Genomic DNA, 72,089 nt, shown 5'->3' on the forward strand with positions numbered 1-72,089 from the left:
AAATATCCCTATAAATACATGAATGATTGATTATCGCTCCATGGTACATTTGTATTTTTTATTATTACAGGGATTCCATACCATTAGAAGTTGGATTGAAGTCAATGATTAAAGTTGGGAATGATAAAGATTTAAACATAGAAAAATTTGTCCACCTTCATTGTTTTTTGGAAAGTGGTTATTGTTTAAGTCTTAATGATACTCCTTGTGTACAACTTGAAACTTTTATTTGTATCTAAGTTAGCGAATGTTTGCTATACTTTAATATTTGGAAACAATGACCTAACTATTAGTTTCAATTCATATATTGTTGGCTATGGTTCTTGAGTATGTTTTCTTGAGGGATACCTCTAAAATTACAACTTGAAAAACCACTTCTTGGAATCATTACTTTCGTGTAATGTTAATGAAATTTTGAATGGAATGGAGAACTAACGACCTCATTTGTGTTATGGCATTAATGCTTATGTGACACATCACATAATAAATTACTACGTCTCACAAAATATGTTCTTCGGTAACTTGAGTTCTCAAATTTCAATAAATGCAATACGTATAAAAAGGAACATGGAAGGAATTACAATAAGTTTGTAATTTCATAATGACATATGGAAGTCGTTTATATGGGACATAAGTGGTCATAAATCATATATACCTTTAAATTTTCAATCTTATTTGTACTTACTGCGTGAAAACTCTAGATCTCTTAAAATGCTTTAAACCTTTCAGGAAAGAGTTGAAAATTAACTTGACTTGAAAATAAAAGTAATGAGATCAGACATGATGAGTGGTGTTTATTATGTAAGTATTGGGACTTTGGTCAAACCCCTCAATCTTTCATTGAATTTTGTAAAGATCATGGCCTAATTAACCAATACACGGTGGCCAGTACTCCTCAATAGAACCAAGTTCTCGAGAGAGGAAGAGAACCTTAATGGACATGGTGGAAAGTATCTTGCAAACACTAAATTTAAACAACATGAGAACTATAAGTTGCTTCCTCATAGATTTCGGTCACACAGTACCTGAATTTAAAAATGAAGTTTGCAAAATTTCTTGAGAGTGTCAAAATCAGTGGGAGTGGTTTATTAAGGGATTTTGAACTCCAAGAATCCAATGAAAAGGCACATATATATTAAGTTCCCATTACACCTCCAATAATACAATGAAGAGGCACATAGATTTCAAGTGCCAATTAAACTTAGCAATCCATTTGGTAATTCAGGTCAATATTTTGTGCCTCATAAGAGAGACTCTTCAAATGTAGGTGAAAATAAAACACCATAACAATGGTCCCATCTAATTCATTAACATTGAATCTCATAAACTCAATAACGTATCAGACATTTTCTGTCAATCTTTATATAGGGAAGGAAAATAGCCTTCTGATGTATAGTGATGCCATAACTTATGACCAGTCGAGTAACTGGGATGAAGCTATAATTGATGAGTTAAATTCCAGGAAAAATAATGATGTTTGGGAACTTATTGAAGTACCAAAGGGTTTCAAACCCATATGATGCAAGTGGGTCCTTAAGATCAAACTGGACCCCAATGGAAACATTTAACAACTCAACTGGTCAGTACAAGATCTTCACAAAAGGAGGTTATTTATTACCAAGAAACATTCTTACATGTTTTTCGAAAATACTTCCTTATGATCGTAATGGCCTTTGTAGCTCATTTTGATTTAGAGTTAAATCAAAAAAAGTCAAACTTGTATTTATTTTTGTGACTGGGATGTAAATATATAGGCTAAATCAGGCTTTGTGTCAAAGGTACCTAACGTTTGAAAAAGTGATGAGCAATAACGACTTCATTAAGAACCAAGTAGATCAATGCATATACCTCAAGATTAGTGGGAGTAACTTTATCATACTCATATCATATATAGATGACATTCTCTTGGCGAGTAATCACATTGATATGTTGCTTAAATCAAAATACTTGCTATCATATCTCCTCAATATGACAAATCTTGTTGAAGCCTTGCATGTTATAGGCATTTAGGTTATCCTAAAGGGGGTATATTGAGCCTGTAGTAAGTTGATATAATATGCAACAATCCTTCCTTTTAGTTTCTTCTATAGTTAAGTCATTTTCAGTTTATCTCAATGCCTAATAACAGAGGTACAAAAAGATCAAATGAAGTTAATCCTATATGAACATGTAGTTGGAAGCTTAACTATGTACAAGTTTGTGCCCGTCCCAATATCCTTTATGTTATTAACATGCTAAGACATTATCAATCAAATCAGGGTCTAGATTACTAGAAAGTTCACATGAAAGGTTTGTGATATTTACATGAGACTAATTATTACAAACTTGTGTATATAAATAAAAGTAATAACTTATAAAGATATGATTTTGACCATGACTTTGCAAAATGCAAATATAATAGTTATTACTGGGATACAACTTTATGCTATCAGTCGGCCAATATTATGGAAGAGTCGTGAATAAAAGTTGATGACTATATCAACTATAATGGTGAATCATGTTGTCATATATAATGCAACTTGCCATGGAATGTTGAGAAATGTAATCACAAGACTCATCATTGTAAATTCCATTTCAAGGGCGTTAAAGAAAATTTCAGTTCTATAACTTTGCCTCTATAAGCTTTTCCACAAGCAATAATTAAATTGGAGTGAGGCTTTACATCGATACAAAATACTTGTTCGTTTAAGAGCAAATGGGGGAAATAATATATTTATCGAACACATTTACACTAAAAATATGCTAGCGGATCCGATAACGAAAAGTCTAGCACCAAATTTAAACATGTCGTCAATATGGGTTTAAGACTAGACCTAATATTATGTAATTCTAGCATATGTGTTAATGGAACTTTTAATATTAATTATTCAAGTACTTGATTATTGTTCCTTTATAATATGCAATTTGTTTATATTAATAACTTTTGCACACTTATTTTTTTTTATAGACAAATGTATTGCATTACCACTTAAATCTTATGTCACTTGGCTTAAATTAATCGTAACATTCATATGAAGCACTAAGGCATGATGGGTGGGGGTCCCATGTCTAAAAAGGACATGATCGGCTATACTTTTCTGCCTTTTCTGTTAATATGAAACAAGATGAAAATAGCTTGGCCAAGACAATAAAACATGTATATAAATAGTCACTCGGCCAAGTGGGAGAATGTTGGAAAATAACTCATTAGTGTGGCCTTAGGACTATTTTGTAATGCTAATTATATGTTAGGTACAATTATATTTTGTACCATAATGTTTTCCATATTGACATATCAGGTCCCTAGACACTAAATTGTGTAGTATGATGGATATGACATTGTTCTATAATTTGAGAGACTAATATTGTGTGGTTTTAACTTCTTTCCCCTAAGGTGTAACTGATGAATTTATTGCCCAATAAAGGAACGATCAAATGGAGACTCAACAGTTTCTCCCTTACGTTTAAGCACTCCCTATAAACACCATCATCGTGGGTGCCAATGGGTTAAAAAAAAACTAATCTATCCATCAGACAATCAGATATACACCATTATGGGAAGAAGAAGAAATGAACTATGGCATCATATTCAACATCATTTGTTATCATCATCTCCAAGTGAGTGTTCTTCAATTTATTAAGGTTTTTGCTGTTAATCTATAAATTGATCTTGGATTATGCCTATTATCCAACAATTTGATCTTATCTCCAATAAATATATGTTTTCATCGGGCAATGATGATGATCATCAGAATCACATGTTTGGGCACTTTCATGAAAGAAAACATTAAACCAAGCACATTTTTTTATTTACTTAACAAGAAAGCAGTTTAGATATTTTGAAAGTTGTTAGGTTTGAGAAAGCCAAGAAATCCATATTGAGAAAGCCAAGAAATCCATATAATCATATTACAACTTGTAACTTGAATCTTGAAAAAAAAAGTAATGAAATTAAAGCCGACAAAACCCGTTAAGCAATATACCTTGTAGCTATTGTGTGTAACGTCCTATAAAGGCACATACCACAATATTGCCCACTTTGGGCCTCCTGAAAATAGACATAGAATAGTAAACCACTTTGTAACATCGCCAAATTACAAGACAAAATTTTCTTCTTAAAATATAATAAAAAAACATCTCAAGTTTCATAATAAATAAAAGATAGCCATCATATGAGTTCAAATATCAAAACCAGTTATCAGAGTAATAAATATATAGTCATAAAAATTATGGAATCGCCAATGGATGCAATATAATCAAGTCGCGTCCTTCCTCTTGCTACATGAAGTACCCGAAACATTTAAACTTAAACGGTAAGCATAAAGCTTAGTGAGCTCCTAAATATACCACATATATAGAACACATAATAATGGGCCTAACCCTAGCGGTATATTTCAACCCATATAAATGATATGATCCAACCATAGTCTTACAATTACTTCCATTGCTATGATCCAACCACAATCTTTCAGATAGGGACCAAGCATAATCATATTTACTATCTGAATGATACTTGAACTGATTCTTCTTATTCAGATTAGAGAAACTTTTATCTTTCTGCCGACTTTGATTCTTCTTATTTATTCTGCTATACATTGAGACTTTTCAATGACTCAGAATTATACTTAATCTTATAAGCATAATCATATTTACTAACTTTAGTAAACCATAACGGATAGTCTTATCATTCTTTGTGGTGGACTTGACCAGTGCACAAGAATGTGTACTCGATCCCTTAGTCCTTCACTTGACTCACATTTACATGTGAAAAAGGAATTAGTCCTAATTTCCCAAAGATGAAGGCTCTCATACATCACACAATACAAGTTGCATGATTCCAACTTTCTATCCAATTGAAATTTAGGTGATGAGAATCTTTCCTTATTTGGTAAATTTTGACAATACCATAACATTGTTAGAATATACATAAACATCAATTTTCACAAATGCCATTGCAAGGAGATATAAAATAAGATAAAATTAAAAAAATTTCCTTTATTTATAAAAATATGTGGAAAACTTTTTCTTACAATGCAATTACAAATGAAAAACTATGTTATTCAAATTTCTAAGCAATCTATTACAACTCTTAAGCAGCAACTCAAAAATCCGATCATCGAACCATACAATGGAAACCCTTCTCTTCGCGATCAGACTCTGCATGCCTTTCTTTTAAGCTTCCTTTGATCTTACAAAATATCAAAATGTAATCTTATCACATCATGTATAAAGAATCTACGAATATGGACTTAATAGAGTTAGATAGTGAACTTACCTGAAGCAGAGACGGACTTTTTGATTCTACCTTCTCTTAGATCTTTCAGGTAGTTTGGGCAGCTTCGCTTCCAGTGTCCCTTCAAATAGCAGTAGAAAAAAATGGATTCTTTTTCATCAACACATGAGACAATCCCAGAACCAGCCTTTCTCTTGTGATCAAATCTTTTTACCATGGCCAATTCCTTTCCTTTAGGAGAAGGAATCATTTCCGGACTATCGATGTCATTGCCTATGTTCATGGCAGTTAGGGAAGTAGATCTTCCAATCATGTTTGCTTGATCATTGTGCCAAATCATTGCTGATTCAGCAGCAATTAGCAAATAGGCAAGATCAATAAGGGTCATGTCGTGATCTGTCACATAGTAGTCTTTAACGAGCTCACTATATGACTTAGGATGTGACTGAAGAACCAAGTCAATAGCCAACTTCCTCAGGAACACGACACCCAACATTTCCAGCCTGTCAATATGCAGTTTCATGTCCAAGACATGAGCACATATAGACTTTCCATCTTGATGTTTCGTTGCAAGTAGGGATTGAGTGACCTTGAACTTTTCAACTCTTTGACCTTGTGGGTCAGGGATAATAATTAGAGGAGGTGATGGAAGTGAAGTATGATATTATGGAATATCTGAAACATCCCAAAAATACGACCCAAAATTTTTTGTTTAAATAGTAATAAAAATCATATACTGTTTGTCATTTCATAAAAACCATGTGTCAAATATCTCCACTCATAATAAAATATCGTGAAACAACTGTATCAAATCAAAACAAACTCCCAGGATAAAGACTGAAGCTGTGGTGTGTGCGATGCCATCATCCCGAGCTCTTCCCCTTACTTGCGGAAGTACCTGAAACCAAAACTGAAACTGTAAGCATGAAGCTTAGTGAGCTCCCCCAAACTACCACATACCATACAATAACATATAAACACGTACTGGGCCTTGCCCACTGCATCGGGACGAAGCCCGGAAACTGCATCAGATCGTAGTCCGGAACTGACTGGGACCTTGTCCCCTACATCAGACCGATGTCCGGAACTAGCTGCATCGGACCGAAGTCCGGAAGTGACTGCATCGGACCGAAGTCCGGAACTAACTGATCATAGCATAGTGTAAACACATATCAACTAGCATAACACTCATCATCATAAACTCATATACTGCATACTACACCAGACCGTAGCCCAGAACACATAACACATAAATCCTGTCTGAACCACGAAGGCATCAAACACACTAACAATTGCATCGGACCGAAGTCCGGAAACTACTAATAACTAAACAGGCCGGCATTGTAGCCTTAGACCCGTTCCTACTGGAAGGAAACTCACCTCGTAGCCTAGCTGCTGAAAGGACTGCTCCGGAATCTGTTTGTTGCGTCTCCGGTTTCACCCCGGCTACAATATCCATGAGCACCATCAATCAAATACTGATAATAATAATACTGAGGGTAAAATGACTCTCCTACCCCTGGTCCAAGTCAACCTAACTGTCAAAGTCAACATTCAGTTGACCTGACTCGTCGAGTTGGGCCTCCAACTTTTCGAGTCCTTACTCTTACTTCCTTGATTCCACTCGCTACTACTCGTCGAGTTTTGGTGCAAACTCGACGAGTTCCCCTTCGCTACTATCACTTCGACAATCTGCATCCGACTCGCCGAGTTGTATGAACAACTCGTCGAGTCTGTTCTTGAAGTATGAAGATGACCTTAGACTCGCCGAGTCAGGGCATTGACTCGCCGAGTTCTTCCACGGATGAGTCTAACCCTCTAGCACACTAAGTCCACCTCTCACTCACTGGTTCCACTCAGCATAACTCGAAAAAGGAAACACAGGGGACTCGCGACTCGACTCGCCGAGTCAGAAGAACGACTCGCCGAGTCGTATGCATGCAAATACTATACACTCTATTCTGCTTGAAACTAATCCATGCCATTAACAGATCTGGGTTCCTGGGACTTGATTTACATGTAAAGTTTCCAACTTTACGTGTAAATAACATCAAATGAAGGTTTTAAGGTTAAAAGCACACTATAATAGTAGATCTAGAGCTTTCATGCAAAATGAAACCATAAAGGTGCTAGATCTAAGCTCCTGGAAATCAAATCTAGCTATATCTGAAGGTTAATCAACCCCATGAATCCTCTATGCTACTACTAAGCTAAGAAATGGATCAAGAATGGCTTCACAAAGGAGATTTAAGCATAGAAACAGAAAAGGGCCAAGATATACCTTACTTTCTTTTGAAATTCCTCAAGGATCTAGGATCTCCTTCTTCTCTTCTTGATCTACCTTCCTTTATCTCTCAAAATCTTCAAAGAACACACCAAAATCATACAAAAATGCAAAGAGGGCTCTAGGGTTCGAGTATGATGCTCTGAGGGGTGATGGGGGCTGACTTGAGGCCCCCAAAAGTTGTTTATATAGGGTGTAAACCCTTGAAATTAGGGTTTCATCTAGACTGGAGGACTCGCCGAGTCCGGGATATGGACTCCCCGAGTCGCCAACTTAAACGTGCTCGAAATCGTGACCCAACTCGATGAGTCCGGCTACTGACTCGTCGAGTTCCCCTTAAAACTTGAAGAAATATAACAATAAATAACAATATACATATCATACCAGAAATGGGGTGTTACAATATCATTTTTATGTGGAAAGCTTTTTCCAACAGATTCGGGAAGACCATAGTTGTCTGAACTAGACATCTACAAGGGAGAAATTCAAGTTAGTTGATTTAAGTCCTTAATATAACACCTAAAACGAAATATTAAGGCTAGGACCCAACACAATATTTTACAATTACGAAGAAGGATGCCATAATCCAATTGTAAAATATTTGAAGGTAGGTAAATAACGATTTACCAGTTTCCACCATGAAAAACAAAATGGTTTATTAAGTTTTAATTGGTTTGAAATTCCTAGATCCTTTGAGATTCATTGAACTTTTCAATGGCATGGTTAAATCCCGATTGTGCTCTTCAAGTTTGTGACTGGGATGCCGAGGATCACAAACAAGGTGTGAATAACCATGCAAATTAGTTTGGTACACCCAATGTTACAGATCACCAAATGAATATGCCGGTTAGCCACACACACTCCATTGATATATGATTAACATCAAGATACCCTTTGCCACACATTGTTAGTCCCATATTAGTGTGTCGGTTAACCACACACGCTCCACTAACGACTTAACAAGGTGAAAAGTGCAATTTCATGGATTCGCACCATTTTTCACATTTTTCCTAAAGTAACTAAGATTGAGAATTTAATAGAAGTTTAGTTACTTTATTTCTTATCATTATACTTTTAATGAGGGAGAATTAATGACATATCCTATCCGTTCGGCTAACGACCCTCCACCGGTCAAGGAAGTGGTGAATGAGAGTGAACACCCATTAAACTGCCATTTTATAGGCAGTAACCTTATACCTCCTTATAGACCGGCTTCGTGAATAAGGCCTACTAACGGTAAGACTGACTTGTTATTATATATATATATAAGTATTAACTTTTAATATTATAATAGTATAGGGTTGAATTTTAACTTTTAAAACTCTAGGGTTTGGAATTGAAGTTTCGTTAATGTAACTTTTCAAGTTCCAAAACTTGAGGGCAAGTTTTGTAACTTGTCAACACTTTTGAAATTCATAACTTATGGATTTTAAAGTTGCATAAACAAGACCTTTCCAATTCCATAACTTGAGGACAAATTATGAACTTTTCATGACTCTTGGTATTTCATAACTTATGAAAATTAATGTTCCATGAATGGTGTGACTTTTCACATTCCATAACTTGAGGACAAGTTATGGAACTATTCAAAAAACATTCATAGATCAAATTAACTAATTCAATTATGATAGGATGATCATTTACCAATTTGTCTTAACTTGATTTATATCTTCAAATTATACAAATAACTAGTATTACACAAAACTAGGGGTGTGCAAAAAACTGCATAAACCGCACAACCCGCCCACACCGCAACGCATAATGCGGTTTGTGGTTCGTAATTTTGTCAAACCGCACTATGCGATGCGGTTTGCGGTTTATAGTTACCAAACTACGGTTCAAACCGCACTGCATCGTGTGTGTGTGTGTGTATATATATATAGATATATATATATATATATATATATATATATATATATATATATATATATATATATATATATATATCAAAGTTTCCAATCACCAAATATTTCATACTGTCCAATAACTTTATTCTATATCACGATGGTTAAATATGGTAATTAAAGACTTATGATATCAAATTTCATAAGTTATAACAACTTAGCAAAACATTATGTGGTTTTTTTTTTTTTTTTTGCAATATCTATGCCTTATAAATGGTATGCAATATAATTAATAAAATTTGAAAGTGTTTAAATGTAATTAATAACAACCAAAGTTATAAACTGAAACAACTTATCAAACCGCATAAATTGCACATAAACCGTCCATATGAAACACACCGCATAATGCGGTTTAGAGCTTTTGTGGTGCAGTTTGCGGTTTCCAAAAAACTCAAACCGCATGTGAGGTGCGGTTTGCGGTTTCAACTCTAAACCGCACCAAATCGCACCGCGAACACCCCTACACAAAACAAGTAGTTATCTTAGAATTTGAAAAATATCATGTTATTAGATGGGGATTAACATTACCATTTCATTAAAAACATTTTTTATGAACCAGAACAGTTTGTGGTAATGTTTCTAATCCAAAACAGGCAAAAAATTTGAAGTTTCTGCCATCTGATCATCCAACTCGTCGAGTGCAAGAACTGAACGACGAGTTCATGACCAAATTCATCCAACTCTTCGAGTTCAATCATGGAATCAGTGATTTAGCCCTGACAGAATCCCGAAATTTAATTTTTTTTAGCTTTCAACAATTAGCTAGCATCAAATATAATAGAAAACAATCCTAGGCTCTGATACCACTGTTGGGTTATGAGCACTATAACACTTCCTAAGTACACATGCAACCCTAAATGCAACTAGTTAGATGACTTACCTCTGAGAAGGACTTGTAGTTCTTGACCTTTCAAAGGTTGAGCACCTCAAGTGTGATGCTTGTAAAGGTTCACAAACACCATATGCAAGAGGAGGCTTTAAGAAAATAAGTTACTTGTCTCAAAGAGATGTGGCAACCGATTTTGGTGCATGAAGTGTTCTATTTATATCAAGTGCTAGGGTTAAACTTTGTAAACCTTAATGATCCATGACTTTCCACATTAGTATGCTCCATGAGCTTTAGTTCCATGGACTATCCATGGGTTATATTATTGGTTTAGCCCATCTACATAAACATTGATCACTTAGCCCATACTATAAGAATCATTGATTTACATAATCAATCCCTCCATATTTAATTAGTCTCTTTTGACCACAAAATTAAATCCAAATCAATTCTTGGTCAATACTAATTAAATAACCATATTAATATATTATATTTATAATATATTAATAAAAAATAAATAACCTTATTCTCAAAAAACCATCCTATCAAATTGCACTGGTGAAGACAACCCAAAAGGATCATGCTACTATCGGGTCAAGTACATACCAGTTATAGTTATGGGCTTAGACACTAAATCCAACACATATGGTCACGCCGTAGCGGGGTCATTTAAATCCACAATCAAAACAATACTGTCATGACATGGTGAAGCTCCAGAATGCCGTGGCCAACCAAAAATAGAAGTAGAACATTTATAAATTAATTCATACCTAGAACGGGTGTTATATAACCGTCCTTCAATGAAACGAGGAGAAATTGTTGATCTTCAAGCTTTACTAAAAAATGTAGAAATATGTGTACAACACAACAAAATGCTTAAGAATGTGTGTGTGTGTGTGTGAGAGAGAGAGAGAGAGAGAGAGAATAGGAGGGGTAGGGTTTCTAGAAAATTGCTCAAAGAGGGTATGGAGGTTAAGAATGTTCAAACCTTAGGGGTTAATGAACTTAAAATAACCCCAAAACCCTAATTTAAACGTTTAGCCCAATGGGCCAGACACGCCACATCCAAATAAATGGTGTATCGCACCTCCAGGTAAAATCACATAATCTCAGTTTTTAAGATTTCTGTTAATTAAGCAAAATAAAGCTAAAATCAATTACATATCGGGAATATAGATGTTACACAAATCGAATTGGGCGGAGAACCCCACATCACTTTATTAGGAGCGTGGTAACCTTCCCTAACACAACACATTTTAAAGTCATGAGGGAAGCAAACACCATAAGAACTCTACAATTAAGGAGTTACGGGCAAAAAAAATAATTGGAGACCACTAAGAAGTTTTCATGTCAAGATGCCTTATAAGGGGTGTGCATACTTTCTTTAACACAACATGTTTTAAAGTCATAAGGGCAACAGATCTCATTAGAACTCTTGAATTAAGGTGGTTCAGATGAGTGATCTCTGGGATTTTTTTGTATAGGGTGGCCTAACATTAATATTTGGATCAACAACATCTTGTACTTCATCAGTCATACATAACAGAATTGTGTTATGCGCTTTTTCTAAAATATTTGACTTCACATCTTCCATCATATCCTTCAACAATTTCTTTTCTCATTCCAATGTTGTACACCCATGTTGAACCAGAAGAGCCTTCCTCTTCACCTTCTACATCATGAAGTCATTCGTTCCACTGAATTTTTCCAAATTGAACTTGTTATACAACATCCCTTCAGCAACAGATCTAGCTGCTCGAATAATCGCAACTCAAATACCTATTATTAAGAAGACAAGCAAAGAAAGCTATAAAATGACATAGAGAATCAATGTGGTTCACTTAATGTGACATATGTGATTATATGCACGAGAAGAAACCATATAATTCTTCTATTACTTGATCTTTTTTTAAAAGTGATTCGTTGGAATCCTTAGCTACTAATACTTATAATCTTAAACCCTAGAAAACATAGGGTCAGACCCATATAGTTATCCTTTGAAATCACAATTCATTCGGATCACCAGTTCCAAATCACATTCTAGCAAAAAGAATTTCCCAAATGAGCCTACAAAATTCAAAATTATTGAAATGTGTCTGTAATTTCCCAACTTGTCACCTACAGAACCTAATCCATCCTAAACTATCAGGAATGGTCACCAGAAAAATTGAAAGGAAATATTATCCGAAGGAAGCCTGTCAGTATTTTTGATGGATATCTTTTCCATCGGTAAGAATCCGTCAGTAATACCCTTATTTTGTGGTAACTTGGTGATTGTTGGCACCATGATTGCAAATCTGTGTTGGATTGCAGTTTTTATGGGTTTATGAACATGTAGAGAAATGAAAATCCATACGATTCTACGGGGCATCTAATGATGTAATTATTACTTCATTAACCGAAACTGATCCTGGTTTAGATGAAGTAGAATTTGGTTCAAGCTCATGCAGGTTGTTTAGGTGGAGGCAACATACCCTCGTTACCAAACATGAGAACCACAGATGACATGTTGGCCTATCTTCAACATGATTTTGAACACATAATAAACCAATGTGTACACACCGTAGTACTTTAGAAACAATGCATGATTTGCATAGGGATTCACTAACCAGTTCAAGGGTCTTGTCATCTTTATAGAGTCTCCATGCCTAATGTATATACCATGGCATAAAAAGTAAATTAAGAGCATAGCAAAGAACAGTTTTTAGCAGCTATAGAAGGATTTATGTTCCAAAACTTACATGTCCAAGAAGATTATCTCAGTGCTCCTGATGGGAGAATCCTCCTTGTTAATGTCACATATTCCATTTGGACCACATTGACCATGTTGTGCACACATATCAACAGTAATAGCCGCATATTGAATCCAAGCTTGTATGGGATCAACCCAGTTCAAACGTGCCTGGTGGCCTTGTGGACTTAGATAAGCCCTTGAACGAAATGAACTATTGATAAGTTCCCATTTGAAATATACCTCCTTCTGATATCTTATAATACCATATCCCCAAGTATCGGTTCTTTGAATTTCCAGGGCTACAAAAGCCCATTTCAAACATTTCACAACTTGAGATGATGGTCTCACCGTCTCTTATGTACTCATCTGCACCTATGGTGTCCATTTCAGCATAAATTATGTGGAGCAACTCAAGAAAGATAAGACAGATTAAGTGATTGCCTTTCATGGGTGTTTCTGAATCATGTGTTGTTCAAACTTGCAACCAAACCTACTTGATATACCAATTTTGAATTTTCGGTGATAGGAATCGCATCAACTTTCGGTGTATTTTCTCAGCACCCCAATTTTGAGTTTCCATCTTCCATACATTGTTTTCTTAATTTTTTTATATATCCGTCAATATCAGTTACTACGATGGAAGTCGTATCAAATTGTTTGTTTTGCTTAATATATCTATACCCTTCGAATTGGTACACCTTTTTCAATTCAATTGCTTTCGATGTTTATCATTAGGTCATCCTATTTCCCTTCCCGGGGAGAAGATAACTTGGTGTGACGTCAGCATTATTTCTTTATTTGTAGTCTAAGATTTTTTTTTTCTTATTTAACGCCTTAATGGACAGTCGCATTATTACGAGATTAATGTGTTTTTTTTTTTTTTTTTTTTTTTTTTTTTTTTTTTTTTTTTTTTTTTTTGTGATAAAGTATTTGATAAAATTTATAAACTTTTCAAAAAGCTTGATATATCTTAATAATAAAGTTATTATACCTTTTTCACAAAATTTCAAAATGTTCCCCTTATACACAGATAAAAATTAAGTTTATTGACATTTAGCATGTGGTAAAGATTTATTTGAATGCTTGCCTAACATGCATCCTTCACATACTACTTCAAGTTTATTGACGTTTAGCATCCCACAAACCATATTATGCTGTACACATATATGTCAAGGATCCAAAGTTCATGTGTGATATTTGTGGTGATTAGTCAAATTAAATGACAAGATTGAATCCTCTTAGAACCTTAACGAGAAATTCTATTTAAAGTCGTGTATATCCTCCAATCAAGTTATTACAACTACGATTTTATGTTATGGTCACTATAAACAGTTAAACACCATGAAAGGAAAATTGCATACTCAAGATATGATACTATTGACAAAAGCATGCAACTTCATGATACATAAATAATTACAAAAAAAACCATTAATGGTGGATAAATATACATTACTATTTGGCATATGAATACATATTTCCTACCGAGGATGTAACAGTGTTATAGTTGCTTCATCAACTCCTGAATAAGTGTTGAGTTTAGGCGAATCCTCTTCAGCAAAGAAAGCAGGTTGTCTAGGTGGAGGTAGTGATCCCTCACCACCCAACATCATAACCACAGAGGACATAGTTGGTCTATCTTGTGCATGATTTTGTACACATAATAACCCAACATGTATTGATCTTTTCACCTCTGAGATAATGCATGAGTTGTGTAAAGATGGGCTCATGAGTTCAAGGTACTTGCCTTCTGTATACAGTCTCCATGCCTGGATGAAACCAAAAAGTTAATAAAAATGTTTTCAAAAGATGATAATTAATCCATGAGATTTACTAACATGTCCAAGAAGGTTATCACTGAGATCTTCATGTGAGAATTCTCTGTTTTTCTTCCCACTCACTATCTCCAGCACCAAAACACCAAAACTAAACACATCCGATTTTACAGAGAAACGCCCATGAAGTGCATATTCGGGTGATATGTAACCACTGCAAAACACCAAAAGAATGACATGAGAAAACGAACCCAATAGTGCACATTATTTAGAAACTTACTATGTTCCAACCACTTTCTTCGTTTTGGCTGTAATCTGGTTTCCTTCAAACTCTCTAGCAAGGCCAAAATCTGATATTTTAGGGTTCATGTCATGATCCAACAGAATATTGGCTGCTTTGAGATCTCTGTGTATGATTCGAAGGCGAGAATCTTGGTGGAGATAGAGCATTCCTCTAGCAATCCCATTGATGATGCAAAAACGTTGAGGCCAGTCAAGCATGCAACTTTTGGTTTCATCTGTCAACACAAGATTACCATATATATAGATTTAGATTTAGATTTAACAGACTACTTTTACTTTAAAATGAAAATAATAGAATGATGAAAGAGGTGAACCAAATAGAAGTAAGTCCAGGCTTTTGTTAGACAGGTATTCATAAATCAGGATCCTTTCTTCTCCATCCATGCAGTATCCAACAAGCTTCACAAGATTCCGATGTTGAAGTTTAGCAACACAAACAACTTCATTGTAGAATTCATCATAACCCTGTTCAGAAGTTCTAGAAAGTTGCTTCACAGCTATTTCTTGTCCTGTTTCCAATACTCCCTAAAGATTATAATCAGAATTATGACAAGCTTTACTTTTTCTGTTAACTGAGCAAAGCTATAAATCCATGCAAGAAGTTACCTTGTAAACAGGACCAAAGCCACCTTCTCCAAGCTTATTGTTGATTGAAAAGTTATTGGTAGCCTTGGTTATTATAGATAAGCTAAAAAAATTCATCTCGAGATCTTCCTTTTGTACATCTGAATTATGTCTATCAATGGAGTGTACCCTTCGACCTACAAAGTGATACACATGAGTAACAGAAATGTCTACTTTTCCGTTTGTTTTACATTTTTCTGAAAAAAAAAAAAAAAAACTTCCATCTGTTTAAAGCATGGAATTGTGAATTTTTTGCCTTACCTCGTCCTTTCATGTAAGACCTTTTCTTTTTCATCCTGAAAGCATGCACTGCTACAGACATGCCCATCAACACCAGTAAAATTGACAAGACTACAGTGAGTATTTGGATCTTTCTATTGAAGCCAGGTTGGGAGACTGTAAGACCTTCATTTACAAAAATGAAATACATTCAACGGCTATTCTTACTAAAGTTATAAAAGTCCAAGAGTAAAAATATGATGTTGTGAAGAAATTTGTGTACCTGTTACTAGGGATGAAGGCATTCTTATGTAAAGATCTTGACTCTCTTCACAGACCTTAAGATCCATGAGTTCACCAAACCATAGCAAGCATCCACTCCCCCCTTTTCTGATATCTAAATTTGCATAAGCTGTACAAGAGCAATTTCTTCTGCAGGCTATCTCACACTCGCCAAGTGTCATGCTCCTATTGTACCATGAATATCGCGTGTCAGGAAATTTCATTTTAGTAACTTTCCGAAAGGCATCCCCACCCTTACAATCTAAAGGACTTTGGAGCTTACACCCATTAGACCAGTCTGCTATGTTCCATTCTTCAGGGCTTTTTGGTTCAAAACCTTCCATACAATTACAAGGAGGATTTGTGTTGGTGTTACAACTTCCATAAGGACCACAGATTCCATAGTGACCACAACTATCAATCAGACCACTTGTATACACAAGCCAATCCTGACTTCGATTGTTCCAATGCAACATTGATATGCTTCCATCCCACTTCAAATGTATTATCTGAACAATTGAACTCTTAAGCTCAAATTTATAATATACTTCCTTCTGGCTGACAACAAAATCAAGAGAGTATATTGGGTTTGACATCTCAGTAGGCAAACCACTAAACCTGATGCCATTCCATGGTCCAAATCTTACATCTACTACTACACCTTGGCTCAATAATATTTGTGGATATCCATTTGTATCTATATAACTTACATACTGACCTGGAGAAGGATCATTGGGACCTTTCCATGATGTCAAGCTCCTGTTTGTGCCTGTTATGAAGTCCATACCAAGTTTCATTCCAGCTAGCAAGGTGTCACCAGGATAATCAAAACTTTGCCATATGAAATTTGACTTATTAGAACTACTACTACTACCATCTTTTACAACAAAATTTCCAGTATCCAAAAGTTGTGCCACTGGATTGTTATTGTACCTAACAGAAGCAGAGGAATTGGATGACCAGATCACTGTATCACCACAGCAGGAAAGCAACAGGAGTCCCTCACTACTGACTTTGAGTTTGCCTGTTCTATTGAGTAATGGAGACTCTCTGTTAGCAATCCATACCACTCTACCTGTTGATATCTTCTTGAACCATATTCCCAAGTATCGATTGTTTGAGTTACTGGGGCTAAAGAAGCCCAGTTCATACATTCCTCCAGTTGAAACAATGGTCTCACCATCATCTTTGATGCCTTGATTTGAAGCTATGCTGTCTACAGAAAAAGAACCTGAGAAGAGCAAGAATAAGGAAATTGTGCACAATAAACCTGTGAAAAGGCCTTCCATCAACGATTTACTAAATTATTTCTTCCTCGGGAAAATATTGTCTGGTTGGGAGCGCAGACATAGCTGACCGCAGGCGTGGACCCCATAATTATGATTGAGATTTTATTACATAGGAACAAAACCTGCCAAAAAAATAAATTTATTTGTATTAAAGAAAGCGTCTTGGAAATTTACAGATTTCACATCGTATCGTTGTTCACGTGCTCTTACCTGTGTTGATCTGCTGACGAATGAACATATCTCCTTTGAGCTGTTCAAATTTGAAAGATTCAATTTAACTTATTTAAATGAATATTTTAGATACTCTGTCCAAACCACAACAATTAATATTGCTGCTTGCATCCGACAATAAATAAATATAAGGGATAATTTATGACCCCATACATATGTAAACAATAAAACGTTTGACTATTTTCGATTCAGTACTAAGTATTTCCATTTAACTCGGTCACATTCAATCAATCGGATATGTAACTCTAAGCCGACATTAAACAGCAATTATAAATAAAAGCAGGGAGCGAAACATCAAAACAATAATCAACTTATTTGTCATACAAAAGTAAAAACATGAAACTCAAAATTCAGTCAGAGATCATGTTCATACCTTCGAATCATAGCATCAAAAAATAGAAACAAAATTAAATGCACCCGCGCACTGAGACTGTTTTTTTACCTTCCCCAGAATAACTCGGAATTCAAAACGAAATTCCGAATTCGCATCCCGCGAGCATGAGTAGCAAAGTCAAAATCAAGAAGGAAGGCAAAGTCTCCAGAATTTAGACTTTTGATTTTTGTCTACTCTTTCGAAATATGATGCGGATTACCCGGACCGAATGAAGATAAGGTTATTCGGTTCGGGTTATAACTTATAAGGGGGTGTCGTCATCGTGTCACGGATTATTTTCCGAGAGAAAAACCGTAGAAATGGTCGATGTGGTTTCTGATTGATTTAGGTAAAGTCAAAAAAAACCTTTACTAAGTTCCGTGGATGTTAGTAAAATGTTAAGGCATGCATACCAAAAAAATTGTCATTTTACATTGACATACGTTTTTATAACACTAAGTAAAGAAATAATCAATATGTTGTAACAAAGGTTGTCGAAATTAGGATACTATGTAAGGTTGGTTTTTGGTTTGTAAGATCGGGATCATAAGATCACGATCGGAATCCTAACATCTCATAAAATAAAACATAATTTTAATTTATAATTTTAAAACATGAAAAATTAAATACACTCGCACACTGAGACTGTTTTTTTTTTTTTTTTATCGTCCATTGAATAACTCGGAATTCAAAACCAAATTCGGAATCCGCATCCCGCGAGCATAAGTAGCAAAGTCAAAATCAAGAAGGAAGGCAAACTCTCCAGAATTTAGACTTTTGATTTTTGTCTACTTTAAAAAATCAAAAGAGCGACGAAATATGTTGTGGATTACCCGGATGGTATGAAGATAAGGTCATTCAGTTCGGGTTATAACTTATAAGGGGGTGTCACGGATTGTTTTTCGAAAGAAAAACCGTAGAATGGTCGATGTGGTTTCATGATTTATTTAGGTAAAGTCTAAAAAAAAATACGAAGAAAATATCAGTAAAATGATAAGACACGATGTTATACTAAAAAAATATCATAGAAGTCATCCCATGGTCTTATAATACAAAGATAGGAAATAAACATGTTTTAACACCTATCAATTTTCATATCATTAGTTTTTTTTTTTTCGATGTCTTTCTTTTATTTGTTTTTTTTTTATTTATGTTATAATGTTTATAAAAAAAATATAAATCAACGAGATATGCTATTTAATTAAATCCTAAATTAAACATTACATAAAAAAACTAAAAATAATGTTACACAAGAAAAAAATAACATTAAATGCAAAAAATACAATAGTCATAATTTAAAAATATAAAAACATTACAATAGTCATAGTCCAAATATTTATTTTCGATCTTCTCATTCATCTTTCGTATTACTTGCACTTCGCGTGGCGTTATATCTTCTTCCCGAGTGCCAAGAATCGTCAAATCCTTCACTATTTGATCTTCATCTACTTGATGGAAGAAATTTCAAGTATTGGTGTTGCACTTCGACATGGTATTGTTCTCTCGTGACTTTAAACAAATCGAAATCATTCGCACCACTTTGCTTTTGCGAATAAAATCTCATGAAAATCTCATTAAACTTGGTGCACCTATGATTGATTAAGTCCACTTGCTACTAAGCATATTGACATTGCGATATGGTTGTTTTTTCAAAATCATGTGAAATTTTCCGAACATAATTTCCAAAAAACCAATTCTCCTCATCATTTCCTACAATTGGATTTTTTGAAGTCCGGTACCACGCGACCGTTAATGCATACTCCTCCTCCGATGTCCACCATAGTGGAGCTTCTTCTTCACTTTTTGCAATCATATTCCCTTTCTTTTTACCTTTCCGACTACCTCCCGCTTGCATTTTGGGAACCGTATCTTGCGTTGGTTGTGTAGTTGTTTATGGCATGGAAGCAAATGTATTGAAAATATTTTGTTGAAGGTTTAGGTTTTATTGCATATATTGCGATGTAGAAAATTACATTAAGGTGATATGATATTGAAATTTTTTCCTGAAAATGGTATTTATAGTGAGTTTTTAGAGTTAAGAACAGTGTTTTGAAAACCAGACCGGACCAGCCGGTTAAACCGGGAACCGGCAAGGTTACCGGTTTTTTAAGGGCTAAAAACCGCTTGTAAGCCGAACCAGTAAAAACCAACGGTTTTCTTAAGAACCGGAAAAAACCAGAGTAGTTCAACCGGATACAAAACTGGTTTTTTAAAAAATTTGGCTTACTCACGACATAGAACAAGCCGGCTCAAAGGAGCCACCCTATTTACTGAGGTGTCAATTTGATTAGCTATGCTGTGGAATACTCTTTTTATAAGCAAACACAGCCCTCTATTTCTATTAACCTATCGATGTGGGATGTATTTCATATTCAAACTTTATACTACCACTTCCTTTACAAGCAATAACTTCCCAGGGGTCACCCATCCCTGGATTGCTCTCGTCCAAGCACGCTTAACTACAGAGTTCTTATGGGATATGTGGTCCTCACGACTTTAAAACGTGTTGTGACAGGGAAGGTATCCACACCCCTTATAAGGAATGCTTAGTTCCCCTTTCCAGCCGATGTGGGATCGGGTCTAACCCACCTTCATTACACTCGCTGACTACCCACACAATGCATAACAAACTCATGAAAAGAAATAGATTGTAGTAGGGCATTTTTTACTAATAAACTTTTTTTAGACCTTACTAAAGAAATCGTCAAACCACAAAGACCATTTTGTAGTTGTCTTTTCAAAACAACGCTTAAAAAAAATTAATAAGTCACAAAAAAAGATTTTGGCAATCTTAAAAAAAAACAAAATGATTTTTTCAATAGTTTTAAAAAGCCTTCAAAAAAAAGATTATATATATATATATATATATATATATATATATATATATATATATATATATATATATATATATATATATATATATATATATATGTTTTTATGTGTTTATGATTTTATGATTATTTCTGATTTTATGATTATCAGTTAAATCAACTCATGTTTTTCACATGAAACAAAAAAATCTATTGAAAAAAATAATTACTTAGTAACCTTTCACATATGTCCAAATAATGATAAAACATGCAAATGGACCCCACGAACAATATAATACATGAGGGCTACGATATCGGATTTGTTTGTGGCAAATCAGATTCAATGAAATAATATTCCTGACCATTGACCCGGTGACTTCAAAAACAAAATACGGCTTACAGTCATGCAGATACGTTGTCACATTTCTCACTTTTGAACTTCAGATCATAATTCATCTTAAGGTTTAGGCAAGAGCTCATAAAACTTTTGTAACCGGATTGACACCCTTCTCTCATAATCCCTAAATCTTGAATCTTTTTGCATGGGGAGATGTCGGTATATATATTCAATAGAAAATAATTTGTTGATGGGGACGGGATCTTCTACCAGTTTTTGGTGTATTAATATACTTCATCAAAAGTCAGGAATAACAAACTCCCACTATCATCTATTCTTCTATTAGCTTTAAACTCCCACTCTCCTCTCATCTCTCTAAAGTAATTATAAGATGTGGAATATCATTTTCTTAACCCCTTAAAGCATTACTTGTTCCTTTCCATGTGGTTTCTTCTTTCTTTATAATAAAGGTGTTGCAACTTGCAAGATCATCTTTATATTCCAATTGAATATAACATTCATTCTTCTTATAATCTGATATATAATCCAGTAAAGTATATCCCATATTATCCCAACCTAGTAAAAAAAATATATGTATTTGAAAGGAAAAGGGCATACTCAAATATGATACAATTGACAAAATAATTTGTTGTGTTGTGGCCACTATAAGACTGATGAAAGGAAAAGGGCATACTCAAATATGATACAATTGACAAAAGCATGCAGCTTAATGATACATAATACAGAAAAAACCACTAATGGTGTAGGAGAAGAATGTGTCGAGGCTAAATATACATTACTATTTGGCATATGAATACAAATTTCCTACCGAGGAACCAACAATGTTATAGTTGCTTCATCAACTTTGGAAAAAGTGTAGTGCTTACGTGAACCTTCTTCAGCAAAGAAAGCAGGTTGTCTAGGTGGAGGTAGTGATCCATCACCACCCAACATCATAACCACAGAGGACATAGTTGGCCTATCTTGTGCATGATTTTGTACACATAATAGCCCAACATGTATTGATCTTTTCACCTCTGAGATAATGCATGAGTTGTGTAAAGATGGGCTCATGAGTTCAAGGTACTTGCCTTCTGTATATAGTCTCCATGCCTGGATGAAACCAAAAAGTTAACAAAATATTTTCAAAAGAAGATAATCCATGAGATTTACTTACATGTCCAAGAAGGTTATCATTGAGATCTTCATGTGAGAATTCTCTGTTTTTCTTCCCACTCACTATCTCCAGCACCAAAACACCAAAACTAAACACATCTGATTTTACAGAGAAACGCCCATGAAGTGCATATTCGGGTGATATATAACCACTGTAAAACACCAAAAGAATGACAGATAAGAAAATGAACCCCATGGTGCACATTATTTAGATACTTACTATGTTCCAACTACTTTCTTTGTTTTGGCTGTAATCTGGTTTCCTTCAAACTCTCTAGCAAGGCCAAAATCTGATATTTTAGGGTTCATGTCATGATCCAACAGAATATTGGCTGCTTTCAGGTCTCTGTGTATGATTCGAAGGCGAGAATCTTGATGGAGATAAAGCATTCCTCTAGCAATCCCATTGATGATGCAAAAACGTTGAGGCCAGTCAAGCATGCAACTTTTGGTTTCATCTGCCAACACAAGGTTATCATATAGATTCAGATTTAGATTTAACAGACTACCTACTTTTACATTAAGATGAAAATAATAGAATGATGAAAGAGGTGAACCAAATAGAAGTAAGTCCAGGCTTTTGTTAGACATGTATTCATAAATCAGGATCCTTTCATCTCCATCCATGCAGTATCCAACAAGCTTCACAAGATTCCGATGTTGAAGTTTAGCAACACAAACAACTTCATTGTAGAATTCATCATAACCCTGTTCAGAAGTTCTAGAAAGTTGCTTCACAGCTATTTCTTGTCCTGTTTCCAATACTCCCTAAAGATTATACTCAGGAATATGATTAGCTTTACTTTTTCTGTTAACTGAGCAAAGCTATAAATCCATGCAAGAAGTTACCTTGTAAACAGGACCAAAGCCACCTTCTCCAAGCTTATTGTTGATTGAAAAGTTATTGGTAGCCTTGGTTATTATAGATAAGCTAAAAAAATTCATCTCTAGATCTTCCTTCTCTACATCTGAATTATGTCTATCAGTGGAGTGTACCCTTCGACCTACAAAGTGATATACATGAGCAACAGAAATGTCTACTTTTCCTTTTGTTTTACATTTTTCTGAAAAAAACAATTCCAGTATGGCATTGTGAATTGTTTAATGTTTTCCTTACCTCGACCTTTGATGTAAGACCTTTTCTTTTTCATGCTGAAAGCATACACTGCTACAGACAGGCCCATTAAGACCACCAAAGTTGGCAAGACTATGATGAGTATTTCAATCTTTCTATTGAAGCCAGGTTGGGAGACTGTAAGACCTTCATTTACAAAATGAAACAAGTTTAACAGCTTTTCTTACTAAAGTTATAACCAATCTCATTTCTAAAAGTAGTATTATAGTTCAGATTGGCTTGTTTAGCTTTCTTGTCCCTATTTGGTGTTTTCCCCTATGTAATTGTTGATGTTAAAAATATGAAGTGTTGTGAAATATTTAGAGTACCTTTTATTAGGGATGCAGGCATTCTTATGTAAAGATCTTGGTTCTCTTCACAGACATTGAGATCCATCAATTCACCAAACCATAGTAAGCATCCACTCCCCTCTTTTCTGATATCTAAATTTGCATAAGCTGTACAAGAGCAATTTCTTCTGCAGGCTATCTCACACTCGCCAAGTGTCATGCTCCTATTGTACCATGAATATCGCGTGTCAGGTAATTTCATTTTAGTAACTTTCCGAAAGGCATCCCCACCCTTACAATCTAAAGGAATTTGGAGCTTACACCCATTAGACCAGTCTGCTATGCTCCATTGTTCTGTATTTTTTGGTTCAAAACCTTCCATACAATTACAAGGAGGATTTCTGTTGATGTTACAGCTTCCATAAGGACCACAGATTCCATAGCGAACACAACTGTCTATCAGACCACTTGTATACACAACCCAATTTTGACTTCGATTGTTCCAATGCAACAATGCTATGCTTCCATCCCACCTCAAAGATATTATCTGAAAAATTGAACTCTTAAGCTCGAATTTATAATATACTTCCTTCTGGTTGACAACAAAATCATGAGAGTATATTGGATTTGATGTCTCAGAAGGCAAACCACTAAACCTGATGCCATTCCATGGTCCAAATCTTAAGTCTATTACTAAACCTTGGCTCACAATTAATTGTGGGTATCCATTTGTATCTACATAACTTACATACTGACCTGTAGAAGGATCATCAGGACTCTTCCATGATGTCAAGCTCCTGTTTATGCCTCTTACAAAATCCTTACCAAGTTTCATTCCAGCTAGCAAGGTGTCACCAGGATAATCAAAACTTTGCCATATGAAATTTGACTTATTAGAACTACTACTACTACCATCTTTTACAACAAAATTTCCAGTATCCAAAAGTTGTGCCACTGGATTGTTATTGTACCTGATGAACGCGGAGGAATTGGATGACCAGATTAGGGTATCGCCACAGCAGGAAAGCAACAGGAGTCCCTCACTACTGACTTTGAGTTTGCCTGTTCTATTGAGTAATGGAGACTCTCTGTTAGCAATCCATACCACTCTACCTGTTGATATCTTCTTGAACCATATTCCCAAGTATCGATTGTTTGAGTTACTGGGGCTAAAGAAGCCAAGTTCATACATTCCTCCAGTTGAAACAATGGTCTCACCATCTTTGATGCCTTGATTTGAAGCTATGCTGTCTACAGCAGAAGAACCTGAGAAGAGCAAGAATACAGAAATGGTGCACAATAAACTTGTGAAAAGGCCTTCCATCAACGATTAGACTCTTTCACAGGCGTAGAACCAATAATTGTGATCGAGATGTTATTTCAAAGACTGCCAAAAATAATTTTATTTGTATCAAAGAAAGCGTCTTGGAAATTTACAGATGATTGAACATATCTTACCTCTTTTACGCTGTTCGGGTTTGAAAGATTTAATAGAACTTGTTTAATAGAATATTTTATCCAAACCACAACAACTAATGCTGTTTGCATACGAAAATAAATATAATCTCTGACCGCATGCATACCAATAAAACGTTGACTATTACCGACATTATTCAGTATATTTCCATTTAACTCAGTCGAACTCGCTGTCTAAACAAGGGCTTGGAAGCTATAATCCGTTCTCCTAAATTCAATCAATTGGATAGGTAGACTGTAAACCGACATTATACTGCAATTACAAGTAAAAGCAGTGAGCGAAACATCAAAAGAATAACCAACTTATTTGTCCACAAAAGTAGAAACATGAAACTCAAAATTCAGTCAGGGATCATGTTCATACCTTCGAATCATCGCGTCAAATAATAGATACAAAATTAACTGCAGCCGCGCACTGAGACTGTTTTTTTACCTTTCCCAGAATAACTCGGAATTCAAAACAAAATTCCGAATTCGCATCAATAGCAAAGTCAAAATCAAGAAGGTTTGCAAAATCTCCAGATTTTAGACGATTAGTTACGTTTAACAAAGGCGTGAGGGAATTCCATACCTTTGTTCGGTGCCTCCTTCGTCTACTGGGCACCAGTATTTTTGATTTTTGATTTTTGTCTACTTTAAAATCGGGGGATTCTAATGACACCATGTTTGAAAACCGCCATTAGTCGTTATGGTATTGGTGTATGTCATTCACTGTTTGCATATCATTAATATATGAAAAACTATTAAAAATTTGATATGATATCTGGACAGTCAAGGCTGCTAACATAATTTCAATTATTTTTAAATTTTTTTTCATTTTAACTCCTTTTAACTTATATATAAATTTTAAAACACACCCTTATATTTTTTATTTTCATTTCAAATTTAATAACTTGATTATTTATTTGCAATATATAAGAAAAATATATCCGAACAATTTAAAGAAAAATCAATCTCATCGTATGCCTTGCTTACATGATTTCAATTCTTTTTACATTTTTTTTATTTGGACTCCTTTAATTTATATATAAGTTTTAAAACCCACCCATATATTTTTTTTTATTTTCATTTCAGATTTCAATAACTTGATTATTTATTTGAAATATATAAATACAAATATATGTTGATAATCTTAAAATTTATACCATTGACGCGTATTTACATTTTATATTTCTTATTTGGTATTATGTACATTAGTATTAATGTATAAAAATATAAAAATCCAAAACATTACAAATTTTAAAAAACTATCCCAATAATAAAAACCTTTAAATAATGTAAATTATAAACGTTCCATATTTTATTTTTAGTATTGCTTTAAACTTATATCCACTTTCAATAAGTTTATATTTTACTAATTGTTAATTATATATTTTATCATTTTAAAGTATAACTTTAATGATCGATCAATTATGATATTTTTATCATTACGTAAAACAATCAATACATGTTAAGTTAAATTTAACAAGAAGGTTACTTAACATAATTGTGTTGTCGGCAACTTCGGTTTGTGAAGTATTTCTATTTATAATTTTAGCAAGTAAGTTACTAAAATGGAGAACCGGTAATCGGACCATGTTATCAATTCCGGTTCCGACGGTTCTAATGTTCATCCCTAGCAATGAGGAATCTCTTGCATAATCATCCAATATTCATTTTGTGTAGAACCCAATACAATGAAACTATCTAAGTTGTTTATATACTCCTGAAAAATTATTGCATAATGTTCCTAGTTTTCTAATAACTCGTATAATTCTGAACGGATTTGATCCTAATAATTTTGACTATAACCGAGGGAGATAGTTATTGCCCAAAATCCATAATTTCCATCACCCTCCACATCTTTAATGTTTGTAACGTATGGATGAAATTCATTTAGAATTTCACTCATAAGTGAATTTGAATAAAATATTGAAGGTTGTTGAAGTGAAAACGTATTGTGCCTGTAATCACACCGAAATAAATATGGGTTAGTTATTGTAAATGTAGGATAACTTAAATGACCATAAATATAAATATAGTTTTATTATTTTGATTACATCGAAATAAATATAGAGTATTTATTATAAATGTAAGATAAATTGAATGACCATAAATATAAATATAGTTATATTATTTGGATTTGATTATAAATATAATCATATTTTAAATTTATTATAAGGACGCTCTTATATAATTTTACGCATGTAGGATCGTAAGATTATAGGTATGATCATATGATTGAGATCCAATCCGATCCTACCTTTCATTGATATATATATATATATATATATATATATATATATATATATATATATATATATATATATATATATATATATATATATATGTTTTGTTTTGCAAATGAAATTCTTTTACCATTTTATGTCTTTTACCCTTTGCCAAATTACCGTTTATCATTTTGTGTTATGACTTATGACTAATTAATATTTTGAAGTTTTTATAACTATTGAACAAAAATTGAATGTTTCAAATATTTTTCATGTTAAAACTATAAATTAAAATTATGTTTTATTTTGTAGGATCTTAGGATCTCGATCCTGATCTTGCAAACCCAAAAATGATCCTATGTAGGATCCCGATCTTGACAACCTTGTGTTTGCTGTTTTTAAAAAACACTTAATTTTTTTTATTAAATTATGTTTTATATAATTATTTAAAACCTGTTGGTCTTACATAATAATGTATTTAGACCATTCCCATTCATGACTAAAACTAAAGTCGGTTTCAAGAATAATAATAAATAAATGAGAAATAGGGACAAAAGCCACCGACGGAGTGGGCACATCTACCACAAAGTTGGTATTACTTTTCTTTTTTTTTAATCCACATGTCCTCCTATAAATTAACCATTAGATTTTTAGGATAAAATCATATATTTAATAAAATCTAACATTATCCACTTTAAACCGGAAACGATGAGCTTATATTGAAGTTGACGATCAAAATTTAGAATATTCTACTTAACGAATTGCAGACCTATCCAGTTATATGACTAATAGGGCACAACTTCGTAATAGAAAAGTTCATAACATTTTGAAAAACAATTTAATTGAGCATATATGGCAAAAATTTGACATTGATGTATAATTATGTAGTTTGCATCTTCGTATCTATAATCTTGTAAGTTATGTTTTAATTGTAACTTTCTTTATTTATTTTATTAAGGTTGTTTTATAAATATAAAATATATTTTTTAGTTTTATATTTAAAATAAATAATTTATTAATAGAACTAAATTAAATGTTTTTTAATAGGAAAAAAAATAATCTTAAAATTTGTTACTTATATAATAAAAAATGGTTTGAGTTGGTTTGCTATGGGTGTAAAAAGTTGGGTTTAGTTGGGTTGAGTATGTGGAAGAGAAAGAAACTATTTAATTAATGGATAATTTGGTTGGTTTTAGATTTGAATGAGAGAAGTCTTACGAAAACGCACTGGATCGGAGATGTTGGTGATGGTGGAGAAATCTGTTGTGGCGGTGGTATTTACAAACATTGTTATGATATTACTCATATTTAATTTTTTAAAATTCAAAAAATTAGCAATCTAGGGTTTCTGATTAATCTGTGCATAGCCGATTGATCTCTTAATCATAATCAACCGACTAGCTAATGTTGAACGTTTTTTATAACCTTGATATCATGGTTGTCAACATCGCGATCCTGATCGTAGGATTGTACGATCCTACGATCCCAGGTATCAAAAACGATCTGGATCGTAAACGGATCATATTTAGGGTTGGATCGCATGTAGGATCGTAAGATTGTAGGTTGGATCGAGATTCGATCCGATCCTACCTTCTCTTGATTTTTTTTGTTGCAAATGAAAATTATATTTACCACTCTATGTCTTTTACCTTTTACCAATTTACCGTTTATCATTTTGTGTTGTGACTTATGAGTAATATTTTGAAGTTTTTATAACTTTTAAATGAAAAAATAAATGTTTTAAATATTTTTCAAGTTTAAAAATTATAAATTAAAGTTACGTTTTATTTTGTGGGATCCTAGGATCCTGAACCCGATCTTACAAACCCAAAAGCGATCCTACGTAGGATCTCAATCTTAACAACCTTGCTTGATATATATATATATATATATATATATATATATATATATATATATATATATATATATATATATATATATATATATATGAGACGGCCTACGTTAGGTTCATACGAGACAACCTAATTTTATGAGATCGTAAGACCAATTTTTAATAGATGGAATATTCTAATATTCTAGTGTTTATAAAAATAAAATGTGTAATATTCTAATATTTAAAAAACAATAATTTTAACATATTTTATATTAAAATATTCTGAAACATATAATGTTAGAATATATTGCGTATTTTATTTTTACGAACAATAAAATATTTGAATATTTCACTAAAAAAATTTAATCTCAGTCTCACAAAATTATGTTGATTTTATATATATATATATATATATATATATATATATATATATATATATATATATATATATATATATATATATATATATATATATATATATATATGTTAAAAGTAGTTTTCTTTAAATGAAAAGGTGGAAAATCAAATATAAAGTATAAATAAAAGGGCCAAAATTGTAATATTTCAATCAACCTGTCTATGTCTACGTAGATAAGAAAACAAAATAATAATAATAAAAATAAATATAAAGTAAAATAAAACAAAAAAAATAGAATATATATATATATATATATATATATATATATATATATATATATATATATATATATATATATATATATATATATATATGAAAGTTAGGAGTAGTAAACTTCTTAAGAGTTGGGTAAGATTGTCCCGAAGGTTATTTATGTTTGTTCTTTTTTCTTGTCAACTTTTTTTTTTTTTGTTACTTTTTGTCCTCCAACTTACGTTGGTTTTAAAAAACTATTTACAATATTGATCTTTGGACAAAGTACACGAATGGTCCCTATGGTTTAGTGTTTGTTACGCGCCTAGTCCCTAACTCCATTTTTTAACCATGCCAATCCTTAATAGTTTGGTTTAGTGCACGGATAGTCCCTCATCTAACATTCCGTTTGATTTTGGAGTTAAAACCCCCACGTGCCTTGCACGTTGAGGGGTATTTCCGTCATTTTACTTATTCATCCTATAAAAACCCTAGATCAGTGCATCCCCCTTTTCTTCCTCTACGTTTGTTCTCTCATTTCATCTCTCGTTTCTTTAATGGACAAAAAATCAACAATGATGAAATGTAATTGCAGGCAACCAAGTGTTATACTGACATCATGGACCGACGACAACCCCGGAAGGAAGTTTTATGGCTGCACAAAGAAGGTAAGGTCGTTTTGATTCTAACTCAAGCTTTTGTGTGACAATGACCGCAAATCTGTTGGATTTGAACTTGACAGGGACCTAAATGTAAGTTTATTGGATGGGTTGATGAGGAAGGATGTGGACGATGTACTAGGATAATTCCAGGGTTGTTGAAGGCTAAGAACAAAGTTGAAGCTGAGAATCGACTGCTGAAGATAATCATTATTTTAAGTTGGGTGTTCATAGGAATCATTATTTACAAGTTGTAGTGCTTAAGAAGATCCAACTAGTATGCTATGTCTGATGTTTGTCTTTTTTGAACTTATTTTGACTTCTATGATCCATCTAGTTGGTTGTTGTATGTGAATTTGAAGTGTTTTGAAGTGTTTCTGGAATGTATTTTGATTAAGTGTTTGTGAATTTGATAATATTTTGGTTAAGTGTTTCATTAAGTGTTTTTGGAGCTTATTTTGACTTCTATGAGCCATGTATTTTCATCAAGTGTTTCTGGAACTTATTTGGAAAAGTAAACACTAACAATTGACAAAAACAACCAATAACATATGCTAACAATCGACATAAACAACCAATAGCACAAGTGGGATTTAATAAAGGGTAATTTAGTTTCCATACTTTCCATAACATAGTTTCATACATCAACAAAATGGTTAATAGTTTCATACATCAACAAAATGGTTAATAATTTCATACATCAACAAAACGGTTAATAGTTTCATACATCAACAAAATGGTTAACCAAAAGAAACATAATTTACCCAAAAGTGTTAACCATAAGGACACAGTTTTACCAAAAAGACACAATTTAACCAAAAGAACTATTAACCAACAAAATAAACTTTCACTAATAGATCAAGACAATGTCATCAATTTCCCTCAACCAGCTTTTCCTTTTCCCTTACCAGAACCACCAGGACCACCAGAACCACTAGGAGCATTAGCTTTTTGTCCCTTACAACTCCTTGCATTATGACCAATGTTGTTGCACTTTGAACAAGTAACCGACTGAAGGATTCTTGATGCACTATTACCCTTCACCATGTCATCAATTTCATAAGCTGATTTTCTGCGTTTCTTCTTTGGTCTACCAATTGTGACATGATGTTTAGGAGGAACCAAAGTTGTTGGACACACAGACTTTTCCCACATGCTTCTCCCATTAATGGGCTCAATTTTGAATGAGTACATCTGTTTCCAAGTTTTTAGCCAATATACCTCATGCACCCAAGTTTCTGGTATTCCAACATCCTTACTATTCTTCCTCATCTCCCATATAGTAGCAACAGCATGTTTGCATGGCATCCCAGTGAGTTCCCATTTCCTGCAGGAGCATGTTTGTTGAACCACATCCACCGCGCATTGGTCCATCCAAGGGCCACTTACCTGATACTTACCATTTCCACAAAATACAGATCTATAATCTTCTGCCTGTTTTTTTATATTTTCCAAAGTCTGCATAGCTGTAGGTGTCAAAGGACCAGTACATTTCCCAATGGCCTTTTCTACATTCACAATCTTCTTCATTAGATATTCCCTAATGAACTCTAGGCAAGTAATAATTGGTTTATCACGACCCTCATTCAGTTTTCCATTGAATGTTTCACACAAGTTATTAAGAATCACATCAGAATGTGCTCTCCCTGTCCAATCACATCACTTAAAGTCAATTAAATAAAACTACACAAACCAGGAAAACATACAGAATGTTATTAGAGTTAAATATTATACCAGTGAAATGGGACCTAGACCAGTGCTGAGGTGGTATCTTCTTAAGCCACTCATAACAATCCTTGTTTAATTTCTTTAGCTCTTCCATGCCTTTGTTAAACTGTTGTACATGTGTTGCAGTTGCACATGTCCATAAGAGGTCTTCGAAAGGTTTACCCCTCCATTGCTTCCTCATGTTATCCCGAATGTGACGAACACAGTAACGATTTTCAGCACAAGGAAACAAGTCCGCAATTGCATTTAGAATACCCTAACAATCATACATAGATTTTGTTAGTAAACAATTTAGAAATAAAGTAAAAAAAAATCTATGATTTTAGTACCTTTTGTCTGTCTGTTATAAAAGTGAAATTAGAATTGGTATTCAAGCCAAGATCCTCCCCAAGACAACTCAAAAACCAAGTCCATGAACTGATGTTCTCTGTTTCAACCACCGCATATGCCAATGGATATGTGCCATTATTACCATCTAGTCCCTGCATTTTATGATAAATAACAATCATGAATAGATTTTTACTTATTTTTATGTATAACAATAAGTAAAAGAACCATAACTAAAACTTACCACGGCTGAAAGAATTTGTCCTGGAAATGGACCCTTCATGAAAGCACCATCAAAGCCAAGAAAATCCCTCTTTCCAGCTGCGAAGCCTTTCTTTAAAGCTCCCAAGCATATGTAAATGCGTCTGAATGTCCTCGTTTCACTGTGTGGATTTCCTTCGCTTTCAACATCAACCCTAACAGTCGTATCTGGGTTACGAGTTTGCAACTCAACAATGTAATCTCTGAGTAAACTATACTGAGTAACGAAATCTCCTTGCACAAGGTTTAGAGCCTCAGATTTTGCCCTAAATGTTTTCATCCTAGAAAGATCTACCTTAAACCTCCGTTGTAGCTGTTCTTGCAAAGCCCTAATTGGAACAACAGGGTTACTTTCAACCTGTTCAACAATTTTAGAAGAGAGGAATTTATACGTACATGCTTTTACTGTTCTAGTTTGAAGACATTTATGGACTTTGTTGTACGTTTTAACTGTCTAGTTGACATCTTTTTTCCATTTACTAGCTAATAAGACCCAAGGACATATTTCTTCTTCATCGTTGACTTCTACATTAGGCCCAAGCTTTGGTATTGTTCCCTTACAAACCCATCTCACTCTATTCTTGTCATTTTTTTCAAGAGCCAGCTCCCTTCTAGTCTCTATGGCATGGAGTTTTACCTTATCCTTAAACTCCTTTGCTGAACCAAATTTTTGAAAAATATAGAAGGGTTCACTAACAAGTGCTTCATCATTCTCATGTGCCCTTTGAATTGCTCTTATTGATTTCTTTCTTTGACCATTAATCCCCTCATCTGATGATGAATCAGATGCTAAAAATTCAGTGTTAATCACCTCTAAAGCTTCATCCTGTGTGCCTTCATCAACCACAGTGTTAGACGACCCTCCAACCCATTCCACATCTTTGTCGATATTCATTTCAAAATCTTGCATATCCACATTAATATCATCCAATATATTTTCAATGTCCACAAAAAAATCACTATCATCACTTTCATCATTGTCACTCTCTAACTCACCAAACTTACCAAAGTCATTAGCATCATTAACCAAGTCATTCTCCATATGATCAGTGAGAGTAGCATCATTACCCAAATCATTCTCCATATGATCAGTGACAGTAGCATCATTACCCAAATCCTTCTCCAGATGACCAGTGGGTGTAGGATCATTACCCGATTCTTTCTCCATGTGATCCATGTCATCCTCCAAGTCAACAGCAGGTGTGCTATGCCACTCCAGGAACAGTGTCTTTGAACAAGATGGAGGTTCAGTAATCTCCGTTATACGAACTTTACTGTGGGTTGGGGACATTAAATAGGTGTGCAGAGTAGTTTTGTCATGCTCTATATATACCTCAATTAACTTATGCTTAGCCACAAAACTCCCCAAATAACGAACATCTTCATCACTAGCTAAAGCGAATAACCCAAAATCTAAATCGCCTAAAGGCCTTTGAAAGTGATAGTAAAGTGGTTTACCTATTGAAGCATACCCTAGGTCTTCCATCATCTCATCAATGTCATGAACGGAAAAGGTATCAATGTCCAGTAAATCAACAAATGTTTTCTTCCCACGAATATACTTCCTTCCAGGAAAGCTTGTAAACTCACCTCCATGGTGCATTCTTATTGAAAACATTGTCGGATGTCCAGCTGTAGAGGAGAGAATCGTTTTTAGCTAACAAAATTAAACCTTTAACAGTCAATATCATTCAAACGAAAGTCAATCAAACATACCATAACTTTGATCAACGTCGATTTCATCCATTTCACCACGAATGTGCCAAGAAACCATTGCAATTCTTTGTTCTTGCAATCGTCGATACTAGGGTTTTCACGTAAGGATTTTGCACAAAGTTGTGTGTTTTTTTGGGTATACGATTGTGTAATGTAGAGTATGATCGTTTAATTGAACGCATCGATTTCTTAAACTGGCGGTAGGATGAATAAGTAAAATGACGGAAATACCCCTCAACGTGCAAGGCACGTGGGGGTTTTAACTCCAAAATCAAACGGAATGTTAGACGAGGGACTATCCGTGCACTAAACCAAACTATTAAGGATTGGCATGGTTAAAAAATGGAGTTAGGGACTAAGCGCGTAACAAACACTAAATCATAGGGACCATTCGTGTACTTTGTCCTTGATCTTTTACCTTTATACTTTTGTTCATAAACAACTCTTTCACTTTCGTTTGAATTTTTCATAACTATCGCATTTTGTTACATATTATTAGTATTTAGTTTTTGGTAGAAATGGTCGCTAATTATTATTATTATTATTATTATTATTATTATTATTATTATTATTATTAGACAAAATTACATGATTGGTCCCTATGGTTAACTAGATTTAACACGTTGAGGACAACAATGGAAACCGAAATCACTCTTTTACTCCTAATCCTTTTTTTTTATTAATTTATATTTCTCTTTTTGGTTTTAAATTAATGTTTATTTATTAGAAAATATCCACCCAATACCATAAAGCCACCCACTAGTTGTCATCACCACCACCACCACCACCGTTAAAATTACATAAATGGTCAATATGGTTTGCCCGTCGTCACAAATTCAATTCTTACTACTTTAAAAAACCAAATTACCCTTATATTAACGGACAAAAAACAACGTTATATATTTTCCGGATTGGTTTTCCGGTCGCTACCATACATGGTAATAAAGTTCAATTTGTGATACTATGTCTTTATTTTCCTCATTTATTGAAAGAAATAATGATTTAGATTTCTTTACTTATGTAATTAGATAACATTGTTTATCTTCTTTTACTAGATTATATAGATTATGGAAATGATTCTTAGCAATAGTAAACTGGCGGATTTTTTTTGCAAAAATGGTCCCTCAACTATATTTGAGTATTTTGTGTCAATATCCAGATTTTGATAGTATCTTTTTGGCCTTCAGGTTTTTACCACAAATCTTTGGTGCATTTAACATTTTCGCCATTAAATTCAAAACATTTATATTTTTGCGTTTTCATTAAATTTTTCTGCTTTTTGGCTTTTGCCACAAAACTTTAGTGAGTTTGACACTTTTAGTCCTTATAGTCAAAAGTTTTACATTTTTGATGTTTTTGCTACAAATCTTTTATGAATTTGACACTTTTCGTTCTTGTACTAAAAACTTTTACATTTTGATATTAAAAAAAACCTCATTTTGAATTTTGTCATCATATTTTCCCAACATTGGCAACTTTAACATTATTGTCACAACATTTTTTAATTTTCGCCAGCAGTGTCCATTTTTTTGGTTGTACACTTTTGAAATCTAATTTTAGGGGTTGTCGACTTTCTCCCCTATTTGTGGTGATTTACAATTTCGGCACATATCTTTTAAAGTTTGATGATTATTCCCAAATTACCTCAAAAGTGGTGTAGCCGTGACCTCTTTACTAGTTTAATTATTAATAAATTAATAAAATAAAATGAAAATAAACAATCAATCGTATCATAAAATCAATTTTAATCATTTCATACTACCTGGGTATTTTAATCATTTAATAATGGAAGGAGTAATTAAAACATTACTTAGACGAAGTGTACGATAAAGATTGGGTAGCGGAAGAGAAGTGTGTCCCATTTTAGTTATAGGTATTAAAGATCCGTCACCAACTAATACAGAGTCGGAAAAATTACTAGTTTTATAAAAACAAAGTTAAGTTTACCCGCATTCGGATGAAGATGGTCGGTGGCACCGGTGTCCATGTACCAACCAGCTTGAACCGGATCATTTAGCGACATAGTATTGAACATTTGAGGTAGTCTATTGGGCTCCGAAGGTGACTGTTGACCATTTATGGGCCTTCTGTGAGGGGAAAGTGGTATTTGGCTGTGAAAAAAATTGATGTTGTGCACTTGCCAAAGACTGTTGGGCTGCTGCGTTTTGTGGCATGAGTTGTGTCGGCCCAATTAGTTGCTGTTCACTTGGGCTTGGCAGTAGGCCTTGCTGAAGCGACCCACTAGGTGGTGATTGAAACCATCCGAGAACCTAATTACCTCTAGCACCTTGAGCACACTGTTGCCCACCTCCATAATAGTTAGCACCACCGCCATGCTGAGATCTGCCACCAAAATTGTTGTAATTAAATCTTCCACCATTATTGCTATATCAACCACCTCCCCGACCACCACGACGTCCACCTCGTCCCCCACGGTAACCCCCGCGTCCTCCGCCATTGTTGCTATAAGTGCCATTAGTGTTCGGAGATTGAACCGTGAGCGCGCTCAGGGAAGACGAGTGATCAGTATGTGTGATGGCCGCATGATATTGCTCATCTTGAAGCATTTGCTCGACTTCACTTATTAAAACCGATCTTGCATCCCAAAACGATAAAGGTTGTCTATGTTACGGATGTTAAAAGCAATATACCTATATTTTTGTGGCAGTCCATTGAACATGTATGCAACTAAATTCGCTTCAGCTACCGGAGAATCCATGTGTTCGAGACGATCAGCAAGAGACTTGATTTTATTGCAATAATAGGTGATAGTGGAATTACCAAGGGAGATGTTTCGAAGGTCACGGTCGATCTGGATAACCTTGGAGGCTTTGTTATCACTAAAGACTTTTTCCAGAGTTGTCCACACATCATAAGTAGTGGATTGTTTTTTGAAAATCATGTTGAGAAGAGATATAGAAAGCGTGTGTGACAACTGCCAATTCAGGTCATTCTTGGACTCATGCATCTTTATAATAACCATTCATGCACAACATGTCATGACCTAGTAGTATAAATTAGGTCAAAAATCTTGCATAAACTAGGATCCAACTAAGGTCTAGGACTAATATACTTGATACTTACAATTCTAGTAAGTTGCTTAGCTACAATAGGAAATGCCAATACTATAATTAGAATAAGCTTCAAACTTTGTTATAATTGAAATAGGGTATAAAACTCTAAAAATAAATTAAAACACTCTAATTATACTTCAACATGTTGTTGAATACCAAACAATGTTCCAAAAACCCTAAAGAGCCAAAAATCCAAAGTTATAAAATATAAAGCTTAAAAACTTTATAAAATTTGGCTATAAACTTCCTAGTATCAAATTATATTAATCAAATTATGGATTATACCAATGAACTAGAAATATAAATTACAAGTATTAATCATAAATTATTTGTTGAAAACAAGATTTTTAAATAAATCAAATTGCTTAATAAACATTTTATAAAAATGAATGTTTTTATATAAAATATGGGAGGGAAGTTTATAAAGTTTAAAATTTAGGAGAGAGGAGGCCAAAAGGCATGCAAAAACCGGCCATCACCTCTCCCCATGCCCTCTCTCTTCCCCAAAACACAATCATCAAGCCTAAACCCTTACTCCACCTCTTCCACTTCACTCTCTCACTTCACTCTCTTCTTCCTTCTCTCTAAACTCACGAAAATCCTCTCAATCCTCTGCAAAATTTCCAGATTTTGAATCCCTTGAAGTGTTCTTACTTCTCTCAAGATCAAAACCAAGGTAAACAACAACATCTTCTTCCATAGTTTCATGGTTAAACCTCTTTTTCTTCTTAGTCTTCTCTACTTTTCGGATTCTATGCCTTTCCATGGCTAGAAATCTTTATTCTCCCCTTGTGGTTTGTAGATTCTCACCATAACACAATGCATGTGTTAAAGATGGTGAAAATCCGGGATCAAACCCATGCAAGGAGTGGAAAAGAAGCACATATGATCATGTGACATCAAAACATAATATTTCATGTTCTTCTCCATTTCTTGTGTGTTCATGCATGAACGAAAGCATTAAACCATTTCTAGTACATCTTGGATGCTCATTCATTCCATGCATGTGTTAGAAATCGGGCCTTACCAAGGACATGCATGATGTTCTTATTGAAATACCCTAAAAATGCACACAAGCAAACATGCAATCTGCCAGATTATTTTGTTCGACTTTGAACAGTCATAACTCAGTCATTTTTTAACCAAATCATGATATTCTTTTTGTATTGGTTAGTTCCACGAGTTAACTTTCAAACCCAACTGGTCTTACTGTAAAATATTAAATATCCGATTTTTGGCAGATTTTACAAAAAGGTTGCGCATACAGCTCTTTTTCTGTGATCACTATTTTTATCTTGCTTAAACAATGGTCTTAAACCCAACCATAAATCTTAGGAAAAATACCTTAGAAACTTAACATATCTAGTGAGTTATGGTTGAAATTTCGTGGCTTAAAACCTCACTGAATGGGCTACAAAAATTCATGAACCTCAGCCACATCTACACTTCATGCATTATTGCATGCAACTTTTCTTAAATTGTTTGGAATCATTACCCTCATTTCTCTTCTGAATACATTCTTAACATTTTTACTTTTGAAAGCCCTTGCATGCATGAGATAATCTGGAAAATTTCAAGAGCTTTTGTTATTTATTTGATTTATTAGAATTATTGCTAAAACCAAGGGCATAAATCATATAAAATACTTCCAGAGGTCAATAAATCCTAAATAAATTCATGGATGATACTTATGGGGAATAATGACCCCTCACCAAATTTCAGCAATTTTTGTTACTGTTTCATATGATTTCTAATTTTCTTTTATTTAGGACATGATAAATTACAAAACCACTTTTTAGGATGTGAAAATTTTATCTAACAATTTTCGCATACCTTACTTGTGATGGGTGACTCAAGAAAATAATTTCAAGATTTTTCATCATGTCTAGCTATTTTTCCCAATTTTTGGTAATTATAATGGCTTAAAAATGGGAAAAATAGTTCTGATTATCCAAAATTCATGAAAATTTGCCAGGATATCATATTATATAGTAGGAGGTTACATAAAAATTTTGAATATTTTTCTCCACTGTAAACTATTTTTCCCTTATTTTCTAAAGTTAATTGCACTAAAATTCACTTAAATATACGTAAATACCCAAAACCAGTTTATACATTATGAAAACCACTTTTGATATTTTTCCCAAGATATTTATACTGTAAATGATGTTACAAAAATTTATGGTAATTTATTTTAACTGTTTAATAATATTTCTTTAATTAATGACTATTTAAAGAAATAAAACAAGGAAAAATACAAATAACCACTGAAAAATATATTTTATATTTTTCCCAGCCTATTTATGTATAATAACAATTAAATAAAAAGTTTGGGTAATTTTGGAAACTGTTTACTATTTATTTCAATTTTTATTGAAATAAATGCTCAAAAATTATAAAATATAATTAAACAGCTTGGAAATCCATTTTTATAATTTTCCCAGCTTAGTGTTGTGTATTAACAGTTAAATAAAAAGTTTGAGAATTTTTATCCCTCGAATACTATTTTTCGTGAATTTATGTTGTTATTGAGACTTAAAATTTGGAAAATTAACCTTCCAAGGTTGTAATTAATCGCACGACTTGTAAAATTTCAATACATCAGAAAAAGTGTAACAAAATGATATAAATCCAATACTAAAACATAAATTGGCATTTCCCTATATGTAGAGTTTAGTATATTAGCATTAGATATCGACATGGAAACTCACTAGTGCGTGTGTTTGGTGTCGTAGGATCCCGGTAGTAAGACGTTGGTGCATCCCGAAGTACCGCTTGTGTCTACACAAAACATCGTGAGTATTCACGCACTCCCCTATTTTCGTTTTTTATGTTTTGGGGTGGAAAAGCATGTCCAGAAAAACTATTGTTTGCATGTTGTACTTAAATTGAATTGTATCAAACATGATTGCTATTGTATTGCTATGTTTCTTTATGTATGTCTATGCAACACGGAACATGAGAACTTATCGTACAAAGGCCCTTCCCTTATCTCTAACCATTAACTCTTTGAGCCAATGGTCGTTATGGATAGCGCTATTAGGAATTGACAACTCCTCACTCGCCCGAATCGCTGGAGTGCATGATACCATATTCATCTATGGAACGATAAGCATAGATCTCGATAGGGCTTCAGTCATAGGTTTGGTTGAGACTCATTGTTTGCTCATACACATACAAACTCGTTTCTCGTTATAGCAATAAACTTGTATTCATTAATAGCAATCAACTTGTTTATCATTGAAGCAATGTACTTGTATTTACGAAAAGCCTTATTGTACGCTCGATTTTATAAACTTGTGATACTCACCAACTATTTTCATAGTTGACGCTCGTTTTACATGCTTTTTCAGGAAATAATTAGTAAGTGGATGTAAAGATTCATCATCATAGAGCATGCTGCATCGTGTTGAAGCTATTATGAAGCTATATTTTGAACAATGTTATTTTGAAAAACTTGTATTTTGTTCTTTTGAAGCTATGGGTTGTAAACTTTTAAATACTGCTATGGTGATGTATCTTTATCTTTTGCAATGAAACCGTTATCGCTGTCATACCTTGCGTTTCCGCTTTAGCGGGGTGTGACAGAAGTGGTATCAGAGCTAAAGTTATAGAGAACATCGGTTTTTCTTTAAGAAAACACAACCTATAACTAAAACTTACAAAGAAATTCCTTTTACATCAAACATATTACAAGTATAATTAGGTTGGGAGTTGTATTATTGGACCTTGATTAAACATAGCCTGATCACCTATGTTTAATTAAGAAAAGATTTATACAAAGCTTGAGCTAATTATAATGGGAATATGTTCAACAAAAATATTTGAGAAAACCTTATTTAAAAATTTCAAAAGGTTAATTTTGGTGTGTGTAAGCATTGCATATTATAGGCATGCATTGTCATTTATTTCATATCTCATTAAAACTATGTCACAGTCCACTATGTCAAGATCGTCATCTTCCCGCGCTACCGCCTCAGCCGATGAATCCGGCTACGTCACTGTTATCCCTCGACGTAATCCCCCCGCCTCGATAGAAGAAGACCCATCAGAGGATACGGAAGATACTGGGAACTCGGTGGAGATCAGCAATGACAACGCCCCGAGTCAACGACGCGAGGCATCACCGACATCGGTGTTGCCACAGCCACCGCTCTATGGACTTCGCATTCGGAGGACAGCGAGGAAGAGTGTCCCCATTCCAGGAAGGATACCCGCCAGCACAGCAGGACATGGCACGGCAGGACCTAGCGGGGTAGGACCCAGCGATGCAGGACCAAGAGCATCCTCACCTCAGCAAGTCATAGGGATACCTGTCCGACAGCCAGGTATGACCCCGGAGGAGTCCCGGAGATTGCAGTCGATAGCAGCAGACCTACGTCACAGTCTCGCTGCGATAGCTGGGCATCGAGAAGTTTTGGATGAAGTTTTAGCAGGAATGGAAATCCTGTATCAGCATTCGATGGAGACTGCTAACACTGCTAGTGCTGCTAGACGAGAGGCAGGTCATGCGATGACAGCATATTATGTGTTTGGTGGGCTGTTCCTGATTGTGGTGTTGATGCTTCTTGTTGGGATAGCGATTGGCTTTTGGTTCTGATTTCAGTATTTTGTTTTATTTTGTTTTGAAATGAAAACCCATGTTGGGTGTCTTTTGGGAAAAATATTTAAAACTTTATTTTGAGATTGACGTATTGGTTTGGCTTTAAGATTATTTCAAATGGTAATGAAAATTTTTATTTTATGTTTGAAAACTTTTACTATGAGGTCAAACCCTAAAATTTATTTGGTAAATGGTTGAATAAAAGAGATTTTTCTTTTCTCTCCTTTCTCAAATCTATATGCATAGTATTAATGCAACCCATTAATTTGACAACACTTACGGTTTTCAAAATGGTAGTGAAATACACATTATACATTATTTTATGTATTTATACGTATTTCTTCTCCTGTGTCATAGAACCATGTCAGGAAGGCCTAATCGCGGGCGCCCACAGAACGAAACGCCCGATGTTGCTCAAATGGTAGCACAACAACTCATGCAAGCAATCCCAAACATTGTCACTCAAGTAACTGCAGGACTTAATGCTAACCAAGGAAGTAGTGGAGGAAACCGGGGAAACAATGAAAGAGAATGCAACTACAAGTCCTTTATGGCCTGTAAACCTAAGGAGTTCCATGGAAAGGAAGGTGCGGTTGGGTTACTGAAATGGATTGACAGCATGGAGTCGGTCCTTCATATTAGCAAATGCCTCGAGCGCAACAAAGTTGAGTATGCATCTTGCCTATTCCAAGATAGGGCATTAACCTGGTGGAATACTCTAGTGCAAACCCGAGGCCGTACAGCAGCATATCAGCTAACTTGGGAAGACCTAAAGAAGCTGCTGATAGAGGAGTATTGTCCCAAGGATGAACTTCAGAAACTTGAATATGAATTCTGGAACCATTCTATGGTTGGAACACAAATAGAGAAGTACACAGTCCGATTTCATGAACTAGCAAAACTAGTACCTCACATGGTTACTCCTGAGGAGAAACGGATAGATCGTTACATCTGGGGTCTGGCACCAGAGATTCGGGGAATGGTTACCTCAGCAAACCCAACTACCATTCAAAGTGCAGTAAGCCTAGCAAATCGACTAACCAATGATGTGATAAGGATGGGAGCATCAGCAAAGGAAAGCTCTAGTAGCAAGAGGAAGCCAATAAATCAGGGAGAGAAGAAGTATGGAGGCAAGTCAGGGAGGGAGCAGAAAGTCTCAAGAAACTTTATGGTAAGAGCCCAGGAGCAAGAACCAGTGAAAACTCAAGGACAAGAAGTGCAGGAGCGAAAGCAGTACTCAGGGCCGCTTCCGAAGTGCAATAAGTGTAACTTCCATCACAAGGGAGCTTGCCCGGTGTGCCAAAACTGTAAGCAAACAGGCCATTACTCGAAGTATTGTAAGGTGAATAAGGAGGGAAAAAGGACATGTTACGAGTGCGGGAGTATTGATCATCTCCGTAGAGCATGTCCTAAACTGAACAATGGACCTGGTAACCATGGACAAGGCCAAGCCAGGCAAAACTTTCAAGGAAATCAAGTTAGACAACCAAGAGGTGTAGCCTTTGTGATTGGTGCAGAAGAAGCTCGTCAGAACCCTGAAGTGATAACAGGTACGTTCCTCCTGAACAACCACTTTGCATCAGTAATATTCGATGCGGGAGCAGATAGGAGTTTTGTTTCTTTAGCATTTAGACCGTTAATTGGCTTGAAATCGGTAAAGATGAGGATTGCATATGCTATTGAACTTGCTGATGGGTATGAAATTAGGGCTAGTGATATAATTCCTGGTTGTACTCTGAATTTAGCTGATAAACTCTTTAGCATTGACCTAATTCCTATAGAGCTAGGTAGTTTTGATGTGATAGTAGGGATGGATTGGTTATCCAAAAATAGAGCAGACATTGGTTGTTATGAGAAAGTCATCAGAGTGCCTCTCCCTAATGGAGAAACCCTTATCATACACGGTGAGAAGCCAGGAAGAAGTTTAAACATAGTATCAAGCGTGAAGGTTCACAAGTACCTGAAGAAGAATTGTATTGCATGCATGGCCCATGTGCTAGAAAGAGAACCTGAAGCTAAGCAACTCAAGGAGATTCCAGTGGTTCAAAACTATCCCGAAGTATTTCCGGAGGAATTGCCCGGTCTACCCCCTTATAGACAGGTCGAATTTCGGATAGACTTAGTTCCCGGAGCGGCACCGGTAGCAAAAGCACCATATCGCCTTGCACCATCCGAGATGCAAGAACTATCCGGACAACTTCAAGAACTTCTAGACAAAGGGTTTATTCGACCAAGTTCTTCACCTTGGGGAGCCCCAGTGTTATTCGTCAAAAAGAAAGATGGTTCGTTCCGAATGTGCATTGATTACAGAGAATTGAACAAGTTGACAATCAAGAATCGATATCCCCTCCCTAGAATAGATGACTTGTTCGATCAGTTGCAGGGCGCTTCCTACTTCTCAAAAATCGACCTTCGGTCAGGGTATCATCAACTAAGAATTCACGAAGAGGACATTCACAAGACAGCGTTTAGAACCCGTTATGGACATTATGAATTCTTAGTCATGCCTTTTGGACTAACGAACGCACCCGCTGTATTCATGGATTTGATGAATAGGTTCTGTAGACCATACCTAGACAGGTTTATAATTGTCTTTATCGATGACATACTTGTTTACTCGCGGACCAAAGAAGATCACAATAGACATCTAAAGCTAGTGTTGGAGCTGTTGAAGGAACAAAAATTGTATGCCAAGTTCACTAAGTGTGAATTTTGGATTCGGGAAGTACATTTTCTTGGTCATGTGATCGGTGAAAGAGGAATCCATGTAGATCCAGCTAAGATAGAGGCAATCAAGAAATGGGAGGCCCCCAAAACCCCGACAGAAATACGACAATTCCTAGGATTAGCTGGGTACTACAGACGCTTCATTGAGAATTTCTCTAGGATTGCTCAACCATTAACATCTTTGACCCAAAAGGATAGAAAATTTCTCTGGGAAGAGAAACACGAAGAGGCGTTTCAAATCCTGAAAAACAAGCTGTGCAATGCACCAATTCTGGCTTTACCAGAAGGATCAGAGAACTTTGTGGTGTATTGTGATGCGTCTCATCAAGGATTAGGATGTGTGCTAATGCAAAAAGATAGGGTCATTGCATATGCTTCCAGACAACTCAAACCGCACGAGAAGAATTATACCACCCATGATCTAGAACTAGGAGCAATAGTTTTCGCCCTTAAGATATGGAGGCATTATTTGTACGGAACCAAATGCACCATTTATACCGATCACAAAAGCCTTCAGCATATCCTGGATCAGAAAATGTTAAACATGCGGCAGAGAAGATGGGTAGAGTTGTTTAGTGATTATGATTGTGAGATACGATACCACCCAGGAAAGGCTAACGTAGTAGCCGACGCTCTTAGTAGGAAAGTAAGAGTGAAACCTTCCCGTGTGAGAGCTTTGGGAATGGTAATTCAGACAAGCTTGAAATCTCAAATCATTAATGCCCAGGAGAAAGCGTTATGCAAGGAAAATCTTCCAGGCGAAACTTTACATGGTTTGGAAGAAAGATTTGAAACCAAACCTGATGGAGTTCGTTATTTTAAAGACAGGGTCTGGATTCCAAGGGTTAACAACCTGAAATTCCCCAATGGAAATGGGAGCAAATATCTATGGATTTCGTTACCAAACTCCCTAGAACTGCTAGAGGTCACGACTCAATTTGGGTCATAGTGGATCGACTGACGAAATCCGCTCACTTTCTCCCTATTCGAGAAGATTTCAAGATGGAAAAATTGGCCCAAATCTACATCGACAAAATTGTTTCTCTGCATGGTGTACCCCTATCTATCATTTCTGATAGAGATAGTCGTTTTACATCTCGATTTTGGTGGATGTTACAGAGGGCACTAGGAACCAAGATAGATTTGAGCACAGCTTACCACCCTCAGACAGATGGGCAAACAGAGAGAACAATACAAACATTGGAAGACATGCTACGAGCGTGTGTCATTGAGTTCAAAGGAAATTGGGATACTCATTTGCCCCTAATTGAGTTTTCCTACAATAACAGTTACCACACGAGTATCCAATGTGCTCCATATGAAGCATTGTATGGACGCAAGTGTCGTTCGCCCTTATGCTGGACAGAAATCGGTGACAGACAGTTGACTAGAGTCGAACTTATCCAGGAAACATCTGACAAGATTACTATCATCAAAGATAAGCTTAAAGCTGCTAGAGATCGTCAGAAAAGTTATGCGGATAATCGTCGAAAACCATTAGAATTCCAAGTAGGAGACAAGGTACTTTTAAAAGTGTCGCCTTGGAAAGGGCTTGTGCGTTTTGGTAAGAAAGGAAAACTAAGCCCGAGATATGTTGGACCCTTTGAAATCCTTGAAAGGATTGGTCCGGTAGCGTATAAACTCCAATTGCCCCAAGAGTTAAGCGCCATTCACGACACATTCCACGTCTCCAACCTTAAGAAATGTCTAGCCGACGAAACATTAATAGTACCCCTGGAGGAAATTAAGATCAATGATAAGCTGAGCTTCGTTGAGGAGCCGATAGAAATCCTTGACAGGGAGGTAAAACAACTTAAGCGGAGTAAGATCCCGATTGTGAAAGTTCGATGGAACTCAAAACGCGGGCCGGAGTACACCTGGGAGCGCGAGGATTACATAAAGGAAAAGTATCCGCAACTATTCCCATGCGATGACAAGCGATGATATAGAATGAATTTCGGGACGAAATTCTTTTTAAGTGGGGGATACTGTGACAACTGCCAATTCAGGTCATTCTTGGACTCATGCATCTTTATAATAACCATTCATGCACAACATGTCATGACCTAGTAGTATAAATTAGGTCAAAAATCTTGCATAAACTAGGATCCAACTAAGGTCTAGGACTAATATACTTGATACTTACAATTCTAGTAAGTTGCTTAGCTACAATAGGAAATGCTAATACTATAATTAGAATAAGCTTCAAACTTTGTTATAATTGAAATAGGGTATAAAACTCTAAAAATAAATTAAAACACTCTAATTATACTTCAACATGTTGTTGAATACCAAACAATGTTCCAAAAACCCTAAAGAGCCAAAAATCCAAAGTTATAAAATATAAAGCTTAAAAACTTTATAAAATTTGGCTATAAACTTCCTAGTATCAAATTATATTAATCAAATTATGGATTATACCAATGAACTAGAAATATAAATTACAAGTATTAATCATAAATTATTTGTTGAAAACAAGATTTTTAAATAAATCAAATTGCTTAATAAACATTTTATAAAAATGAATGTTTTTATATAAAATATGGGAGGGAAGTTTATAAAGTTTAAAATTTAGGAGAGAGGAGGCCAAAAGGCATGCAAAAACCGGCCATCACCTCTCCCCATGCCCTCTCTCTTCCCCAAAACACAATCATCAAGCCTAAACCCTTACTCCACCTCTTCCACTTCACTCTCTCACTTCACTCTCTTCTTCCTTCTCTCTAAACTCACGAAAATCCTCTCAATCCTCTGCAAAATTTCCAGATTTTGAATCCCTTGAAGTGTTCTTACTTCTCTCAAGATCAAAACCAAGGTAAACAACAACATCTTCTTCCATAGTTTCATGGTTAAACCTCTTTTTCTTCTTAGTCTTCTCTACTTTTCGGATTCTATGCCTTTCCATGGCTAGAAATCTTTATTCTCCCCTTGTGGTTTGTAGATTCTCACCATAACACAATGCATGTGTTAAAGATGGTGAAAATCCGGGATCAAACCCATGCAAGGAGTGGAAAAGAAGCACATATGATCATGTGACATCAAAACATAATATTTCATGTTCTTCTCCATTTCTTGTGTGTTCATGCATGAACGAAAGCATTAAACCATTTCTAGTACATCTTGGATGCTCATTCATTCCATGCATGTGTTAGAAATCGGGCCTTACCAAGGACATGCATGATGTTCTTATTGAAATACCCTAAAAATGCACACAAGCAAACATGCAATCTGCCAGATTATTTTGTTCGACTTTGAACAGTCATAACTCAGTCATTTTTTAACCAAATCATGATATTCTTTTTGTATTGGTTAGTTCCACGAGTTAACTTTCAAACCCAACTGGTCTTACTGTAAAATATTAAATATCCGATTTTTGGCAGATTTTACAAAAAGGTTGCGCATACAGCTCTTTTTCTGTGATCACTATTTTTATCTTGCTTAAACAATGGTCTTAAACCCAACCATAAATCTTAGGAAAAATACCTTAGAAACTTAACATATCTAGTGAGTTATGGTTGAAATTTCGTGGCTTAAAACCTCACTGAATGGGCTACAAAAATTCATGAACCTCAGCCACATCTACACTTCATGCATTATTGCATGCAACTTTTCTTAAATTGTTTGGAATCATTACCCTCATTTCTCTTCTGAATACATTCTTAACATTTTTACTTTTGAAAGCCCTTGCATGCATGAGATAATCTGGAAAATTTCAAGAGCTTTTGTTATTTATTTGATTTATTAGAATTATTGCTAAAACCAAGGGCATAAATCATATAAAATACTTCCAGAGGTCAATAAATCCTAAATAAATTCATGGATGATACTTATGGGGAATAATGACCCCTCACCAAATTTCAGCAATTTTTGTTACTGTTTCATATGATTTCTAATTTTCTTTTATTTAGGACATGATAAATTACAAAACCACTTTTTAGGATGTGAAAATTTTATCTAACAATTTTCGCATACCTTACTTGTGATGGGTGACTCAAGAAAATAATTTCAAGATTTTTCATCATGTCTAGCTATTTTTCCCAATTTTTGGTAATTATAATGGCTTAAAAATGGGAAAAATAGTTCTGATTATCCAAAATTCATGAAAATTTGCCAGGATATCATATTATATAGTAGGAGGTTACATAAAAATTTTGAATATTTTTCTCCACTGTAAACTATTTTTCCCTTATTTTCTAAAGTTAATTGCACTAAAATTCACTTAAATATACGTAAATACCCAAAACCAGTTTATACATTATGAAAACCACTTTTGATATTTTTCCCAAGATATTTATACTGTAAATGATGTTACAAAAATTTATGGTAATTTATTTTAACTGTTTAATAATATTTCTTTAATTAATGACTATTTAAAGAAATAAAACAAGGAAAAATACAAATAACCACTGAAAAATATATTTTATATTTTTCCCAGCCTATTTATGTATAATAACAATTAAATAAAAAGTTTGGGTAATTTTGGAAACTGTTTACTATTTATTTCAATTTTTATTGAAATAAATGCTCAAAAATTATAAAATATAATTAAACAGCTTGGAAATCCATTTTTATAATTTTCCCAGCTTAGTGTTGTGTATTAACAGTTAAATAAAAAGTTTGAGAATTTTTATCCCTCGAATACTATTTTTCGTGAATTTATGTTGTTATTGAGACTTAAAATTTGGAAAATTAACCTTCCAAGGTTGTAATTAATCGCACGACTTGTAAAATTTCAATACATCAGAAAAAGTGTAACAAAATGATATAAATCCAATACTAAAACATAAATTGGCATTTCCCTATATGTAGAGTTTAGTATATTAGCATTAGATATCGACATGGAAACTCACTAGTGCGTGTGTTTGGTGTCGTAGGATCCCGGTAGTAAGACGTTGGTGCATCCCGAAGTACCGCTTGTGTCTACACAAAACATCGTGAGTATTCACGCACTCCCCTATTTTCGTTTTTTATGTTTTGGGGTGGAAAAGCATGTCCAGAAAAACTATTGTTTGCATGTTGTACTTAAATTGAATTGTATCAAACATGATTGCTATTGTATTGCTATGTTTCTTTATGTATGTCTATGCAACACGGAACATGAGAACTTATCGTACAAAGGCCCTTCCCTTATCTCTAACCATTAACTCTTTGAGCCAATGGTCGTTATGGATAGCGCTATTAGGAATTGACAACTCCTCACTCGCCCGAATCGCTGGAGTGCATGATACCATATTCATCTATGGAACGATAAGCATAGATCTCGATAGGGCTTCAGTCATAGGTTTGGTTGAGACTCATTGTTTGCTCATACACATACAAACTCGTTTCTCGTTATAGCAATAAACTTGTATTCATTAATAGCAATCAACTTGTTTATCATTGAAGCAATGTACTTGTATTTACGAAAAGCCTTATTGTACGCTCGATTTTATAAACTTGTGATACTCACCAACTATTTTCATAGTTGACGCTCGTTTTACATGCTTTTTCAGGAAATAATTAGTAAGTGGATGTAAAGATTCATCATCATAGAGCATGCTGCATCGTGTTGAAGCTATTATGAAGCTATATTTTGAACAATGTTATTTTGAAAAACTTGTATTTTGTTCTTTTGAAGCTATGGGTTGTAAACTTTTAAATACTGCTATGGTGATGTATCTTTATCTTTTGCAATGAAACCGTTATCGCTGTCATACCTTGCGTTTCCGCTTTAGCGGGGTGTGACAGAAGTGGTATCAGAGCTAAAGTTATAGAGAACATCGGTTTTTCTTTAAGAAAACACAACCTATAACTAAAACTTACAAAGAAATTCCTTTTACATCAAACATATTACAAGTATAATTAGGTTGGGAGTTGTATTATTGGACCTTGATTAAACATAGCCTGATCACCTATGTTTAATTAAGAAAAGATTTATACAAAGCTTGAGCTAATTATAATGGGAATATGTTCAACAAAAATATTTGAGAAAACCTTATTTAAAAATTTCAAAAGGTTAATTTTGGTGTGTGTAAGCATTGCATATTATAGGCATGCATTGTCATTTATTTCATATCTCATTAAAACTATGTCACAGTCCACTATGTCAAGATCGTCATCTTCCCGCGCTACCGCCTCAGCCGATGAATCCGGCTACGTCACTGTTATCCCTCGACGTAATCCCCCCGCCTCGATAGAAGAAGACCCATCAGAGGATACGGAAGATACTGGGAACTCGGTGGAGATCAGCAATGACAACGCCCCGAGTCAACGACGCGAGGCATCACCGACATCGGTGTTGCCACAGCCACCGCTCTATGGACTTCGCATTCGGAGGACAGCGAGGAAGAGTGTCCCCATTCCAGGAAGGATACCCGCCAGCACAGCAGGACATGGCACGGCAGGACCTAGCGGGGTAGGACCCAGCGATGCAGGACCAAGAGCATCCTCACCTCAGCAAGTCATAGGGATACCTGTCCGACAGCCAGGTATGACCCCGGAGGAGTCCCGGAGATTGCAGTCGATAGCAGCAGACCTACGTCACAGTCTCGCTGCGATAGCTGGGCATCGAGAAGTTTTGGATGAAGTTTTAGCAGGAATGGAAATCCTGTATCAGCATTCGATGGAGACTGCTAACACTGCTAGTGCTGCTAGACGAGAGGCAGGTCATGCGATGACAGCATATTATGTGTTTGGTGGGCTGTTCCTGATTGTGGTGTTGATGCTTCTTGTTGGGATAGCGATTGGCTTTTGGTTCTGATTTCAGTATTTTGTTTTATTTTGTTTTGAAATGAAAACCCATGTTGGGTGTCTTTTGGGAAAAATATTTAAAACTTTATTTTGAGATTGACGTATTGGTTTGGCTTTAAGATTATTTCAAATGGTAATGAAAATTTTTATTTTATGTTTGAAAACTTTTACTATGAGGTCAAACCCTAAAATTTATTTGGTAAATGGTTGAATAAAAGAGATTTTTCTTTTCTCTCCTTTCTCAAATCTATATGCATAGTATTAATGCAACCCATTAATTTGACAACACTTACGGTTTTCAAAATGGTAGTGAAATACACATTATACATTATTTTATGTATTTATACGTATTTCTTCTCCTGTGTCATAGAACCATGTCAGGAAGGCCTAATCGCGGGCGCCCACAGAACGAAACGCCCGATGTTGCTCAAATGGTAGCACAACAACTCATGCAAGCAATCCCAAACATTGTCACTCAAGTAACTGCAGGACTTAATGCTAACCAAGGAAGTAGTGGAGGAAACCGGGGAAACAATGAAAGAGAATGCAACTACAAGTCCTTTATGGCCTGTAAACCTAAGGAGTTCCATGGAAAGGAAGGTGCGGTTGGGTTACTGAAATGGATTGACAGCATGGAGTCGGTCCTTCATATTAGCAAATGCCTCGAGCGCAACAAAGTTGAGTATGCATCTTGCCTATTCCAAGATAGGGCATTAACCTGGTGGAATACTCTAGTGCAAACCCGAGGCCGTACAGCAGCATATCAGCTAACTTGGGAAGACCTAAAGAAGCTGCTGATAGAGGAGTATTGTCCCAAGGATGAACTTCAGAAACTTGAATATGAATTCTGGAACCATTCTATGGTTGGAACACAAATAGAGAAGTACACAGTCCGATTTCATGAACTAGCAAAACTAGTACCTCACATGGTTACTCCTGAGGAGAAACGGATAGATCGTTACATCTGGGGTCTGGCACCAGAGATTCGGGGAATGGTTACCTCAGCAAACCCAACTACCATTCAAAGTGCAGTAAGCCTAGCAAATCGACTAACCAATGATGTGATAAGGATGGGAGCATCAGCAAAGGAAAGCTCTAGTAGCAAGAGGAAGCCAATAAATCAGGGAGAGAAGAAGTATGGAGGCAAGTCAGGGAGGGAGCAGAAAGTCTCAAGAAACTTTATGGTAAGAGCCCAGGAGCAAGAACCAGTGAAAACTCAAGGACAAGAAGTGCAGGAGCGAAAGCAGTACTCAGGGCCGCTTCCGAAGTGCAATAAGTGTAACTTCCATCACAAGGGAGCTTGCCCGGTGTGCCAAAACTGTAAGCAAACAGGCCATTACTCGAAGTATTGTAAGGTGAATAAGGAGGGAAAAAGGACATGTTACGAGTGCGGGAGTATTGATCATCTCCGTAGAGCATGTCCTAAACTGAACAATGGACCTGGTAACCATGGACAAGGCCAAGCCAGGCAAAACTTTCAAGGAAATCAAGTTAGACAACCAAGAGGTGTAGCCTTTGTGATTGGTGCAGAAGAAGCTCGTCAGAACCCTGAAGTGATAACAGGTACGTTCCTCCTGAACAACCACTTTGCATCAGTAATATTCGATGCGGGAGCAGATAGGAGTTTTGTTTCTTTAGCATTTAGACCGTTAATTGGCTTGAAATCGGTAAAGATGAGGATTGCATATGCTATTGAACTTGCTGATGGGTATGAAATTAGGGCTAGTGATATAATTCCTGGTTGTACTCTGAATTTAGCTGATAAACTCTTTAGCATTGACCTAATTCCTATAGAGCTAGGTAGTTTTGATGTGATAGTAGGGATGGATTGGTTATCCAAAAATAGAGCAGACATTGGTTGTTATGAGAAAGTCATCAGAGTGCCTCTCCCTAATGGAGAAACCCTTATCATACACGGTGAGAAGCCAGGAAGAAGTTTAAACATAGTATCAAGCGTGAAGGTTCACAAGTACCTGAAGAAGAATTGTATTGCATGCATGGCCCATGTGCTAGAAAGAGAACCTGAAGCTAAGCAACTCAAGGAGATTCCAGTGGTTCAAAACTATCCCGAAGTATTTCCGGAGGAATTGCCCGGTCTACCCCCTTATAGACAGGTCGAATTTCGGATAGACTTAGTTCCCGGAGCGGCACCGGTAGCAAAAGCACCATATCGCCTTGCACCATCCGAGATGCAAGAACTATCCGGACAACTTCAAGAACTTCTAGACAAAGGGTTTATTCGACCAAGTTCTTCACCTTGGGGAGCCCCAGTGTTATTCGTCAAAAAGAAAGATGGTTCGTTCCGAATGTGCATTGATTACAGAGAATTGAACAAGTTGACAATCAAGAATCGATATCCCCTCCCTAGAATAGATGACTTGTTCGATCAGTTGCAGGGCGCTTCCTACTTCTCAAAAATCGACCTTCGGTCAGGGTATCATCAGCTAAGAATTCACGAAGAGGACATTCACAAGACAGCGTTTAGAACCCGTTATGGACATTATGAATTCTTAGTCATGCCTTTTGGACTAACGAACGCACCCGCTGTATTCATGGATTTGATGAATAGGGTCTGTAGACCATACCTAGACAGGTTTATAATTGTCTTTATCGATGACATACTTGTTTACTCGCGGACCAAAGAAGATCACAATAGACATCTAAAGCTAGTGTTGGAGCTGTTGAAGGAACAAAAATTGTATGCCAAGTTCACTAAGTGTGAATTTTGGATTCGGGAAGTACATTTTCTTGGTCATGTGATCGGTGAAAGAGGAATCCATGTAGATCCAGCTAAGATAGAGGCAATCAAGAAATGGGAGGCCCCCAAAACCCCGACAGAAATACGACAATTCCTAGGATTAGCTGGGTACTACAGACGCTTCATTGAGAATTTCTCTAGGATTGCTCAACCATTAACATCTTTGACCCAAAAGGATAGAAAATTTCTCTGGGAAGAGAAACACGAAGAGGCGTTTCAAATCCTGAAAAACAAGCTGTGCAATGCACCAATTCTGGCTTTACCAGAAGGATCAGAGAACTTTGTGGTGTATTGTGATGCGTCTCATCAAGGATTAGGATGTGTGCTAATGCAAAAAGATAGGGTCATTGCATATGCTTCCAGACAACTCAAACCGCACGAGAAGAATTATACCACCCATGATCTAGAACTAGGAGCAATAGTTTTCGCCCTTAAGATATGGAGGCATTATTTGTACGGAACCAAATGCACCATTTATACCGATCACAAAAGCCTTCAGCATATCCTGGATCAGAAAATGTTAAACATGCGGCAGAGAAGATGGGTAGAGTTGTTTAGTGATTATGATTGTGAGATACGATACCACCCAGGAAAGGCTAACGTAGTAGCCGACGCTCTTAGTAGGAAAGTAAGAGTGAAACCTTCCCGTGTGAGAGCTTTGGGAATGGTAATTCAGACAAGCTTGAAATCTCAAATCATTAATGCCCAGGAGAAAGCGTTATGCAAGGAAAATCTTCCAGGCGAAACTTTACATGGTTTGGAAGAAAGATTTGAAACCAAACCTGATGGAGTTCGTTATTTTAAAGACAGGGTCTGGATTCCAAGGGTTAACAACCTGAAATTCCCCAATGGAAATGGGAGCAAATATCTATGGATTTCGTTACCAAACTCCCTAGAACTGCTAGAGGTCACGACTCAATTTGGGTCATAGTGGATCGACTGACGAAATCCGCTCACTTTCTCCCTATTCGAGAAGATTTCAAGATGGAAAAATTGGCCCAAATCTACATCGACAAAATTGTTTCTCTGCATGGTGTACCCCTATCTATCATTTCTGATAGAGATAGTCGTTTTACATCTCGATTTTGGTGGATGTTACAGAGGGCACTAGGAACCAAGATAGATTTGAGCACAGCTTACCACCCTCAGACAGATGGGCAAACAGAGAGAACAATACAAACATTGGAAGACATGCTACGAGCGTGTGTCATTGAGTTCAAAGGAAATTGGGATACTCATTTGCCCCTAATTGAGTTTTCCTACAATAACAGTTACCACACGAGTATCCAATGTGCTCCATATGAAGCATTGTATGGACGCAAGTGTCGTTCGCCCTTATGCTGGACAGAAATCGGTGACAGACAGTTGACTAGAGTCGAACTTATCCAGGAAACATCTGACAAGATTACTATCATCAAAGATAAGCTTAAAGCTGCTAGAGATCGTCAGAAAAGTTATGCGGATAATCGTCGAAAACCATTAGAATTCCAAGTAGGAGACAAGGTACTTTTAAAAGTGTCGCCTTGGAAAGGGCTTGTGCGTTTTGGTAAGAAAGGAAAACTAAGCCCGAGATATGTTGGACCCTTTGAAATCCTTGAAAGGATTGGTCCGGTAGCGTATAAACTCCAATTGCCCCAAGAGTTAAGCGCCATTCACGACACATTCCACGTCTCCAACCTTAAGAAATGTCTAGCCGACGAAACATTAATAGTACCCCTGGAGGAAATTAAGATCAATGATAAGCTGAGCTTCGTTGAGGAGCCGATAGAAATCCTTGACAGGGAGGTAAAACAACTTAAGCGGAGTAAGATCCCGATTGTGAAAGTTCGATGGAACTCAAAACGCGGGCCGGAGTACACCTGGGAGCGCGAGGATTACATAAAGGAAAAGTATCCGCAACTATTCCCATGCGATGACAAGCGATGATATAGAATGAATTTCGGGACGAAATTCTTTTTAAGTGGGGGATACTGTGACAACTGCCAATTCAGGTCATTCTTGGACTCATGCATCTTTATAATAACCATTCATGCACAACATGTCATGACCTAGTAGTATAAATTAGGTCAAAAATCTTGCATAAACTAGGATCCAACTAAGGTCTAGGACTAATATACTTGATACTTACAATTCTAGTAAGTTGCTTAGCTACAATAGGAAATGCTAATACTATAATTAGAATAAGCTTCAAACTTTGTTATAATTGAAATAGGGTATAAAACTCTAAAAATAAATTAAAACACTCTAATTATACTTCAACATGTTGTTGAATACCAAACAATGTTCCAAAAACCCTAAAGAGCCAAAAATCCAAAGTTATAAAATATAAAGCTTAAAAACTTTATAAAATTTGGCTATAAACTTCCTAGTATCAAATTATATTAATCAAATTATGGATTATACCAATGAACTAGAAATATAAATTACAAGTATTAATCATAAATTATTTGTTGAAAACAAGATTTTTAAATAAATCAAATTGCTTAATAAACATTTTATAAAAATGAATGTTTTTATATAAAATATGGGAGGGAAGTTTATAAAGTTTAAAATTTAGGAGAGAGGAGGCCAAAAGGCATGCAAAAACCGGCCATCACCTCTCCCCATGCCCTCTCTCTTCCCCAAAACACAATCATCAAGCCTAAACCCTTACTCCACCTCTTCCACTTCACTCTCTCACTTCACTCTCTTCTTCCTTCTCTCTAAACTCACGAAAATCCTCTCAATCCTCTGCAAAATTTCCAGATTTTGAATCCCTTGAAGTGTTCTTACTTCTCTCAAGATCAAAACCAAGGTAAACAACAACATCTTCTTCCATAGTTTCATGGTTAAACCTCTTTTTCTTCTTAGTCTTCTCTACTTTTCGGATTCTATGCCTTTCCATGGCTAGAAATCTTTATTCTCCCCTTGTGGTTTGTAGATTCTCACCATAACACAATGCATGTGTTAAAGATGGTGAAAATCCGGGATCAAACCCATGCAAGGAGTGGAAAAGAAGCACATATGATCATGTGACATCAAAACATAATATTTCATGTTCTTCTCCATTTCTTGTGTGTTCATGCATGAACGAAAGCATTAAACCATTTCTAGTACATCTTGGATGCTCATTCATTCCATGCATGTGTTAGAAATCGGGCCTTACCAAGGACATGCATGATGTTCTTATTGAAATACCCTAAAAATGCACACAAGCAAACATGCAATCTGCCAGATTATTTTGTTCGACTTTGAACAGTCATAACTCAGTCATTTTTTAACCAAATCATGATATTCTTTTTGTATTGGTTAGTTCCACGAGTTAACTTTCAAACCCAACTGGTCTTACTGTAAAATATTAAATATCCGATTTTTGGCAGATTTTACAAAAAGGTTGCGCATACAGCTCTTTTTCTGTGATCACTATTTTTATCTTGCTTAAACAATGGTCTTAAACCCAACCATAAATCTTAGGAAAAATACCTTAGAAACTTAACATATCTAGTGAGTTATGGTTGAAATTTCGTGGCTTAAAACCTCACTGAATGGGCTACAAAAATTCATGAACCTCAGCCACATCTACACTTCATGCATTATTGCATGCAACTTTTCTTAAATTGTTTGGAATCATTACCCTCATTTCTCTTCTGAATACATTCTTAACATTTTTACTTTTGAAAGCCCTTGCATGCATGAGATAATCTGGAAAATTTCAAGAGCTTTTGTTATTTATTTGATTTATTAGAATTATTGCTAAAACCAAGGGCATAAATCATATAAAATACTTCCAGAGGTCAATAAATCCTAAATAAATTCATGGATGATACTTATGGGGAATAATGACCCCTCACCAAATTTCAGCAATTTTTGTTACTGTTTCATATGATTTCTAATTTTCTTTTATTTAGGACATGATAAATTACAAAACCACTTTTTAGGATGTGAAAATTTTATCTAACAATTTTCGCATACCTTACTTGTGATGGGTGACTCAAGAAAATAATTTCAAGATTTTTCATCATGTCTAGCTATTTTTCCCAATTTTTGGTAATTATAATGGCTTAAAAATGGGAAAAATAGTTCTGATTATCCAAAATTCATGAAAATTTGCCAGGATATCATATTATATAGTAGGAGGTTACATAAAAATTTTGAATATTTTTCTCCACTGTAAACTATTTTTCCCTTATTTTCTAAAGTTAATTGCACTAAAATTCACTTAAATATACGTAAATACCCAAAACCAGTTTATACATTATGAAAACCACTTTTGATATTTTTCCCAAGATATTTATACTGTAAATGATGTTACAAAAATTTATGGTAATTTATTTTAACTGTTTAATAATATTTCTTTAATTAATGACTATTTAAAGAAATAAAACAAGGAAAAATACAAATAACCACTGAAAAATATATTTTATATTTTTCCCAGCCTATTTATGTATAATAACAATTAAATAAAAAGTTTGGGTAATTTTGGAAACTGTTTACTATTTATTTCAATTTTTATTGAAATAAATGCTCAAAAATTATAAAATATAATTAAACAGCTTGGAAATCCATTTTTATAATTTTCCCAGCTTAGTGTTGTGTATTAACAGTTAAATAAAAAGTTTGAGAATTTTTATCCCTCGAATACTATTTTTCGTGAATTTATGTTGTTATTGAGACTTAAAATTTGGAAAATTAACCTTCCAAGGTTGTAATTAATCGCACGACTTGTAAAATTTCAATACATCAGAAAAAGTGTAACAAAATGATATAAATCCAATACTAAAACATAAATTGGCATTTCCCTATATGTAGAGTTTAGTATATTAGCATTAGATATCGACATGGAAACTCACTAGTGCGTGTGTTTGGTGTCGTAGGATCCCGGTAGTAAGACGTTGGTGCATCCCGAAGTACCGCTTGTGTCTACACAAAACATCGTGAGTATTCACGCACTCCCCTATTTTCGTTTTTTATGTTTTGGGGTGGAAAAGCATGTCCAGAAAAACTATTGTTTGCATGTTGTACTTAAATTGAATTGTATCAAACATGATTGCTATTGTATTGCTATGTTTCTTTATGTATGTCTATGCAACACGGAACATGAGAACTTATCGTACAAAGGCCCTTCCCTTATCTCTAACCATTAACTCTTTGAGCCAATGGTCGTTATGGATAGCGCTATTAGGAATTGACAACTCCTCACTCGCCCGAATCGCTGGAGTGCATGATACCATATTCATCTATGGAACGATAAGCATAGATCTCGATAGGGCTTCAGTCATAGGTTTGGTTGAGACTCATTGTTTGCTCATACACATACAAACTCGTTTCTCGTTATAGCAATAAACTTGTATTCATTAATAGCAATCAACTTGTTTATCATTGAAGCAATGTACTTGTATTTACGAAAAGCCTTATTGTACGCTCGATTTTATAAACTTGTGATACTCACCAACTATTTTCATAGTTGACGCTCGTTTTACATGCTTTTTCAGGAAATAATTAGTAAGTGGATGTAAAGATTCATCATCATAGAGCATGCTGCATCGTGTTGAAGCTATTATGAAGCTATATTTTGAACAATGTTATTTTGAAAAACTTGTATTTTGTTCTTTTGAAGCTATGGGTTGTAAACTTTTAAATACTGCTATGGTGATGTATCTTTATCTTTTGCAATGAAACCGTTATCGCTGTCATACCTTGCGTTTCCGCTTTAGCGGGGTGTGACAGCGTGCCATAGAGCCAAGACTTGACAATAGAATCAATTCGTAACCATGTTGCTGCAGCAGCCGCTGATTCGGCAGTTCGCTAGTCTTTTTCTTTGTCTGTTGCGAGTGTAGGCGGTGAGGATTAATCACGAGGCTTGAGATGATCGTCTACCCCATAACCAATGCACTGAATCTCAAACAATGGACGCCAAATATCGTAGTTCATCTGATCTAAATTGAGAACGAAAGGGACCGTATTTTTATGTTTATTGTAGAATTAGGTTTGTCTGTGATATTGGTAGCCATGTAGAGAAGTGGAGAAGAAGATCGAAGAGGACAGAAGGTCTAGGTAAAGAGAAGAGAAGAAAGAAGACAAACGTGAAAAAAAATCGGTTGTTTAGGGTTTGGATAATATTAAGAGGTCTTTGATACCATATTGATGATATATTTTTCCCATAATCAAATTGTATTCATTATAGAGTTTATATACAAATTACATGAGAAAAGGGCCTAAACATATGGGCCTTTGAAAACTAACTAATACGCATGTTATACACTAACACTTACGAAAGCTTGATGATCGTAGTCAAATGGTGATTCATTTGGGTATAGAACCTGGTACTAAAGCATACCGGTTATATGATCCCGAAACTGAGAAGTTATATATTAGTAGGGACGTGAAATTTGAAGAGGAGAGGAGTTGGTCTTGGTCACAAGAATATGAAAGCAATTATAATCAGTTTGCATCATTTACAGTGCATAACACCTATTATTGGAGTCCTAATCATGAGATACAATCAGAAATATTGGAACCATCTAGTACTGTTACACCTTTGAATACTCTAAGCCCTTATTCAGGTGACTCTCTACCTTAGAATTTACATGCTCACGACATGCCTTCGACTTATTCAAGTGAAGGAAGCAACTTCGATACACCCAATTCCGGTGACTCCCCAACTAATAACTCAAGTGAATGTGGGCCAGGAGGGTACAAATCACTTGTTGATGTCTATGCTCGGGGTGAGAGAGTGGATATTTATGATGATTAGTTATACTTCAAAGATGAAGATGAACCCACAACATATTCAAAGGCTGTGAAACATGCTGAATGGCGGGCTTAAATGAAGAATGAGTGGGAAGCAATTGAAAAAGAAAACCGCACCTCGGAACTCACTGACCTACCTACCGACTTGTCGCGAAAGGATATGTTCGAAAACACGATGTCGATTTTGAAGAAGTGTTCGCTCCCGTTGCTCGCATGGAAACGATCAGGTTATTGCTTGTTGAACACGACTCTTTTATATGGGAAACAACAAGACTTTTATTAAGACACTTAAGGAGAACTTACACTTTGTGAGACTACTACACACTTTGCTTTCTTTGAGGCTTTCTTGGATACTTAGATGTTGGATTGTTTGGAGCAAATGAGCTCCACACCTATTTATAGGTGTTTCCACCTCCTTATAGGTAGTTTCTAGGTCTACATACATTCATGGCTATTCTAGAACTATCTACCATATTCTATATCTATTACAAACTTTTATATGTTTCTAGAATGTTCTATAATGTCCTAGATAAGTATAGACATTCTTGTGTCTTCCATAGTATTCTAGAATGTTCCATAGCCTTCCAGGGTCTTCCATCTCGTTCTAGAGTATTCTAGAATCTTCCGGCATCTTCAACACTCCTCCATCGTATTCCATAATGTTCTAGAATCTTCCAGATCATTCTAGAACATGCTAACTTCTTCTAGACAATAACATGATTTTATTGGGCTAGTGATGACCTTCAACATTGCTTGCACTTACAGCATCGAGAGGGTGGGAGGTTCATCACCTTGATGTGAAATCAACCTTCCATAATGGGGAGCTCCAGGAAGAAGTTTATGTAACCCAAACTGAAGGGTTTGTGAAGGAAAATCAAACCTCAAAGGTGTACAGGTTATTCAAGGCGTTGTATGGCCTTCACTAAGCCCCAAGAGCTTGGAACACTCGACTAGACAAGATCTTAAAAACTCTTGGTTTTAGTCGTTGCCCAGTGGAGCATGCAGTTTACTCCAAACATATTGGTGATGAAGTCTTGATTATCGGTATTTATGAATGACATGATAATAATAGTTACTGATGCTGGTGCAATTGGAAAGCTTAAAAAATAGATGCAAAGTCAATTTGAAATGAGTGATCTGGGCCTCTTTCATACTACCAGGGTATTGAAGTAAAATAGGAGAACGGATGCATTTCATTGAGCCAATCCACTTATGCAAAGAAACTACTAGAGAAAGCTGGAATGCCAGATTGTAATCCCACCAAAATACCGATGGAACAGAAGTTGCAACTTAGCAAAAATGGTGAGGGAAAACCCGTAAACCCAACCATGTTTAAAAGTATTGTTGGAAGTTTACGACATCTCCTTCACACCCGATCCGATTTCGCATATGTTTTTGGGATTGTGATCAGGTACATGGAGCAACCCACAACCCAACATTATCAGGCCGTGAAGCATATTCTGCGATATGTGAAGGGATCTATTCATTCTGGTCTCAGATATTCACATCAAGAAGGTGTGGCTTTGACAGGCTTTACCGATAGTAGTTTGCAAGGAGACATCGATGATCGAAAGAGTACAAGTGGAATGGCATTCTACCTCAACAACAATCTGATTTCATGGTGCTCACAAAATCAGAAAAGTGTTGCACTCTCGTCATGCGAATCAGAGTTCATTGCAACTACAGCTGCAACATGTCAAAATGTTTGGTTACTGGCACTACTCAGTCATCTAACCAAACGCCAAGTTGACCCAGTTGTTCTTTACGTAGACAACAAATTTGTGATTTCATTGATGAAAATCCCTGTTTTTCATGGGAGAAGCAAGCAAACTGAAGCTCAGTTCTATTTCATACGTGAATGTGTGGAGGAAGGAAAGATCATCGTGAAGTGTGTCAGGTCTGAAGAACAACGTGCAGATGTCTTAACAAAAGCAATGACAAGGGTCAAATTCATTAATGAAATGAAGGAACTTTTGGGAGTCAAAGATGTTGGAAATGCAATTTCGGATTAAGGGGGAGCATGTTGGACTCCAATCCAAACTTGCAACATAAGACTTGGTCATTTACTTTTCCTAGTTTGTTAGTTTTATTTGATTTAATCATCAGTATTTTTAGGAGTCAATAAGTAACCCGTTGGTTATTGAAATAGTGGTAGTTGTGGTCCTAGTTTATTGGAAGTCCTTTATTATTTAAAGAGTTGTATGTTGCAGTCTTTTTTATCAGTTGAATACAACAGAAAATTGCTCCAAAATACCCTTGCAATTAATCCCCTATTCTACTTTGTTCTTCCTTTCTTTTGACAGAAATCACAACACCTGTTTCGCTTAAATTATCTCTAAAGTAATTATAAGATACTTACTATTGAAGAAAGTGATGTAGGGCCATACACATCAGTATAAAACACTCCAACTTCCCAATCTTGGGTGACATTCTAATATTCATTAAGGTAACAATTTTCTATTTGCCAAGGACACATGGCTCACATAAATCAAAATCTACATGCTCGAGTTATGGAATGTATCTACTATCTCTGTACATTTCTCACTCATTTTCTCCGGTCTCTAGTGTCAAAGGGTAGATGTACCTATATCATTAACATCATTTAGTCATGTGATCTACGTCCACAAAGAATTTTTTTATTAACAAGCTTGAAAACCAATAGTACAATAAAACCCTAGCTATCAGTCGTATTATATATGCAAAGTACAACACGTAACCATAACCAGAATAAGGTCGGGCCTAGCTATGTCCGGTTTCTTTACTTTGTTCCGTTAGGTCAATATGCATTCGGGTGGTCAATTCTCAAGTTACATTTAACAAGTAGTAATTAGAACTATATGAACAAATCAATTACAAAGAAAACAAACATGAACAATGTTATCAATAACACTTGCAACAGACAATACGAGTAATTGACACAATAACCTGATCACATCCACTACATAGATTGTTGTGAAGTTTTTTATGGTATTAAGAAAAAAAGAACTAAAAAGTAGAAAATGTATTTGCAATGAACACTCTTATGTTTTGATTTTGTAGTAATTACATAGATAACATGAAAGGGATACTGGGATTGTATTAATAGACAAACAGAATGTTGTTGATTTTATATCACTAATAAATTTAAGTATAATGGGGTTAATTTGTTGATCAATATCACTTTGACAATTATCGAACAAATTAGTACGATGCGGAGTGCAAATTTGTTTAATTTTGTCATTGTTGAAAGTATACTGCTATTTAGGGGCGAAGCCCCTGAACTGATGGGTGTTCGGGGGAAACGCCCCTGGGAGCGGGGTTCAAGGGGCAAAGCCCCTGGCTGGGAAACCCGTTATTATTATTATTATTTATTTATTTATTTTAGTAAAAACACCCAGTTTTGTGATCCACTTATAGATCCGATTTTATGTTAGTTTTTGACAGGTAGTATGATCGTTTTTGGACAGGAAGTTGTTTTCCAGTAACTACCATACGATAGTTTTAGGATAGAAGGTTAGTTTCTGTTATATGATGAATTTTGGATTCATTTTGGATACAGATTTCATAACATATTCTTCATTCTCCATTTCTAAAAAAACATTGAGTTTCATCCGATTAGAGATTTTGAGTGTACCCTCGAAATGCTTTAATCTAAAAGTGTTTCACAACTCTCACTGATCCAAGTTTATCTATATCTCGTTTTTTCTAACATAGAAGGAGAAAAGCGGGTTAATATAGATTAGTACAAAACCCACATGACACTAACATCTAATGACATGGCATACAACCAACTTCACTAAGACCATTTCCAACCCATCTCCATTTTTCCCCCATAAATGGAGTAAAAAATGGAGTAAATAGTGTTTCATCTCCAACCCTACTCCATTTTCTACCCCATTTTTTACCCTAAAAAGTATATTATTGGAATATTCCATTTTTATAACTTATATATATTGTCAAATACACCCCTCTACTAATTAAACTCTATATTTATGATTAATTAATATAAATTAGTATATAACATTATATTATAAATATTAAATACTGTATTTAAATTATTATTAGTAGATAAAATAAACTAGAAATGTATAAAATAAAAATGAGAGGGACTAAAGTTGATAACCAAACTTCACCTCCATTTTTGGAGATATGAATAGTATTCCCCCATATATGGGGGAATACTATTCATATCTCCAAAAATGGAGGTGAAAATGGGGTAGGGTTGGAGAAGAATGGGGGAATAAATGGAGTTTGGGGGTGGGTTGGAGATGCCCTAAGAGTAACGATTATATACAATATAGTTATACCCATGTAATGTGTATTTGTGTACTTTGTTGTGTTGTGGCCACAATAATACTCATGAAAGGAAAAAGGGCATACTCAAATATGATACAATTGACAAAAGCATGCAGCTTAATGATACATAATACACAAAAAACCATTAATGGTGTAGGAGAAGAATGTGTCAAAACTAAATATACATTACTATTTGGCATATGGATACACATTTCCTACCGAGGATCTAACAATGTTATAGTTGCTTCATCAACATCTGAAAAAGTGCAGTGCTTACGTGAACCTTCTTCAGCAAAGAAAGCAGGTTGTTTAGGTGGAGGTAGTGATCCATCACCACCCAACATCATAACCACAGAGGACATAGTTGGTCTATCTTGTGCATGATTTTGTACACATAATAGCCCAACATGTATTGATCTTTTCACCTCTGAGATAATGCATGAGTTGTGTAAAGATGGGCTCATGAGTTCAAGGTACTTGCCTTCTGTATATAGTCTCCATGCCTGGATGAAACCAAAAAGTTAATAAAATATTTTCAAAAGAAGATAATTAATCCATGAGATGTACTTACATGCCCAAGAAGGTTATCATTGAGATCTTCATGTGAGAATTCTCTGTTTTTCTTCCCACTCACTATCTCCAGCACCAAAACACCAAAACTAAACACATCCGATTTTACAGAAAAGCGTCCATGAAGTGCATACTCAGGTGATATGTAACCACTGTAAAACACCAAAAAGCATGATGTATAAGCATGAGGACATGAACCCCATGGTCATAGTATATACTATACATATAGATACTTACTATGTTCCAACCACTTTCTTCGTTTTTGCTGTAATCTGGTTTCCTTCAAACTCTCTAGCAATGCCAAAATCCGATATTTTAGGGTTCATGTCATGATCCAACAGAATATTGGCTGCTTTCAGGTCTCTGTGTATGATTCGAAGGCGAGAATCTTGATGGAGATAAAGCATTCCTCTAGCAATCCCATTAATGATGCAAAAACGTTGAGGCCAATCAAGTTCAGTACTTTTGGTTTCATCTGCCAACACAAGATTACCATATATATATATATATATATATATATATATATATATATATATAGATTTAGATTTTACAGACTGCTTTTACTATAAAATGAAAATAATAGAATGAATGAAAGAGCTGAACCGAATAGAAGTAAGTCCAAGCTTTTGTTAGACAAGTATTCATAAATCAGGATCCTTTCATCTTCATCCATGCAGTATCCAAGAAGCTTCACAAGATTCCGATGTTGAAGTTTAGCAACACAAACAACTTCATTGTAGAACTCATCATAACCCTGTTCAGAAGTTCTAGACAGTTGCTTCACAGCTATTTCTTGTCCTGTTTCCAATACTCCCTAAAGATTATACTCAGGAATATGATTAGCTTTACTTTTCTGTTAAATAGGCAGACAATAATTTTATGCAAAAAGTTACCTTGTAAACAGGACCAAAGCCACCTTCTCCAAGCTTATTGTCTATTGAGAAGTTATTGGTAGCCTTGGTTATCATAGATAAGCTAAAAAAATTCAGTTCTAGATCTTCCTTTTGTACATCAGAATTATGCCTATCAATGGAGTGTACCCTTCGACCTACAAAGAGATATGCTGTATATTTAATATTATATATATATAAGAGAAACAAGAACATGTACTCTTCCGCATGGTTTACATTTTTCTGAACAAAAGAATCATGTATTAAAGCACTGAAGTGACTCATTTGCCTTACCTCTTGCTTTCATGTAAGACCTTTTCTTTTTCATTCTGAAAACATACACTGCTACAGACAGGCAAATCAAGAAAGCTAAAATTGGCAAGACTATGGTGAGTACTTGAATCTTGCTATTGAAATCAGGTTGGGGGACTGTAGGACCTTCATTTACAAAATGTAATATGTTTAGCAAACAGTTTATTCATTGTAAAGGGAAGAGATAGTTTATGGTATCAATTTTATTCATTAGATTCCATAAAACCTAGACTATTCTGAAGAAATGTGTTCACCTGTTAGTAGGGATGAAGGTATTCTTATGTAAAGATCTTGATTCTCTGCAATAACCTTAAGATCCATCAATTCACCAAACCATAGTAAGCATCCACTCCCCCCTTTTCTGATATCTAAATTCGCATAAGCTGTACAAGAGCAATTTCTCCTGCAGGCTATCTCACACTCGCCAAGTGTCATGCTCCTATTGTACCATGAATGTCGCGTGTCAGGAAATTTCATTTTAATAACTTTCTGAAAGGCATCCCCACCCTTACAATCTAAAGGACTTTGGAGCTTACACCCATTTGACCAGTCTGCTATGTTCCATTCTTCAGGGCTTTTTGGTTCAAAACCTTCCATACAACTACAGGGAGGATTTCTGTTGATGTTACAGCTTCCATAAGGACCACAGATTCCATAGCGACCACAACTATCTATCAGACCACTTGTATACACAACCCAATTTTGACTTCGATTGTTCCAATGCCACATTGCTATGCTTCCATCCCATTTCAAACGTATCATCTGAACAACTGAAGTCTTAAGCTCAAATTTATAATATGCTTCTTTCTCGTTGACAACAAAGTCAACCCAGTAAATTGGATTTGGCATCTCATTAGGCAAACCACTAAACCTGATGCCATTCCATGGTCCAAATCTTACATTTATAACTAAACCTTGCATCAAAAATATTTGTGGATATCCATTTGTGTCTACATAATCTACATGCTGACCTGGAGAAGGATCATCGGGACCTTTCCATGATGTCAAGGTCCTGTTTGTGCCTGTTACGAAGTCCATACCAAGTTTCATTCCAGCTAGCAAGGTGTCACCAGGATAATCAAAACTTTGCCATATGAAATTTGACTTATTAGAACTACTACTACTACCATCTTTTACAACAAAATTTCCAGTATCCAAAAGTTGTGCCACTGGATTGTTATTATACCTGACAGAAGCAGAGGAATTGGATGACCAGATCACTGTATCACCACAGCAGGAAAGCAACAGGTGTCCCTCTATGTTGACTTTTAGGGCGCCTGTTTTATTGGGTATCGGAAACTCTCTGTTAGCAACCCATACCACTGTACCCGTTGATATCTTCTTGAACCATATTCCCAAGTATCGATTGTTGGAGTTAACGGGGCTAAAGAAACCGAGTTCATACATTTCTCCAGTTGAAATGATGGTCTCACCATCTTTGATGCCTTGAGTTGCAGCTATGCTGTTTACTGCGACAGAAATTGGCAGGAGCAAGAACAAAGAAATGGGGAGCAATAAACTTGTGAAAAGGCTTTCCATTAACGACTTACCTTCTTTGATTACTAAATTGTTTTTCCTCGAGAAAATATGTTATCGGAGCGAGGACATAGCTGACGTAAGGAATGGAGTAAATACTAAATAATTGTGATTGCGATGCCATTTCCAAGGAACAAAGACTGTCAAAAATAAATTCGTTTCTAATAAAAAAAGTGCGGCTTGGAAATTTAACGATTTCAACTTACGGTTGACCACATGATGTTTTGAACTTTCGATCAGTCTGATGATAGAGCATATCTAATCCTATCTGAACTGTTCAAATTGAATATTTTAGATGCTCTGTTCAAACTTCAACACCAACAAATCAATGCTCCTTGTATTTGAAAATAAAATAATAAATATGTCGGTAATCACAAAAATGGTCTACATTTTTTTATACTAATATAAAAAAAGACATTTTTTGGATTAAACCCAAATTTCATTTGGTAATTTTACTAGTTTTTTCTGAAAATCAGGAAAAAGTTGTTAAGGTTTTTTTTTTTTTTTTTTTTTTTTTTTTTTTTTCAAAAGGAAAGTAAAAAAATTAAAGTTTTTTTGGATTAGAGGCTTTTTTTTTTTGAAAAAAATAATAAAAAACTAAAAGTCTTTTTCAGAAAAAAAAACTAAAAGTCTAACTACAAAACCGATGTGTTGATTCAACTTGGAAAACAATAGACTAAAAATAACCTAATTGTCATTCGTATTATATTCGTGTAATTGTTGAAAAAACATGATCATAAGTTGTGATTGTGTAATAGCTTTTTAGTTACTTTTTATGTTGATCAGAGCATTAATAAGCTTATCGAATAGTAAAGTATATTTGTCTAGCGCTTATAAAAAGAGAGTTCTAACTACAAAATTATGTGTTAATTCAACTTGAAAAACAATAAACTAAACGTAACATAATCGGCATTTATATTATAATCATGTAATTGTTGAAAAAACATGATTATAAGTTGTGATTATTCAATAGTTTCTCAGACATTTTTTAGGTTGATCAGACTCATTAATAAGTTTATCGAATAATAAATCTTATTTGCGTAGCACCTGATTACAAGCTTTTCAATAATGGCTTTAAAATAAGCTTTTTGTGATGATTTTAAAAGCTAATAACATGATTAATCAAACATGCTAAAATGATGCATAAAGAGCAAAGTAATAATGTTGTCCAAGATATGTTATCTTTCAAATATTTAAAATAAATTAAGAGAGTTGGAGTGGGTGAGTTTTTTTTGGGTTTTTTGATTTAAAAGAATAAAAGAATAAAAAAATAAAAAATATATTAATAAAATAAAGTAATATTTATTAATACATAAATCTTATATATTACAAATAATATTTATTAATATATAATAATCCAATAAAAAAGAATTAATGCAGTAAAAAAGAAATTAAAAAGGAATTATTTAAAATAAACTAATAATCCAATAAAGTAATATTTATTAATATATAACTATTATATATTAAAATTAATATTTATTTATATATAATAATTTAATAAAAAGAAATTAAAAAAGAAATAATTAATGTATAGTAATTGAATACAATTGAAAAGAAGAGATGCAAAAATGGTTTTTGTAGTTTGCCTGCAAAAATGGTCATTAGGGGTAAAATTGTTTGTTAACACGCTATCACAGACGTATTACACTGCTAGTTGCACTAAAAGATAGCAAAGGGAAGCATAGTCAAATTCTCAGGGACACATCCTAGCGGTCAATATCTTTTTACGTAAGGCACATACTAGTTATTAAAACATAAAAATAAAAAAAGGGTAATTTTTATTTAAACTAAAAACTAAAAACTGAAGTGAAAATAAACTAAGTTAAACTTGGTAATAAACACAATTTCAGTTCTATTGCAACTTTTCTAATCATGCAATCAACCTAGATTTGGTTATTCAAAGTGCGTTCTATCCAAAACAAACTCTTCAACTAACCCTAACTTCTTACTGTCTCATTAAATAATCTCTTAATTAAGATTAAAAAAGTTGCATTAAGATCTGTGTAAACTTCCCAGAAATACTCAATACTTCTCACAAGCTCGGAAGCGTAAATGTATGAAATTTTAGTTTATAGTAATTGAATAAAATTGAAAAGAAGAGATGCAAAAATGGTTCTTGTAGTTTGTTTGCAAAAAATTGTCATTAGAGGTAAAATTGTTTGTTAACACATTGTCACGGGCATATTAAACAGATAATATCTCACTGCTAGTTGCACTAAAAGATAGCAAATGTAACACTCATAAAATTCTTGAATTTTTTAAACTTTTTAAGCAACCATAAAACCATCTTTGATTACAAATTGTTCAAAATAAGCTTTACATCAGAGAAATCCCAAAATCGTAAAACAAAATATGAGGAGATGCACGATCATGCCTTCGCCTTCCTGCGATCCTCTGAGGTGCCTGAAACATAATCTAAAACTGTAAGCTCAAAGCTTAGTGAGTTCCCCCAAAATACTGATACATAACAAATAACGCAAATATAATAACAACATGTAATGGGTCCACAACTTTACAGACTGGATTAGCCATGAGCCCATATCATAAGTCTTGCTTGCCCCACGGGCCCACAACTTATGTCTAGCTTGCTCCCCGGTTGGATCAGTCAACAGACTAAATACCGCTAAGCCCTCAGTATGAGTCTGACATGCCTTGCCCGACCCTCAGCTCGTATCTAAAATGCTCATGAGTCCTTAGTATGAGTCTGGCATGCCCTACCTGGCCCTTTACTCATATCTGTCATACTCCAGGGTTTGTTGGCAACAACACAAAGTCATACTTGTTGGATTTGGTGTCCAATCCCATAACTATAACTGGGATGTACTTGACCCGATTGTAGCGGTCCTTTTGGGTTGCCTTCACCAGCGCAATTTGATAGGATGGACTTTTGATAATAAGATTATTTATGATTTATTAATATATTACAAGTATAATATATTAATATAAAATCATATTATTTCATTAGTATTGATCAAGAATTAATTTGGAAGTAATTTTGTGGTCAAAAGAGACTAACTAAATATATGGGGATTGATTATGTAAATCAATGATTCTTATAGTGTGGGCCAATGATCCATGATTATTTAGATGGGCTAAACCAATAAGATAATCCATGGAGGTTAAACCCATGGAGCACAAGAATGTGAAAAGTCATGGAGCATTAGGGTTTGCATGGATGTAACCCTAGCTTAGCAACACTATAAAAGCATACCCCTAGTCCTAAAATCGGCGGCCCCATTCATTCTAAGAGAGTGAAGTTGATTTTGTGCTAAGTAACCTATTCTCTCA

General features: G+C 35.1%; 5 protein-coding genes and 1 pseudogene across 13 annotated transcripts; 1 reads left to right on the forward strand and 5 right to left on the reverse strand.

The window, feature by feature from the left end:
• Positions 1 to 14,318: 14,318 nt before the first annotated feature.
• LOC145032790 (G-type lectin S-receptor-like serine/threonine-protein kinase At4g27290) lies at positions 14,319 to 18,282 on the reverse strand. 4 transcript variants are annotated; one of them, XM_078981712.1, is made up of 9 exons: positions 18,123 to 18,282; positions 17,660 to 17,699; positions 16,162 to 17,571; positions 15,921 to 16,064; positions 15,642 to 15,796; positions 15,350 to 15,560; positions 15,013 to 15,250; positions 14,796 to 14,946; positions 14,319 to 14,726 (listed from the first exon to the last, which is right to left on the reverse strand). In XM_078981712.1, exons 3-9 carry the CDS (start codon positions 17,447 to 17,449, stop codon positions 14,439 to 14,441), a joined length of 2,475 nt encoding a protein of 824 aa, XP_078837838.1. In that variant the 5' UTR covers positions 17,450 to 17,571; positions 17,660 to 17,699; positions 18,123 to 18,282; the 3' UTR covers positions 14,319 to 14,438. The 4 variants fall into 4 exon arrangements, with proteins under 4 accessions (XP_078837838.1, XP_078837839.1, XP_078837840.1 ...); XM_078981713.1 differs by having other exon boundaries at positions 18,054 to 18,282; XM_078981714.1 differs by having other exon boundaries at positions 16,162 to 16,991; positions 17,094 to 17,571; positions 17,660 to 18,281.
• A 3,627-nt stretch (positions 18,283 to 21,909) lies between these two features.
• LOC145032795 (G-type lectin S-receptor-like serine/threonine-protein kinase SD1-1) lies at positions 21,910 to 25,961 on the reverse strand. 6 transcript variants are annotated; one of them, XM_078981723.1, is made up of 10 exons: positions 25,621 to 25,961; positions 25,364 to 25,509; positions 24,537 to 25,046; positions 23,820 to 24,327; positions 23,494 to 23,637; positions 23,226 to 23,380; positions 22,934 to 23,144; positions 22,597 to 22,834; positions 22,378 to 22,528; positions 21,910 to 22,313 (listed from the first exon to the last, which is right to left on the reverse strand). In XM_078981723.1, the coding sequence occupies exons 3-10, from the start codon at positions 24,549 to 24,551 to the stop codon at positions 22,026 to 22,028; spliced, it is 1,710 nt and encodes a 569-aa protein (XP_078837849.1). In that variant the 5' UTR covers positions 24,552 to 25,046; positions 25,364 to 25,509; positions 25,621 to 25,961; the 3' UTR covers positions 21,910 to 22,025. The 6 variants fall into 6 exon arrangements, with proteins under 6 accessions (XP_078837849.1, XP_078837848.1, XP_078837847.1 ...); XM_078981722.1 differs by having other exon boundaries at positions 25,239 to 25,509; XM_078981721.1 differs by having other exon boundaries at positions 24,537 to 25,167; positions 25,239 to 25,509.
• Positions 25,962 to 31,230: 5,269 nt separating this feature from the next.
• Positions 31,231 to 33,293, reverse strand: LOC145032797 (protein FAR1-RELATED SEQUENCE 6-like). Its single transcript, XM_078981725.1, has 4 exons — positions 32,869 to 33,293; positions 32,627 to 32,779; positions 32,304 to 32,553; positions 31,231 to 32,215 (listed from the first exon to the last, which is right to left on the reverse strand). Exons 1-4 carry the CDS (start codon positions 33,163 to 33,165, stop codon positions 31,452 to 31,454), a joined length of 1,464 nt encoding a protein of 487 aa, XP_078837851.1. The 5' UTR covers positions 33,166 to 33,293; the 3' UTR covers positions 31,231 to 31,451.
• Positions 33,294 to 33,339: 46 nt separating this feature from the next.
• On the reverse strand, positions 33,340 to 34,668 carry LOC145030388 (uncharacterized). The gene is made up of 2 exons (XM_078978765.1): positions 34,602 to 34,668; positions 33,340 to 34,517 (listed from the first exon to the last, which is right to left on the reverse strand). The coding sequence occupies exons 1-2, from the start codon at positions 34,657 to 34,659 to the stop codon at positions 33,340 to 33,342; spliced, it is 1,236 nt and encodes a 411-aa protein (XP_078834891.1). The 5' UTR covers positions 34,660 to 34,668.
• Positions 34,669 to 62,489: 27,821 nt separating this feature from the next.
• Positions 62,490 to 63,230, forward strand: LOC145030389 (secreted RxLR effector protein 161 pseudogene; annotated as a pseudogene).
• Positions 63,231 to 65,604: 2,374 nt separating this feature from the next.
• Positions 65,605 to 69,078, reverse strand: LOC145032794 (G-type lectin S-receptor-like serine/threonine-protein kinase At4g27290). The gene is made up of 7 exons (XM_078981718.1): positions 67,520 to 69,078; positions 67,248 to 67,391; positions 66,957 to 67,111; positions 66,667 to 66,877; positions 66,301 to 66,538; positions 66,065 to 66,215; positions 65,605 to 65,996 (listed from the first exon to the last, which is right to left on the reverse strand). The coding sequence occupies exons 1-7, from the start codon at positions 68,802 to 68,804 to the stop codon at positions 65,709 to 65,711; spliced, it is 2,472 nt and encodes an 823-aa protein (XP_078837844.1). The 5' UTR covers positions 68,805 to 69,078; the 3' UTR covers positions 65,605 to 65,708.
• Positions 69,079 to 72,089: the final 3,011 nt, after the last annotated feature.

Source organism: Lactuca saligna, chromosome 2, assembly GCF_052625555.1.
Source record: "Lactuca saligna cultivar CGN05327 chromosome 2, ASM5262555v1, whole genome shotgun sequence".
NCBI classification, from domain to species: Eukaryota; Viridiplantae; Streptophyta; class Magnoliopsida; order Asterales; family Asteraceae; genus Lactuca; species Lactuca saligna.

What these genes read in the sequence shown, in the direction of transcription:
- LOC145032790 (XM_078981712.1), bottom strand. Translation starts at nt 17,449, where the DNA reads ATGGAAGGCCTTTTCACAGGTTTATTGTGCACAATTTCCTTATTCTTG. An exon ending in GCCTTCATCCCTAGTAACAG is followed by an intron (nt 16,065 to 16,161) that starts GTACACAAATTT and finishes TTGTAAATGAAG; the next exon opens with GTCTTACAGTCTCCCAACCT. An exon ending in GTCTTACATGAAAGGACGAG is followed by an intron (nt 15,797 to 15,920) that starts GTAAGGCAAAAA and finishes ATCACTTTGTAG; the next exon opens with GTCGAAGGGTACACTCCATT.
- LOC145032795 (XM_078981723.1), bottom strand. An exon ending in GCCTGCATCCCTAATAAAAG is followed by an intron (nt 23,638 to 23,819) that starts GTACTCTAAATA and finishes TTGTAAATGAAG; the next exon opens with GTCTTACAGTCTCCCAACCT. An exon ending in AAGAAAGTAGTTGGAACATA is followed by an intron (nt 22,529 to 22,596) that starts GTAAGTATCTAA and finishes GGTGTTTTACAG; the next exon opens with TGGTTATATATCACCCGAAT.
- LOC145032797 (XM_078981725.1), bottom strand. Translation starts at nt 33,165, where the DNA reads ATGAAAACATTTAGGGCAAAATCTGAGGCTCTAAACCTTGTGCAAGGA. An exon ending in TTATAACAGACAGACAAAAG is followed by an intron (nt 32,554 to 32,626) that starts GTACTAAAATCA and finishes TATGATTGTTAG; the next exon opens with GGTATTCTAAATGCAATTGC. An exon ending in GTCTAGGTCCCATTTCACTG is followed by an intron (nt 32,216 to 32,303) that starts GTATAATATTTA and finishes GTGATTGGACAG; the next exon opens with GGAGAGCACATTCTGATGTG.
- LOC145030388 (XM_078978765.1), bottom strand. Translation starts at nt 34,659, where the DNA reads ATGGTTTCTTGGCACATTCGTGGTGAAATGGATGAAATCGACGTTGAT. An exon ending in CGACGTTGATCAAAGTTATG is followed by an intron (nt 34,518 to 34,601) that starts GTATGTTTGATT and finishes TCTCCTCTACAG; the next exon opens with CTGGACATCCGACAATGTTT.
- LOC145032794 (XM_078981718.1), bottom strand. Translation starts at nt 68,804, where the DNA reads ATGGAAAGCCTTTTCACAAGTTTATTGCTCCCCATTTCTTTGTTCTTG. An exon ending in GCTTTGGTCCTGTTTACAAG is followed by an intron (nt 66,878 to 66,956) that starts GTAACTTTTTGC and finishes TATAATCTTTAG; the next exon opens with GGAGTATTGGAAACAGGACA. An exon ending in CTTGGACTTACTTCTATTCG is followed by an intron (nt 66,539 to 66,666) that starts GTTCAGCTCTTT and finishes TTGTGTTGGCAG; the next exon opens with ATGAAACCAAAAGTACTGAA.